This window comes from Archocentrus centrarchus, chromosome 24 (genome assembly GCF_007364275.1).
Source record: "Archocentrus centrarchus isolate MPI-CPG fArcCen1 chromosome 24, fArcCen1, whole genome shotgun sequence".
Taxonomy (NCBI): domain Eukaryota; kingdom Metazoa; phylum Chordata; class Actinopteri; order Cichliformes; family Cichlidae; genus Archocentrus; species Archocentrus centrarchus.
Genome location: NC_044369.1, coordinates 4429983 through 4502071, shown reverse-complemented (window position 1 = coordinate 4502071; position 72089 = coordinate 4429983). Strand labels below are relative to the sequence as shown.

The window sequence follows — 72089 nt, the reverse complement described above, 5'->3', positions numbered from 1 at the left end:
CAGATGTTATCTTTTTATAATACTGCCACCCAGTGGATGGAGCTGGTGTATTTGAGAAGAACAAACAGCAAAAAGTTGTTGTTACAGCATGAAGAAATGTTACCTGTAATTTTACATGATATAGCATAATCACTTCAAAGTTCTAAACGTATGGGTTTCAAAGACAGCAACATTGTAACTGCCGCTGCTTCTGTATCGCACACTTTAGTAACTGCTGCGGTGTGGTTATCTTATTTCCTTAAGTCTTTCTTGTGTCTGCAGTTCCTGTTAAGTGGTTGACACGTGGACTTCACAAACACAAGTGGTTGTGGGGGGAGGGGTGATCACTGGTCTTCAGTACAGGGACAAAGATGCCAGAGACACCAAGAGCTTCTCAAAGTTTTCCGTAAGTTAGCATCTTAAATGTTTGTTTTAGATGTTTCCTCTCAGGCCGTGAACAGTTTAATCTCTATATATTGTGGTTAAGAGATTATAAACTTCTAAGTTTGTCTTGTGGTTCCAGTAAAAGCTTGTGCAGAGCAGCTGTTATTAGCACAGATGCATGTGTACCTGCTGGCTAGATTTATTCGACTATGTTACATTCTGACTAAAGGCACCTTTCTCTGTCTTTATCCCTACTTAGATACACAAATGAAGAAAATGGTGAGAAAATAAATTTACTTTTTTACTTACTTTATCAAACACTTCACACTACTGGACAGCACCAGACTGTTAACAAGATAATTAGTTGCTGAGTGTTCAAAGGAGGAGGTTGGCAAAGAAAACGTGGGAGATGAAGGAAGCAGACAGGAATACTGGGAGGATAGGGCAAAGAAACAGGTGCCAAAGGAAAAGGCTTCCAGTAAGTTGTATGTGAGGATGGACACTAAGGAAGGAGAAATAACTTATATCGATGGACTATGCAGAGAGATTGACCTTGAAAAGCAGGTTAGTGTGATCAAGGACAGAGATGGAAATGTACCGAGGAGAAGAGAGTGTGAGGAGTTGATGAATGTAGAAAATGAGAGCGAGAGAGAAAGAAAGAGAGGAGGAAAGATGGAGGACAGTTAGTGAATCAGGAAGTGCAGATGATTAGCAGGGAGGAAGTGGGGGCAGCTATGAAGAGGACAAAGTTGATGAGCCAAACCATGAAGCTATAGGAAAGAGCTGTTGAAGGAGAGAGGTGATGATCAGTGAGCAGCAGTATGGCTTCATGCTGAGAAAGAGCACTGCAGATACAATGTTTGCTTTGAGAGCTGATGAAGTAAAGAGAAAGTCTGAAGGAGTTGCACTGTGTCTTTAGCAGATAGGATGGTGATGAAAAGGTGACAGATGAGGTCAGTCAGGAGTCTCCATGGACTTTGATCTTTGCAGATGACATTGTGAGCTGTAGTGAGAGTAGGATGCAGGTGGGAGAGAACCTGGAAAGGTGGAGGTATGGAGAGAAGAGGAATGAAAGTCAATAGAAGCAAGACAGAATACATGTGTGTGAATAAGAGGGAGACAGAGAGGTGAACATACAAGTAGTAGAAATAGTGAAGATAGATGAGTTTAAATGCCAGTGCAAAAGAGAGACGAAGAAGAGAGTGCAGGCAGGATGGAGTGGGTGGAGATGAGTGTCAGGGTGGTTTGTGACAGAAGGAGAGCAGCAAGAATGAAAGAGAAGGTTTACAAAATGCTATTGAGACCTGCTATGATGTAGCATTTGGAGACAGTAGCAGTGACAAAAAAATAAAAACAGGAGGCTGAGCTGGAGGTGGCAGAATTGAAGATGCTCAGATTTTCACTGGGAGTGAGCAGGAGGGACAAAATTAGAACAGAGAGACAACTCAGGCTGAGCATTCTGGAGAAAAAGTTAGAGAGGCGAGGCTGAAACAGTTTGGGGATGTGCAGAGGAGGGATAGTGGATATATTGGACAAAGAATGTTGGAGATGGAGCTACCAGGCAGGATGAAAAGAGGAAGACCTCAGAGGAGGTTCATGGATGTAATGAAAGAGGGAATGCAGAGGGTTGGTGAGAGAGAGGAGGATGCAGATTCTTCATGCTTACGTCTCGTTTTGGATGAACCAACATTGCTCGCAAACTTAATGCATCTTTAAATGTCTCACTGCTACCACAGATGACGAGTAGACTTTTGTTGTGAAAATATGACACAAATGAAGAGGCTAGAAATGAACATACTGCAGCACATGATGATTTCTGTGGTTTAAACAGATTCTGTGAGCAGCAGCAGGAAATAACTGATCTGATTATCTGACATTTACACTTTCATCAAAAAAAAAAAAGCTCACATGCAGAAACTTCCCCCCACTGAGGTGCCGTTTACACGAGACCGTTTTCATTTTGAAACGGTGTCGTTTTGATGCATTTCGGCCTTGCGTTTACACAACAACGGTGTCGTTTTGATGCGTTTCGCCCTTCTGTTTACACGACAACAGAGTGAAAACGATGTGTTTCAGGTGCCGTTTACACGAAGCCGTTTTCACTGGAAACGGTGTCGTTTTGATGCGTTTCAGCCTTTCGTTTACACGATGGCGTTTCAGAAACGATCCGCGTTTACACGAGGACATGTGAAACGATGAAAACGATGTAGTTCTCATGCCAGGCCACAAGTTGGCATTGGTTTTCTCTTTGCAAAGTTTGTTTATGCAAGACGCGCATGCGTGGAGTGACACAGTAGGTAGTGCGGCAAATTGTTCATTACTTACAAAACGGCCAATGTGAGAGGTTTTGTGTGGACCGATGATGAGGTTGGATCGCTGCTGCACACAACGCTGAATTACAAAACGGTCAAAACACAGGAAAAGCATAAGAAGCACTCGTGAATCCGCGAGTACTGTTTATCAGTTTGCGCGTGCGCGAAAAACTGTGGCCATCGCAACCATAGTGCGCATGTGCGAGTTGAGCGTTTTCAAATCATCCCGGTTTCAAGTGTTTACACGAAAACGCAAGCCGGTGCGTTTCTGAAACGCTCCACTCTGGACCCCGTTTCTGAAACACATCGTTTTCACTCTGTTGTCGTGTAAACAGAAGGCCGAAATGCATCAAAACGACACCGTTGTCGTGTAAACGCAAGGCCGAAACGCATCAAAACGACACCGTTTCAAAATGAAAACGGTCTCGTGTAAACGGCACCTCAGAAACGGGGTCCAGAGTGGAGCGTTTCAGAAACGCACCGGCTTGCGTTTTCGTGTAAACACTTGAAACCGGGGTGATTTGAAAACGCTCGACTCGCACATGCGCACTATGGTTGCGACGGCCAGTTTTTCGCGCACGCGCAAACTGATAAACAGTACTCGCGGATTCACGAGTGCTTCTTATGCTTTTCCTGTGTTTTTACCGTTTTGTAATTCAGCGTTGTGTGCAGCAGCGATCCAACCTCATCATTGGTCCACACAAAACCTCTCACATTGGCCGTTTTGTAAGTAATGAACAATTTGCCGCACTACCTACTGTGTCACTCCACGCATGCGCGTCTTGCGTAAACAAACTTTGCAAAGAGAAAACCAACGCCAACTTGTGGCCTGGCATGGGAACTACATCGTTTTCATCGTTTCACATGTCCTCGTGTAAACGCGGATCGTTTCTGAAACGCCATCGTGTAAACGAAAGGCTGAAACGCATCAAAACGACACCGTTTCCAGTGAAAACGGCTTCGTGTAAACGGCACCTGAGTCTGCTCAGATAGATTTTCATTAGAGCTCATCAGATCTAATTATCTGTAAGTGTGCTGAGGGTGCTTTCAGTCACTGTTTGTTTGCTGACCTGAGGTCAGTTACAGTTGTGCCAATTCAAAAACAGACTACAAAACCCCCATTTTATTCTCACATGCTTACAGTTAACTGTCTGTGTGTGTGTGTGTGTGTGTGTGTGTGTGTGTGTGTGTGTGTGTGTGTGTGTTACCTTGTATTTCATTTCTGAAAAGACATTGCAGAGCTACATGTTCATGTGTTTTTCAGATAATTTTGAAACTTTCACAGTGTCATTTTTGTCAGTGTTTCTCTGCTTCAAGCTTTGCGGCTGCACAAAATTATGAAGAATGACTGAAATTTTCTTCTTCATCCATCTTTAGCTTTGGGGAAAAAGTTCTTTGTCTTCAAGGCAGGAAACACAAGTGATGCTCATCGTTTCTTTGTTAAGAAGCTGAGCCGTGTTGGCCAAATAGAGGTGACCTCTGCAGAAGGATGCGACTACATTCTGGTTTTCTGTCCTGTTGTTTCGCGAGTTGGAACGAACATCGCAGAGGCCCTGGACAACATGCCTTGTAAGAAAAGCTATATTTAATTATTGAGCAGAGATTCAAACTCATACTGTAAATACCGTATTTTTCGGACTATACGTCGCTCCGGAGTATAGGTCGCACCAGCCAAAAAATGCATAATAAAGAAGAAAAAAACATATATAGGTCGCACTGGACTATAAGTCGCACTTTTTTTTGGGGGGGTGGGGGGGTTGATAGAATCCGAGACCCAGAGCAGAAATTCCATCTTGAACGGCAATTTAAAATAATAATGGATTAAAGAACAGGACGAACACGGTTACACCTACGTTATGCTAACGTAGCACATTCAGCTACATGACGCACAACGAACACGCGTTCGGTATGTTAACGTAACATTAAGTTATTCAGATAACCATAGCATAAAGAACATACTAACAAGTTAACCAAACCATCAATCCATTGAATTCTTCATCCTCGGTGTCACTTCTAAACAACTCCGTACACTCCGTAGACGAAGCGCCGCTTCCTCTTCTGTGTCGCGTTAGTCAGACTCGTCGTCAGCTGCAGTTCCAATTATTCCAGCCTTTCTGAATCCCAACAGGATGGTTTGGTTGTCACTGAAGCCCATGTTTTCTTGATCCATCCAATGACTTCCAGGAAAGTTGGGTGGCGCATTCTCCCAGTTGCCGTTAAGCTGTGCTCTCCATCCATCATCCACTGCGCCCACAGGTTACGCAAGACTGCCTTAAAGCTGCAGTTCACGGAGCTGTCAAGTGGCTGGAGTATTTTGGTTTATGTGTTATAAATGTCACATATACGTCGCTCCGGAGTATAGGTCGCACCCCCAGCCAAACTATGAAAAAAAGTGCGACTTATACTCCGGAAAATACGGTAATTATCGGAGGGTATGCTGAGAAAAGTACCTGTATATGACGGATATTTAAATAAATATCAACTTTTGCAATATGAAATATGAAACATAAGAAACTGGTTCCTCAGGTTCTCAGAAGGGCAAAAAATTTGATATCTTATGTGGGTTAATAAACAGTACCAGTCAAAAGTTTGGACACACACACACACACACACACACACACACCATTCATATGAATCTCTGAGTGTATACAAAAGATTTTAAACTGGGAGGTGAGCAGAAGGATCACATTTCACACAGAGCCACAAACAGCTTGAATACATCCATTTATTAGTTATGTTGTTTCAAATATTTCTAAATGACTGAAGAGAAAACGCAACTGACTTGATGGAATAAACATTTTTGCTGTCTTGTTTGTGAATCATATCATCCTGTAATCTTTGTGCTTTCAGCTGGCAAACCAGCAATTCTGGTGGTGATGCATCATACCTTCGATTGTGATCGTGTTCCAGGTGAAAGCCGCAGACAGGTGAACAATCCGAATGTTCGCCTCACTGTGGACTGTCTGTTTTATGAAGGCAAATTCCTCGATTGCAACCGCAACGATATCATGTGGCATGATGTGCAGACATTTTTGCGGGTTCCTGATAAGCAGGTAAGTTACTGATCTATTACAAAGTTTATCAATAGAGAGGAAAAGTTAAAACTTAGTGTCCTGACTGAATATCTGGGGTACCCCAAATAGCAAATTTTACCACATTTTGCTTAATTGAAGAAAAATCTGTTTCATAACTTGGTTTTTCTAAGTTCCCATGATTATTAACAATACCTTGAATATAAATGTAGTTTGATTTGGCTTGAATTCTTCTAAGGGTACCCCCAGCCCCCCCAGAATGTGCCAAAAATAGCAAATTTTCACACATTTATCTTTGCAAGATGCTACTTTTTGTTTGAGCTTCAGAGATTTTTGGCAGGTGTGGAAACAGAATAAGTAGGGTTTTGGTTCTGTGAGGGTTTGGTGGGATGTGAGGAAGGTAGAGATCAGATTATTTTTCTCTGCTCTGCTCTGTCCTCTGCAGAGCTGAAGAGTAAGCAAGCTGATGAAACAAAGTATCGGTGATTTGGAGGCTGGAATTGTGGGGATGGGGTTGGGGGTGTTGTACTGAGAAAAGGCAACAATTGTTGGAGTTCTGCAAAAACCTGGGGGTTTGCTTGCAGGATAAAGCTAAAGGGGTCTTTGTCAGTGCTAGAGTCAATATGCTCAAAGGAACGAACACTTCCAGCTCCCCTTTCTTTGGCCTCGAGAAGAGAGTAGCTGAAAAGAAGATCAGGCACTGTTTAAAGCTTCCTAGCAGGAGAATAACTGCAGGTGAAGGAGCTGCATGAAGGGGTGAGCAAAACCAGGGAGCCAAACTGTGCCCTGTTGAGGATACCTGGACGACTGGGGCTGGGAATGCTATAGGGATCCTGGACTTTGACAAATCTCAACAACAAACCGTTTCTTGATCCGGCTAAGTTCAGACTGAGGGGAGGGCTGTCCATTGGTTTATGTGAAACTCATATAGACTGAAGTGTGTTTTAGAACTTTGTGTGGTCAGATTGGGGAGGTTTGTTCCTGTTGACGCCTTTATCCTGGGACCAGTGTATGTAGCATGAAGGACGTTTTAGTTAATTTTCTTTTGGGTCAGGCTAACCAGCAGGAATGAGTTCAAGGGTGGTGTTCTAATGGATGTTATTTCCATGTTTAAATGGATGGTAACTTAGGAATAATGTGGATACCTTGTAGAATTAATGGGGCTTTGGAGGAGCTATTCAAACTATAACTGCTGATGGTCTCAAAATGTGTTTTTATTGGTTGGTTTATCTTGATGGTGTGTGTGTGTGTGTGTTTATGGGTGGGAGGGTTGGGGTAGACTAGTTGATTTGTTAATTTCTGTAATATTTGCATACTTTGTATACTTAATATTTTTCAACAAAGATGATTTCTTTCCTTCCTTCCTTCCTTCCTTCCTTCCTTCCAGATGATTTCCTTTCACACCACTTTCCGCGAAAACTTACAACACTGTAAGTACGACTATGTTTTTTCATCTAAGTCATTTAGCCAGTATTCTGCAAATCAACAGTGTTTTTGAGGGAAATCCTTCTCTGTGTGTTCCTGATATTAGAATAAAATCTGATTTTGAAGGATATTTTCTTTTCATCATCCATATAATGTAATTTTACTGGACACCGAGTGTGGTCACACTAGCCTTCTAATCGTGATTTATTAGAGGAAGATTCGTTTTTTTTTACATCTTTAAAAATTGCTCAGATTCCAGAGCCACCAAAGCATAACCATGTTAAACCAATCTGAAATATTCATGTGATGATGGCCAAAACTTTTCATGAAGGAATTTAATATTCTAATATTGGATTGGTTGTGTTGTAAATGATCCCTGATGACTCGCTGCTCTTTTATTCTTTTTCTCAGGTTTGAAGATGACGTCACTTATTTTTCTAATTTTGCTTTTGGTGGCTATAATAATTTTTTGCATAACTGCTATGTTGTGCCTTGAAGGGAAAAAATACATGTGCTTTTTCAAGAATGTGTAATTATCTGCCAAAAATGAATAATTACTATTATTATTATTATTATTATATTATACCTGTGAAGGCTGGTGTATTTGTGCGCTGCTGAAGGTTTTGATCAATGGTATCCAACCTGGGAACAATAGAGGTGAAATCATGTAAACCTAGCATAGTCATAATATGCAACCCTAAGTTAAAAAAAGATATTTCAAAGACTTTGATGACATTTTTCCTCTAATTTGATTTTGATCTAATGTAAATGTGTTAATAAGTTTTCTTTGCTTCCTCCTTTATATCTGAAACTGACGTCAGTGTAACAGATGTTTGAGTTTGTTGTCTCGGGGTTTTTTCCAAAGCTAAACATGTCAACGCTTTACAACTCTTTACAGTTTTGTGAAATGCATATGTTAAAATGTGACTTTAGATTAGCAAGTATAGCATGTATTTTAAGTTAAAAAAACAACAACAAAGGAATATTTTGTTGTGGTGTTGCTTGTAATTCATTCATGAGATTTTTGATCATCCATCCATCCATCCATCCATCCATCCATCCATCCATCCATCCATCCATCCATCCAATTTAAGAATGCAGGAGGTCTTTGATACTATTTGAAATATTGAGAATGTTTAGATATTGGCAAAAACATGAAAACATGAATATTTTTTTCCCAACAGTTTTGATCATTTTACAGACTGAATATTCCCTTTGGCCTGAATTTATGCTTTCTGCTTGCATTTAGTTACAAACTAACAAACATGTTAAATAAATGCACTTTCTTCTGCAGCTGTGTTACAGAAGTGATCATTTGGTCCAATCAGAGGTTTTCATTGCATTCACAGCCTATGACCACTTGGCTAATATTGTGTTGGTCCCCCTTTTGCTGCCAAAACAGCCCTGACCCATCGAGGGATAGACTCCACTAGACCCCTGAAAGTGTGCTGTGGTATCTGCACCAAGATGATCCTCCACAGATTGCACTTGTTTGTCCAGCACATCCCACAGATGCTTGATTGGAGGCCAAGTCAACACCTCAAACTTGCTGTTGTGGTCCTCGAACCATTCCTGAACCATTTTGCTTTGTGACAGGGTGCATTACCCCACCGTATAATGTAGCCACGAAAGGGTGTGCATGGTCTGCAACAATGCTTAGGAAGGTGATATGTATCATGGTAACATCCACATGGAAGGCAGCACTCAATGTTTCCCAGCAGAACATTGAAGCAACACACTGCCTCTGCTGGCTTGGCTTCTTCCCATAGTGTATCCTGGTGCCAGGGGTTTCCCAGGTAGGTGACACACACGCACCAGCAATCCATGTGATATAAAAGAAAACATGATTCATTAGACAAGGCCACCTTCTTCCATTGCTCCATGGTCCAATTCTGATGCTCATGTTGCCATTGTTGGTGCTTTTCATGGTGGGCAAGGGGTAGGGATGGGAATCTTGTAGAGAACTGGTTCCCAGTAATTCAGTTCCTTGGAATCGTTAGTCTGCTTGCTTAACGATTCTGTTTATCGATTCCATTGATGTGAGGATGCATTTACATGATTACATTACACAGGCACCTTATTTGCTTCGGAATATATCCAACAGCATTAAGACAGAAGCCTCAAGATTAAAAAAAAAAAGCATTACAAAATTACCTTCACAGTGTTTCAACAGCAGCAGCTGTTTTACATGCAGTCTGTGCACACGCAGCAAGTGCAAAAAGGTGGAGCCATTACTGAGACGGTGAGCTCAGATGGAGCGAAACGAAATGTTTTTCTGGCATTCAAAGCAGCAGCGCTTTTCCCTGTAACCACCGTTAAAACCTTTACTCACTAACCCAATGCAGTGGCGGCTCCAGAAATATTTTTCTGCAGGTGCTAAGGGGGGGTGGGGGTGGGGGTGGGGCTAAGCATTTTACTGAGGGTGCTATGAAGGATCATTTGTTATTTCAGTTCTCAACACACACAGACACAAGCTATTTTCTTGGGGGTGCTACGGGGGTGCTATGACTTTTACTGGGGGAGCTATAGCAGCCCCTAGCCCCCCCGGCGCCGCCACTGACCCAATGAGAATTGATAAGGAATCAAATCGATAAGTGATATCGATAATGAATAGGAGTTGCTAAATTCTTATCAATTCCCATGCCTAAGCGCAGAGGACGCAAATGGCAGGGCTAAATCAGCTCTGTCTAACCAACAGCTTTTACTATGCTTGTAAACAGTTTTTAAAAATGGCCACGTGAGCTGACAACTGTTTTTGGAAGACTGCCACCCAGTGCATGCAACTGGTGTATGCTTATTCATGCTGTTACAGCATGAATAAATGTTAACTATATATTTACACTGTATAGTGTAAATATACACTGTATAGTGTAAATATACAGTAAAACTTTAAAACATAGTGATTTTAAGACAGCAACAGTGTAACTGCTGGTGCTTTTGTATTGCACACTTCAGTGAATCATTCCCTCCCCTGCTGCTGTGTTCTTGTATGATTTCTTTTACCACAGTCATTCTCATTTCTGCAGTTCCTGTTTAGCGGCTGACTCATTGTTTGTTCAAGACAGAAGTGGAAGGACTGCACTGACAGGTTGTGGGGGAAGGGTATTTATTGGTCCTCAGTGTGGGGTGAAATATGTCAGAGACAACAAGAGCTTCTGAAAGTTTTCCGTAAGTTAGCTTCTTAAATACCTTTTAGATGATTTTTTCATTCTTTCTTCTGGCTCCGTTAAAAGCTTGTGCAGAGCAGCTGTTTGTAGTTCACATGCATGTGTACCTGCTGGCTGTGCTTATTCAGCTATTTTAAATTCTGACTAAAGGCACCTCTCTCTGTCTTTATCCCAACTTAGATACACAAATGAAGAAAATGGTGAGGAAAATAAATTTACTTTTTTACTGTTAAAAGTGGTAACGAGTTGTTAGTGAATGGATCAATTTGCAGAGTGAATATTGGACTTCCTGTATTTCACCAAGTGTCCAGAACCATAAATAAATGCTCATGTTGCTCACAACTTTTCCTAATCTTTCATGTTTTTGATTTACCAACATCAATGTCATATTTAATGCATCTTTAAATTTCTGTGACTGCCACTGCATTATAATGATAATATTTATCAACAATTTGACTTTATTGGTTGAGAAATCATCATGATTAGAAATAATGAGATATCAAAATATACTTTATAGTCATTTAACAGTCTTTGACTTTTGAAACCCTTAGTCAAAAACATGGAAGAAAGGAACACACTCACGGTCTGTTTACAACAACCTGTTTTAATAGTTTCACTTTCTGTTTTAACTGGAAATTTCATGAGCGGGCAAATGCATATGAATTTGAACTGAAGAGCTTGAAAGGAACATACTGCACTGCATTTGGTGCTTCATGATTATTTCTGTGGTTTATACAGGTTTTGTGTTGTGAGTTCATAAGCAACATTTGTGCATTCATAAAAAATGTTACATGAAAAACAAACAAACAAAAAATCCATCGATTCTGATTAGTTAGATTTTCATTGGATCTCATCAGATCTAATTAGCTCTAATTGTGCTGAGGGAATAGACAACAGGTGGAAATTATTGGCAATTAGCAAGACACACTCAATAAAGGAGTGGTTCTGCAGGTGGGGACCACATGGTGCTTTCACACTCGTGGTAGCATGAGACGGACTCTACAACCCACACAAGTGGCTCAGGTTGTGCAGCTCATCCAGGATGGCACATCAATGTGAGCTGTGGCAAGAAGGTTTGCTGTGTCTGTCAGCGTAGTGTCCAGAGGCTGGAGGCACTACCAGGAGACAGGCCAGTACACCAGGAGACGTGGAGGAGGCCGTAGGAGGGCAACAATCCAGCAGCAGGACCGCTACCTCCGCCTTTGTGCAAGGAGGAACAGGAAGAGCACTGCCAGAGCCCTGCAAAATGACCTCCAGCAGGCCACAAATGTGCATGTGTCTGCACAAACGGTTAGAAACCGACTCCATGAGGATGGTATGAGGGCCCGATGTCCACAGATGGGGGTTGTGCTCACAGCCCAACACCGTGCAGGACGCTTGGCATTTGCCAGAGAACACCAGGATTGGCAAATTCACCACTGGTGCCCTGTGCTCTTCACAGATGAAAGCAGGTTCACACTGAACACATGTGACAGGCGTGACAGAGTCTGGAGACGCCGTGGAGAGCGATCTGCTGCCTGCAACATCCTTCAGCATGACCGGTTTGGCAGTGGGTCAGTAATGTGTGGGGTGGCAATTCTTTGGAGGGCCACACAGCCCTCCTTGTGCTCGCCAGAGGTAGCATGACTGCCATTAGGTACCGAGATGAGATCCTCATACCCCTTGTGAGACCATATGCTGGTGCAGTTGGCCCTGGGTTCCTCCTAATGCAGGACAATGCTAGACCTCATGTGGCTGGAGTGTGTCAGCAGTTCCTGCAAGATGAAGACATTGAAGCTATGGACTGGCCCGCCCGTTCCCCAGACCTGAATCCGATTGAGCACATCTGGGACATCATGTCTCGCTCCATCCACAGACTGTTCAGGAGTTGTCAGATGCTTTAGTCCATGTCTGGGAGGAGATCCCTCAGGAGACCATCCGCCACCTCATCAGGAGCATGCCCAGGCATTGTAGGGAGGTCATACAGACACGTGGAGGCCACACACAAGACTGAGCCTCATTTTGACTTGTTTTAAGGACATTACATCAAAGTTGGATCAGCCTGTAGTGTGTTTTTCCACTTTAATTTTGTGTGTGACTCCAAATCCAGGCCTCCATTGGTTAATAAATTTGATTTCCATTGTTGAATTTTGTGTGAACTTTGTATTCAATGAGAATATTTCATTCATTCAGATCAAGGATGTGTTATTTGAGTGTTCCCTTTATTTTTTTGAGCAGTGTAGTTTTTTTATGGTAAGCACCGTGAGTTTACATGTAATAAAATTTGCCATATAAATAAAATTGACACTGACATTCATATATGTTGCTGACACAACACAAAATACACAAAACATTTATACATAATTGTTGTATTAATTATTATTACAAAAGTTAACATGTTTTATTAGATTATTTGAAACTTTCACAGTGTGATTTTTGTCAGTGTTTCTCTACTTCAAGCTGTGCAACTGCACAAAATTATGAACAATCACCTAAATTTTCTTCTTCATCCATCTTTAGCTTTGGGGAGAAAGTTCTTTGTCTTCAAGGCAGGAAACACAAATGAGGCTCATCATTTCTTTGTTAAGAAGCTGAGCCGTGCTGGCCAAATAGAGGTGACCTCTGCAGAAGTATGCGACTACATTCTGGTTTTCTGTCCTGTTGTTTCACGAGTTGGAACGGACATCGCAGAGGCCCTGGACAAAATGCCTTGTAAGAAAAGCTATATTAAATTATTTAGCAGTGATTCAAACTCAGAGTAAATGATTATTGGAGGGTATGCTGAGCTAAGCACCTGTATGTGATTGGTCAACAGGTATCGCCTTCTGCAAATTAACATATGAAACTGGTTCCTCAGGTTCTCAGAAGGGCAAAAACTTTGATTTATGTGGGCTAATATAGCTACACAAAACATTTAAGGGCTTGATTTCACATAGAGCCACATCTTGGTTACATAATCAGACTAGTTGTTGTTTCACAAATGCCACCCCTTTGAGGTTGACAACAAATAATTTATTCAAATGATTTCAATCAGATATTCTAATGACTAATGAAAAAATGGAACGCACCTCTATGCACTGGTTTTATATTAGGTTTTGACTTTGGTTCTATTAGCATAAGAAGTTTGTTCTGATTTGAGGACAATTATTTACAACCAAAATGTAAACAAAAATAAAATATACAGAGAACAGAAAAATATTACAGAATGAGGCATGTGAAGCTTTTATGTCTTATAGTATAAACTGCAGATGGAAGAAGCATTTTTCCTGTCTTGTTTGTGAATCACATCATCCTGTAATCTTTGTGCTTTCAGCTGGCAAACCAGCAGTTCTGGTGGTGATGCATCATACCTTCGATCATGATCATGTTCCAGGTGAAAGCCGCAGACAGGTGAACAATCCAAATGTCCGCCTCACTGTGGACTGTCTGTTTTATGAAGGCACATTCCTCGATTGCAACCGCAACGATATCATGTGGCATGATGTGCAGACATTTTTGCGGGTTCCTGAAAACAAGGTAAGTTACTGATCTATTACAAGTTTTATATAAAATAAATATAGAAATATTGTCAGTGTGGTATTTTCAGTAAAGGATTATTTGTGTGATTGATTGACTGATTGATATATTTTCTTTCAGTTATCTTCCTTTTACACAACAAAAATGCATTTACAGAGATGTAATCAAGATGCTGTAGACTGTAAGTATCTCTGAAACATTTATTCATTTTATTGATTTCACCAACCATATCCTGGAACTTAGCTGGACATTTTGAATTTGGTCACATCAGTTTCTCATTCTAATAAGTTGATATTGTTCATTTATTTGTGTTTCATTTTTATACCGATCATCAAAGCTGTATCTGGCACTGCCATATTAATCAAATTTAAAACCTAAATATGACAATAGTCAAAACTTTGAATCAAGGACTTTGGATCATTTGAGTTGTAAATGATTTCAGATCACTCATTGCTCTCTCTTTTCTTTCTAATAGGTTTGAGGAAGCCTTGGGTATTGTCTGTACTTGGTGCTGCAGTGATGGTAACAATAATAATAATAATTATAGAGACTGTGTAATTATCTGCAAAACATCCATGTCAGAAGGATGCTGTTATTATATCATACCTGATAGAGGCACAACAGTAGATCTGCATGCTCTCAAAGAGTAATAACATGCATTTTTATCCACGATAATCTCATAATAATAAACAGCTCTCTGGAGTGAATTACCTATTTTAATACAAGATCACCTATCAAGGGCTTTCAAGGGGGCGTTTTTGTTGTAGCTTTGCTTTTATGTAAGTAATTAACAAGGTCTCTGTTAATGTTTGAGATATTTTCAATGATTTGATCTTCACAAGAGACTAAAACTGGAAAAAATGTTGTAAATACATTTTCCACAACTTTTTTTCTCCCTTTTTGTTTTCAAATTTTGAAGTTCTACACACCTGTAGCACATTGAGATTTGTTCAAGTCAGTAATTTAAATATCACCGCTCTTTATCAACAAGTTTTATACAATAAGAAGAAAACATTTTGCAGACTGTGAGAATTTCTTTGGCCATTTCAGCCTCCCTGTGGTTGCAAATATTAAGAAGCTGTTCAAAGAAATGCATTTTCCTCTACAGTTGTTTTACAGAAGTGGTTATTTTGTCCAATCAGCCAAAGGTTTTTATTTTGGGGTCTCTCTGTAATTATTACCATACAATAAAAAGCATCTTGAGGCAACTGTTAGTTGTGATTTGATGATGTATAAATAAAATTGAACTGAACGGAACTGAATTGAAGCTTTTATTCACAACTTGGCAGCAAAAAAAGTTCTTTCTGAGAGCTTTGTGTACACTTACATATACATGCAACAGGAATGAAAACAGATGGGAGTTGGAATGAAATGATTCTCAGTGCATCATGGGAAATCCAGCAACAGCTTAAGCTTCAGGTCACATGATCCAGCCCTAACTGTAAGTTTTATCAAAAAGGAAATTTGAAACCTAATCTTGCAAGTAGAGAGCACGTCTGTCGCCCGAACACAAACTGGGAGCTGGTTCCACAGGAGAGGAGCCTGACAGCTGAAGGCTCTGCCTCCCATTCTACTAGAGGGAAGTGCTCTGTTGGGATAATATAGTGAGATTTTCACAATGATAGGTCTGGCCATTTGTGAATCTTAAATATAAAATTTAACATTGCTGTTGCTATATTTGGGATCTATGTGTTAACTAAAAAAAAAAATAGCACTATGAGAACAGCCAGTGGATGGCAAAACACAATGCATCATTAACTGGTGATGTGGCCATCTGCATCTTTCATATACAGTCTATGGTTCAGCCCTTTTTTCCATGTAATAGGCTATAGATATTAGAGAGTCACCAAATCCAATATTTCAGTCAGATATTGTTTATTTTTTTCAGAAATTATGTATTGTTGTCTTATCTCACTGTGTTTAACAAATAAATACTAAATAAGTATATTTAAATTCTTAGATTCATTTATTGATTTCATTTTACAAAGTAAGGAAAGCATCATTTACATTTAGTGGACTGTTACCTTATGGATGATTCCCAGTCTCTTCCTCACAGTAAAGAATGCAGCTTATTTAGTTAGCTTTGGTATTGGATCAATACTCAGCATTGGCAGATACCTGAAGCCAAGGCACTGGTACAGGATCAGAACTGCAACGATGAGAATAATTCAAAGAAATAAGATACGAACATAGTAGCAGGGGGGAATGAGTTAATAAAGAATAAAATTATGCAGTTATAATTATACAGTACAAAGCTGTTGGTATTTACTGTGTTGCTAACTTAAAACTGCTGTATAAATTTTTGTGACCATGCTATCTATTGTACAATTATTAAACATTTTTTCAAGCTGTAACAAACAGTTTTGTGCTTTGCTCCTTTCCAGAAATACAGTGTGTAATATCAATTACATCCACTGGGTGGAAATGTTGTACAAAGAAAATCTCATCTGTAACCGGAAATGAACTGGAATAACCTTTAAATAACAGATTCACGTGACCCTTAAAGTTCCTGTTGAGTGGCTGACACACTGCCTTTGCAAATCAAAAGTGAAAGCACTGTGGAGCTGAACTGTTCGTTGTTTTTCAGTGTGGTGAAGGATATGGCAGAGAGTAATTATCAAACTTTGCTGTAAGTAACTTTCTTAATTTAAAGAATGTATGTCTCAGGCTGTGAACTGCTGACTCTGCCTTGCATTGGAGTAGTACAGGTTATACACGGCTAAGGTGTTTTGACTATATTGCCAAAAGTATGTGCTCATTGACCTTCGCTCATCCACCTTCACACAACTTGAGTGATATTCTCAATCCGCAGAGTTTAATATGTCAGCCCACACTTTGCAGCTATAACAGCTTCAACTCTTCTGGGAAGGCTTTCCACAAGGTTTAGGAGTGTGTTTTGGGAATTTTTGACCATTTATCCATTTGTGTGGTCAGACACTGATGTTGGACAAGCTCACAGTCTCCGCTCTAATTAATCTCAAAGCTGTTCTATCAGGTTGAGGTTGGGACTTTGTGCAGGCCAATCAAGTTCTTTTTCCATTTTTTTTAATGGGCCTGCTTTGTGCACTGTTACGCAGTCATGTAGGAACAGGAAGGGGCCATCCCCAAACTGTACCCACAAAGTTTGGAGTGTGAAATTGTCCCAAATGTCTTAGAATGCTGAAGCATTAAGAGTTCCTTTCACTGGAACTCAGGGGCCGAGCCCAACTCCTGAAAAACACCCCCACACCATAACCCCCCCTCCACCAAACTTTACACTGTGCAGTCAGGCAAGTACTGATCCCCTGGCAACCAGCAAACCCAGACTGCCATATGGAGAAGCGTGATTGGTCACTCCAGAGAACACGTTTCCACTGCTCTGGAGTCCAGTGGTGGCGTGCTTTACACCACTTTGTCCAATGCTTTACATTGTGCTTGGTGATGTAATGCTTGGATGCAGCTGCTCAGCTGTGAAAACTCATTCCATGAAGCTCTCTCTGCACTGTTCTTGAGCTAATCTGAAGGCCACATGAAGTTTGGAGGTGTGTAGTGACTGACTCTGTAGAAAGTTGGTGACCTCTGCGCACTATGAGCCCGCTGACCCCAACCTGTTTTTTTTTTTTTTTTTTTTTTTTTTTTGGCCTTTTTGCATTTATTATAAAGTGTACAGTGAATGGGTGAGTGAACACATTTGAGTAAAGTGTATTTACCCACTGGCTTTATTTATTTGACTTTGTTAAATTATGACTGAAACCACCTTTCTCCTTCTTGATCCCTGTATAGAGACCACAATGAAGATCATGGTAAGAAAATGGCTTATTTCCTTATTTTATCATACACTACATGACACCACTATACAGCAGGCAGGCAAAATAGTAACTATGTAGTTGTTGGTAAATGGAGCAAGTTGCACCTGTAGCCTACAAGCAATTGGTGGAGACCAAAAGGGAGCTAAAAGTGAGTGAATATTGGGCTTACAAGTACATTCACCAAGTGGGCAGAAACATAGATTATACTAGTTGATTTGAATAGAATAGAATAGAACTTTATTGTCATTATGCATACAATAAACTTATCATCATACTAAATAAATAAAAATAAAAAACCTTTATTGTCATTGCAAATTGTACTTGTACATTTGCACAACGAAACTGGGTTACAGCCCCCCGGTGCAATTAAAAGAAAAGATTATGCAATTAAGTAAAGAGTATGCAAACATTAACAAATTAAAAGAGCAATAAATAATTTAAAAGGGCATAAACATATATATATAAACATAACTAAGTTATCCTGTATACAGATGTACAACTGCAGCATCAGTTATTGCACATGATTGTCAGTTATTGCACATGGTGCTTATTGCACTTGAACGGAAAAACAGATCTGCCTACAGGTGAACTGTCTTGAGTTTGTTTAACAGGAATATGGCCCTGTTATTAAAACTGTCTCTCAAACGGTTTGTTTTTGTTTTTAGTTGTCTGTAGTGTTTGCTTGACGGCAACAGTTCAAACATCCGGTGTCCTGGGTGTGTGCTGTCCTTGATGATAGTGTAGGACCTTCTGAGACAGCGGGTGCTGTAAAGGTCCTCCAGGAGGGGAGAGAGTGTCCAATGATCTTTTAGGCTGTGTTGATGACCCTCTGTATGGTCTTTTTGTGTTCTGTGGTACAGCTGGAGAACCACACAGAGATGCAGTGTGTCAGAATGCTCTCCACGGAGCAGCGGTAGAAGACGGTCAGCAGTTTCTTTTCCAGATTCAGCCTCTTAAGGATCCTCAGGAAATAGAGACGCTGCTGGGCCTTCTTCACCACCGTTGAGGTGTTGGAACCCCATTGGATACACCCCCAGGAACTTGAAGCTAGACACCCTCTCCACACACTGTCCATTGATGCAAATTGACTGCAGGTTGGACTTCCTCCTTCTGAAGTCTACAATCAATTCTCTGGTCTTGGAGGTGTTAATGACCAAGTTGTTCTCTGAGCACCACTCCACTAGCCTTTGAACCTCTTCCCTGTATGCTGTTTCATCGCCATCAGCAATCAATCCGATCAGGGTGGCGTCATCAGCAAACTTGATTGTGACGTTGTCTGAGTGGCTGCTGATGCAGTCATAGGTATACAGTGTGTAGAGGAGTGGGCTCAGCACACAGCCTTGCAGAGATCCGGTGTTAATGCTAAGAGCTGTGGAGAGATGTGAACCAACTCTAACTCTCTGTACACGGTCTGAGAGGAAGTTCCTTAGCCAACCGCAAATGGTGTATGGAAGACAATGTCCATTAGCTTCACAGTCAGTCTGTCTGGGAGTATAGAGTTGAAAGCAGAGCTAAAATCAACAAAGAGCAGCCTGGCATATTGCCCCTGCAGTTCCAGGTGGGAGACGGTGGCATGGAGCGCTGTTGCTATGGCATCTTCTGCTGATCTGTTCGCTCTGTATGCGAACTGAAATGGGTCAAGGGGAGCTGGGAGGCAGGACCTGATGTGGCGTCTCACCAGTTTCTCAAAACACTTCATAATGACTGATGTCAGGGCGACTGGTCTGAAGTCATTTAGACTGCTGATGCTGGGTTTTTTTTGGTATTGGCACAATTGTGGCTGACTTCAGACATGATGGGATGAAGGACTGGGATAGAGATGCGTTGAAGATCTTGGTGAAGACTCCAGCTGCCTGATCTGCACATTCTCTGAGGACCAATCCAGTGACTCCATCTGGTCCAGCCGCCTTCCTGGGATTCACCGCCTTCAGTGTGCTCCTCACCTCATGTTCCTCCACCGTGAAGCTGTAACTGTTGCACTTGGACGTCGAAACATGCAAAGAAGTGGTTCAGCCTCTCCACCAGGTTTGAGTCATCATCTGCCTGTGCTGTGTTGCTGGGCTTGTAGTGAGAGAGATGCTGGACCCCCTGCCACACTTGCCTTGTGTTGTTGGTGCTGAAGTGGTCTTCTATCTGTCTTTTGTATTCCAATTTGGCTTTCCTAATCCCCTTCTTCAGGTCAGCCCTGGCGACACTGTACTGCGCCTCATCCCCAGACCAGAAAGCTGTGTCGAGTTGTCCCAGAAGGACCTGTACTTCTTTATTCATCCAGGCTTTCTGGTTGGAGTACACCTGGTAACGTTTGTCCACAGTGACATTTTCTACACAGAAGTTGATGTAGGAAAGCACAGAATTGGTATACACCTCCAGGTCCTCATGCTCAAATACAGTCCAGTCTGTGCTCTCAAAACCAGCTTGTAGCTGAAGCAGTGCTCCCTGAGGCCATGTTTTAACCATCCTTGCGGATGGGGGGATTCTCCTCCTGCTGGTTGTGTATGCAGGAATCAGCAGCATGGACATGTGGTCAGAGAAGCCTATATGTGGTAAGGGATCTGTCCTATAGGCTTTCCTGATGTTGCTGTATACTTTGTCCAGAGTGTTATTTCCCCTCATTGCACACTGGATATACTGCTCAAACTTGGGGAACACTGTTTTTAAGTCCGTGTGGTTGAAGTCCCCCAGTACGATGTGCACTGCATCAGGGTAAGAGGTCTGCTTGTTACTTATGGCTTCGTGTAGCTTGCTCAGGGCTCTGTTGGCATTAGCGTCAGGAGCTATGTATACCGCCGTTACCATGACAATGTTGATTTTGCGTGGTAATTACACAGGCCTGGCTTTAACAGTCACATAGTTAGGTTAAAAAAAAAATTCATCTGTACAGTACCAGGGTCCAAAAAAAAAAAATCACCTTAAGCAAAGCATAATTGCACATTTAAAGCCAGGATAGCAATATGGTGGGGTAAGGAGGGCAGGAGGTGCAGACGGAGACGAGAGGGTCAGGGCATTGTGGAGCCAGATGCCAGCTCCTAGCCAAAAACAGTTCGCTGATAGTGATGGATGTTCGTCAGCGGCTGTGGTACACCAGATCCAGCTCACACAAATCACAGAGAGGGCTGAGGGGAAGAGCGTCCATCACACATTGTCCCGGAGAGATATGATTACCAGCCCAATGCCAGCTAGGAAGCCGAATTCCTGATAATGTAGATGTTTTGCAACAGGCTGCTTGTTTTTTTCCAACAGCCTTCAGTTTCACTGGGGAATCCATTCAGTAAAAAATCCAATAATCCAAATTCATTAGTTACCGTCGTCACCGTGCAGAAACCGAACTTTATCTCCAGATCTAACCCCTTTCGCCTGTGAGCACGTTCTCAGCTGGACTACACGTCCAGCTTGCAGCTCAGATCCAACAGGCTTTGAGTCTGAGTCTGTACGGCTCTCCACAGCACATCCATCTGGTTATGCAGCCTCAGCAACTGTTGAACTGCTGCTCAGATTTCTTTAATTTCCCAGTAAATCAGGTATCCTCCAAGCCCAAACAGAAGAGCCAGAATAGCTGAATATGTATACGTCTTCCACATCCTCAACCTCGAGAGCTGAGAGGCACACAGGTCTCCATGAGCTCCAAGAGTTGATGACGTAGCCGATGGGGTCTGTTCTACTCGGACACGCGGGCTCCCCTTTCCCCGATCTCATAGTGGAGAAAATTCGATCAATGGTGTGTAGGGCCCAGTTTGCCAGATCCATGTTGCTTCTTATTCTTATTCAGTCAGTGTGTAAGAGACGCTCTTACAGCAAACAGCAAGCAGGAGAGATGGGGCAGGGCAGGAGAGGTAGAATGCGACCATCACCGTCAGAGAGCAGGAAGAGATTTGTGTAATATTTGCATACTTTTCACATCTGAGATTTTTCAATAAAGAAGATTGAGAGTGTCTGTCAAGCACCAAAGGTTCTGATCTTGAAGTATTTGCTGTGACATCGACTCTTGTGAAGACTGACAACTTTCTTGAATGTTTTCCACTTGTGAACATTCTTTCTCACTGTACAATTATGGACTTCAAATGGTTTGGAAATGGTCTCATAACCTACTTCCAGATTCATGGGCAACAACAGTTGTTTCTCAAAGCTGATTCCTGATGTCTTTGCTCCCTGGCATTTTGTTCACACATTTAAATACTCCAGACCAGCAAACTGCTAGAACGACTGAATTTAGACTGGCAACCTGTCCAGGGTGTATTCTGCCTTTCGACCTATGGCAGTTGTGATAGGCTTCAGAATAAGAGTGTACTTAGTTTTTCACTTTCACCCAGTTCAATAATGAATTGGTGTAACATGTAGTGTTATTCATCTGAGGTTGTATGTACCCAAGTTTAAGATCTGCTAAGGACCATCGGATTCTGTTATGTCCTGTTACATAAAATCACTTTCCAAGAGGGACTGACTCCAACACTTGCCTTTATTTTGTTTAAATATATTTTCATTCATATAATTAACCTACACAACAGAAAAGTTGTTTGCATGTACACAAACAAAAATTGTTTATATATGTAATGATTTAAGGATTTATTTTTGAAAAATTACCACAATTTTTTTCTTCATCCTTAGTTTCATGGAAAACATTCTTGGTGGTGGGAGGAGCCAATGAAGCACACTATCCCATTGTTGAAAGGCTTAGAGGAATTGGCCAAACAGAGGTGACTTCACTAGAAGAATGTGACTACCTTCTGGTTTTCTGTCCTGTTGTTTCACGAGTTGGAACAGACATCTCCGAGGCCCTGGACAACGTACCTCGTAAGAAATGCTAAATCATACAAGCTGTTCTACTGCATGATGGTGGCTAAATAAATCCAGAAAGGTATTTTGAGAAGTACCACTGACTGAAGTGGAAATCTACCTGTACATACCTGGTCTTACAGAAAGGGCCATGTTCAGCAAAGAGCCACTTACAGCTTTTATAGCCTGCAGAATGAGCTGCTGATAGAGCAACTTAATTCATTAACTTTGATTCTGAACCATTTGGTCCCGTTGCCTCTGTGCTTTCAGGTGGTAAACCAATAATTCTGGTGGTGATGCATCACACCTTCAATCCTGATCATGTTGTAGCTGAAAGTCGGAGACAGGTGGAAAACGCAGACGTTTACCTGACTGTGGACTGTCTGTTTTATGACGGCAGACTGCTTGATAGCAAGTGCAATGATGCCATGTGGGATGAATTCTGGAAGTTTTTTGAAGTTACAATTACCCAGGTAAGATTTCAAATGCTGATTTATTACTGAAGTTGCACACAATAACTGAGGAGTGATGTTTTTTAATAACGTATTATTACTGTGTTCATTGATAATGACAAGTCCTTTCTTTTTTATTCTTCAGAGTATTTCGTGGAGGATAAAGAAATGTATGTATGACTGATTTTATATAATAAAATTAGTGACCATTTTCTAAATTGACAGCCTTTTAGAGCAAATATCCCTCTTTGATTGGTAGACAGGCACATTAGAATAAGATCTACAGTATGCTTTCAATGGCAATTTTCTGGTTTGGATTTCACCAGCCAATAATAATAATAATTTTGAGCTTGGCCACGTTTGTCTTTCCTTCTAAATAATAATATGTTTCTTACTGATCTGTTTGATCATAGATTGCTTTTAGTGGGTTCCAGAGTCAGCAACGTGGCATCTATCATTGTATCTGTCAGATTTTATATATAATTATATTTAGATGATGACGGTTGAATCTTTGAATCAAAGAATTTAATATTCTTAATAATGACTTTGGATTGTTTGAGTTTTGGCTGACTCATTGGTCTTTTTCCTCTTTTACCTTAGGTCTGAAGAGCCCCAGGACATGGTGTGTTATTGCGATTACTGCACTGGGAGCTACTGAAATTTACTTATTAATATCCATATGGAACAGACACAGTTGAACCATGAGGGCTGTCACTGTGGAGCAAAATCAGAAGGAACCTTTCGATTAGTTGTTGGTATTGTTACCTGAATAACAGAAGGCATAGTTATGAAGGCACAGATGGTATAGATGTTTTGGTGAAGAATTTATTGATCAGTCCTTTTTTATCTGGAGCACAAACAGAGATGTAATTTTGTAAACATGGTAGATCTGCAGATCATCTTTATTTACTGTTAGTGTGGAGGTTCATTTATTTACAGCACCAGTTTGGACATAACTTTTAATTCACTGTTTTGCCATTATTTAAAAACTGTCTGCAGTGTAGATTTATACTAAAGTAATAGCAGCTATATATAATATATATTTCCCCAGGTAATGATTAGAAAATTAGTCATCAGGACTGTGTAAAATCATTAAGTGTGGTAATGTTAATAAGGTAATGATGATACTAATCATCTTTCTTTATGATCCTTTTGTGACAATACTTCCCAAGTTTTTGTAACTTCAATAGGATCATGTTGGGCATCCAGAATTTTTCCCATGTAATGACTAAATTAATAATCTAATCTATTGTAAATAGACTGTAAATTGTCACTCTGGTATACTTCTTGTCATCGACCCAGTGTTTGTGTTTTTGGACTCTTACGTTCTGTTGATCAGTAATAATGTTCATTTTGATTCTTAGTCTGGTTACCGTCTAGTTTTTCACCCTTGTGTATTTCCTTTGTATTCATGTCCAGTTACAGGTGCTGTTTGTTTCATACTCTCAGTTTAATCTTTAGGTTTTATAGTTTTCCGCTTCCCTCGTGCTCCCTTAAACCTTATCTAACCTTCATCTCTGTGTCAGGTGTTCCCATTATTTCCTGTTTTATTTTGGTAGTCTTTTTTCCAAGTCTGCATTACTTTATTTAAATAGCAATACACCCATAAAAGTAGCGTGTATACTTCACCTGTCTACAATTGCACTGAAATCAATTAATAATTGATCCATCTTTTTTATTATTGTTGTTTTGAGGTCAAAAGCAAAACCTAATCTTGACATTAGTTGTAGCATGATTCACAGTCACAGTGGAGTTCTGACCTGAAAGTGTGGTTGCAGCTAAATGAAGAAGCCAGGCTGTTGAGAATGTATATAAATTCACTCCACATATGGAATATATGCCTGCATTTTTTTTTTTGAACAAAGAAATAAAACAATGTTGTGTATGGCTTCATTCATTAATGATGAGAAAAACTCCCTGAGCTCTATGTCTGCAATAATTACTTCATCAACACTCATATGGGCGGGACTGTGAAGAAGCAAAAGATAGTGGGAGAAAAGTGATCCAGGCAAGAGGCACTGAAAGGAGGAAGAGGAGGTTTTCAGGCAGGCAGGCAGAGAGGAAGAGACTGGAGTTAACAGGTGTGTTTACGCATGTTTGAGTGAACATTTTTATCCTTCTACAAAACCTCTGGCTCCATCTTCCATTTGATATATGATGCTTTAAATCTTTTCATGATGTTGAGTTGTAATGGTTACTTTATTTAAATGTTAATATTTTTGTATGATATGTCTAATAACTGTAGAAAGGGGAAAATAGGCTGACCATCAAATTAACCAGGGCCCAGCAAACATTTGCTTCCAAGGGTCGGTAACTTGATGATGCAGGCACGGTAGCAGAAAATAGATATTTTGGTTTCAGGTCATATTTGATGACATGGCTTAAAGGCTTTGGTTTATTTGATACTCTATAGATTTTGAATATTCTAACATATCTATGAAAGTGCGAGTCTACGTATAACACAATTCTTTCATACAGTGTAGTGAGTATTTTAGTGTTTTGTGCATTATATCATTTCTTGATAAAATAGCATGTTAGAATAACATCTATATCTTAAAAGATAATCTATTAGCCTAATTATTTTTAATGTTGACTGTCCTGATGGGTTTCTTCTAAATAACAAGGTGACTGTGATGACTGTGTCAGTTATTGAAAACTAACTTCTCTAGTCAGGAATTCACTTAAATAACTGGAATTTGGCATCTTAATCAAAAATAATGTGCTTCACTATTTCTTTGTTTTTTTGTAAAGAGTAAATTTGAAAATTCATGGATAACAACAATAATTTTATATATACATATATATATATTACTGTCTGTTCTTCCAGTATAGTACAGTCCTGCCACAGTCAATGACCACTAGTTTAAAAAAAAAACTCTTGTTACTGTGGCAATAAGTTCTGATCTGATCGCAGTCCTCTTTACTCTGGGTATTTAGCCTTCTCCAGTGATCTAAAGGTGACGTACAAAAATCAGTTACTGGTTATAATTCTCATCTACAGCAAGGAGGATAAAGAAAATTTGTAGCAGGGCAGCGTGGGGGAAAAACATCACTTAGAAATAAGTTACATAGTTATTTGTGAGTTACAGATTTTTCTTGGTGTACAGACTGATCAGCTGACCTGTGCTGCCACTCTGATATGTGGTGCATAGAAAACACGTTTAGCTACCTCCAGCTGCCTCAGGAAAATCACCAATATACATATTATTTCTGCCAGTAATTGCCTTGCTTTGCACTGTTTTATATTCTAGCAGCCAAAGCAGAATACACTCACATTGCTCTCACTGTGAAATTCTCTCACAGGATCCGGTAATCATTCATTCATTTTTAAACTTATAATTAAGTTTTTATGTGGCGATAATTTCAGTTTTGTTAAATTATATTTTTAAAGTTGTATGTTCAGAAACGTTAATCAGCAATAACTAAAGGCTGTATACGTCACTTTCTACCTGGCTCAACCTCAACAACTTCTGACTGGGGACCGCTGCTGCCGTCATCTTCCACGTCTTCTCCGGCTCTTTTCTCAGTCTTCTCATGTACCTTTTTATGATTTATGAATATGATCCCATGATAATTACAGAAGCCCTGGGCCAGTGAACAAGCAGAGCAGGGAGTAAACAAATGAGCTTCTATTAGAGCTGCTCCCCCTTGTGGAAAAATCAAGGCGTTACCACTTGTGGCTGCGCTGTCTACGTCACTGACGTGGTGTTGTGACAGTCACGGACCCGCGAGGATCGTGCGAGGGTCCAGTCACGGGAACGCTGGACATTTTGAGTACCTGTAAATAGGTAGAAAGCTGCCTGTGAGACTTCAGGTGTATAATGAACACACCTTTCAGAGGAAATAATTGCTTTCAGAGCTCTGTGTCTGTGCCACCATCACGCTGAGTAAGTGTCAGCTTTTTCTAACCTTGGTGCGCTCACTGTTTCAGATGCTGCAACGTAGGAAAAAATGTGTTTAGTCGTTTTTTGTTCAACAGTTTTTTTTTTATGGCCATCTTTGTACAGTGTTAGAGCTGCTGTCTGTAATGAACAGACATGTTAACGCTCTGTAGTTTCAGTGAAGATTAAAAAGAGTCAGAAAAAGTTTCACTTTCTGTTACAGCTGAGCAGGCTGCAAGTGAAAGCAGTGCAACGGAGTCAGTGATTCACGGTTAGTTTCACAAAACCTCTGAAGCTTCTAACAAGGAAACAGCAAACTTTGTTTCTCAGAAGCTGACAGGCTGCACTTTCATTCATTAAGAGGCTCACATGCAAAAAACCAAAAACACCGATTTACCTGCTCCAGGTAATGTTGCTCTCAGATTTTCATTCACATAATTAACACAACACAAAATAATATGGCTGAGGTGAGACAACTTAAAAACTGGAACTAACAAATCGTGACATTAGTCTCTTTATTCTAATATGAATTTTTATTTGAGTTTTAAAAGATACCAAATAATTCCCTGCTATATTTGTTTTGAGCTTTGGTTGGAACCATGGCGCAGATTGCTGTATTGATTGTTGTTCTGTCACAGTAATGTGAGCTGTGTGTCAGGGTTGAAACGTACAAAACAAATCAACAAACAAGCAGACAGAATAGAACCAAAAGCAATCACTTAACAGTACAACACTCTTTTTAACTAGACAAAATCTGTGTGCTTTATCATGCATGCAGAATCATTAACAAAGTTGTGTTGTTGTTATTGTACAGACAAATAGTTAAAAACAGGATGTGAGTGCAACTGGAGTCATGAGCATTTTACCAAAGGATCAAAGTTGGATTATAAAATGAAGGGCAACAAACACAACTTCACAAACCACTTCTCCATGAACTGATTAATAACTGACTGGAAAAATTTATAGACAAATATAAATTAATTAAATCAAAGTGCTTCACTGACAGGGAATTTGTTCCCTTTTCAGTGTTGACAGCATATACCAGACTGAGAAATTATCAGGATATTTTGTAAGTGAATTTCTCAAATTTTCTAATTATTCATGCGAGGCTGCAAACTGCTCAGTCTGTACCATGTTTTTGGAATAATACAGATCAACTCAAAGGTAGTTTTTTTAAAACTTAGACTTCAAGGCCAATCTTGGCCCAGCTGCTCATCTTGTGCTGAACAGTTGTTACTAAAAGATAATTTGTGAGGCGTATTCACCTGCTGTCTGTGTTTGTTTCAGCTAAAGGCTCCTTTCTCTTTCTTTATCCTTCCTCAGAGACATGGAGGAGAAACATGGTGAGAAAATAAGTTTGCTTTTCCCTTTTTTTAACCTTTAAAGTTATTAAATATCTAACTAGTAAGACATTAAGCTTTAGTTAATAATTACAGTTATTTAAATATGCTAACACCAGTTTGTATATTAACACTGATAGCTGTAATTATTTTTTTCCCCCCATTTTAATACTAATATGAGGCTCAGTGAACAACAGCAGGCAGTTGATTAGAGGAGGAACTTGTTGAGCTGCAGCGAAGCACAGAATTGGTAGAAACCTAAAGAAGGTTAAAGGGGACGTGACTATTGTGTAAATTCACCAAGTGGGCAGAGGTAAAAATAAATGCTAATGCTGGCGAAAAATTACCCCCAACTTTAATGTTTACATCTTCAAATTTCTGTCAGTGCTGCAACAGGTGCTAAAATACTGCTAACAGTCATGCTTCACCAACCAAACCAGAGATCATTTTGGTTGTATTATTTGATTGAAAAGGTCTCATGATTTAACAATAAATCATCTTTCACTTTTTGTGACAGGAACGACTGGAATTCAGTGTGTTGCTTGTTCAGAATTTAGAGCAGCATAGAAACTGCCTAATTTAAACAATGTTTATGTTTTATATTTCTTTCATTTTAGTCTCATGGAAAAGATTCTGTGTGTGGGAGGCAGGGAAAACAAACGGGGCTCATATTCCCGTCGTTCAAATGCTTCAAAGAACTGGACAAACAGAGGTGACCTCTCCAAAGGAATCTGACTACCTTCTGGTTTTCTGTCCCGTTGTTTCACGGGTTGGAACGGACATCAGTGAAGCCCTGGACAACATAACTCGTAAGAAATGTTAAATATCTAAAAGTTAAATATGTATTTCCACTGCTATTAAAATTATAATGAAAGGATTCCAGCTTAAAAAAATAAGGTTGGGGAGGTATGTTGAGAAATAAATCAACAAAAGAAATGCAGCGATGCATCAGGGCCTATTAACATCTCGTTAGTGGTCATGATTAACTTTAAATGTCCGCTTTGTTGTAGACGGTTTGTTTCACGAGAGCATTATTATTTTATTTAGCAGATTACTTGCTCCTCCTGTTCACTTTTGACCCACTAATTTGTGCTATTTTTAATAGATTGTGTTGTCATCACTGAAAAGAACCGGCTGGAATTATCAGCACATATTTGTAGTTATGTACTCAAGCTAATAATAATAATAATATAGAAGAAATATAAGTTTACTGCAGGCAACGTTTCTGACTCATTTGATCCTGTTGTCTCTGTGCTTCCAGCTGGTAAATCAGTAATCCTGGTGGTGATGCATCACACCTTCAATCCTGATCATGTTGTCGCTGAAAGCCGGAGACAAGTGAAAAACCCAACGGTCTGCCTCACTGTGGACTGCCTGTTTCACGAGGGCCATCTCCTCAATTGCAACCTGAATGATATCATGAGGGCTGACATCCAGAGATTTTTTGGAGGTCCCAGTTCCCAGGTAATGCCTAGATTTGGATAACGGGGAATCAATCAATCAACAATGCATTGTTACTATGGTGCATGTTGATGATTTGTTAATTTCTTTCTTTCAGACCTCCTTGTGGCAATCCTTCCCAAGTTTCTGTAAGTATGGAATAATGCTTTCATCTGTCTGATTTAGTGAGAAAAAAGTTTTTAGGAGCAAATATCCCTCTGAGATAAGCAAGGATGCTGGAACAAGCTATACATTACTGTGCAAAAGTCTTGAGCCACCACTCAATTTTGTGCTGTTTTTCTTTATTTTAGGTTTAAGCAGCTTTGTCTGGAATATATTCGGACTTTGTAAATATGACTAAGTTTTAGCTTATTTTTTAGCTCTCTGTATGTTTTTGATAAGATAGCAGAAACAAACTTACATACTCCAGCAGATTAAACCAAAAAACAAAGGAAAAAAAAAATAAAACTATGATCAAAGTCTATTTAATGTATACTACACTGATGTCATCATTATCAGTTGTGTTTAAGTAGCAAAAGATGCCAGATGATTCACTGCTTTGTCTCTTCTTATTTTTGTTTTAGGGAGCTTTGTCTGGAATATATTTGGACTTTGTAAGTTTGATTGTGTTACTTTTAGCTTTGTTAGTTGTATCCTAAAACAAAATGTGTTTATAATTTAATTATTTCTATGTTTTAGATTGCTCGGGTGTCTGGTACATACTCATGTGTAAGTTGGACCACTAATCAATTTTATTTCCTAATATGTTGTAAAGGTGCATTTCTAAGAGCAATTATTCCCCCTGCATGTTCTTGATAAGATAACATGTCAGAATAAGATCAAAGTTTTAACGCACTACTTCCTGGTTTGAATTTGACCAAAAGCAAAAGAGGAAGAAGCTGTGGATACTTTTATATCACCCTCTAAATAATAAGGGCATTTAATAATGCTTTACTGCTTATATTTATTTTGATCATGAATTGATAAAGAAAAAAAGGCATATTGTTATAATTTTTCTATCAGTTGTGTTTGAGTAGTAAAAGATACCTGATGAGTTATTGTTCCACTTTTTCTTTTAGGTTTAAGTAGCTTTGCCTGCAAAATATTCAGACCTTGTAAGTATGACTGTATTAGTTTTGTCTTATTGGATGCATCCTAAAACATGTAATTAAATAGTTTGTGACAATTATTCAACCTGTTACTCGTTCACTACGTAACCAGAATGTGGTGATGAATGACCTCAAATGCCACTCTAGTCAGAACATGACTTACAGCTTCCTTGTGTCAGTCTTCATATTATTTGCAAAAGGCTATATAAGCTCTCCCAGACTGATGGGCAGCAATAGCTTCTTCACTAAGATCACTGCTAATGACACGCCGACTGGCATTTTGCTAACACACATCTCAATCTGTGTCAGCACACACCTACTTATGACTGTGATCAATTAATGGAGAGTGCTTGATTATCAGCATCTGGCTTGTATTTACCTAATGTTGAAACCCAGTAAGGACGAGATGATTTTTTAAATTATGCTTTGAAGCTTGAAAGCTTAGACCTGAAAGAAGGTGCACTCTCTTTTTATCATGACAGCAGAGAAAAACAGAAAAGACACACCCTGTTATGACGGGAAAATCCCAGCATTAGTTTAAAAAAACATAAGTATATTTTTTTCTTCATCATTATCTTCAGTAGCTACTGTGGTTAGCCAATGCTAAAAGCAAGCCAACAGCTAGCTTGCTGTAATAATTTACAGGATTTATTTCATTCACAATATTTATGAAGATAATCTCCAAACATTTAGAGTCAGTGTAATTCTCCCACAGGCTGAAGAACTCACTCACTCACTCACTCACTCACACACACACACACTCACACACACACACACACACACACACACACACACACACACACACACACACACACAGTTGGGGTTGAAACTTCAAGTTACAGAGTTGCATGTATTTACACACGTGACAAAACTTCACTAATTACTCTTAATCATGGTGCAGTCATATTCATCGTCATAGTCTGACAGTTTAATTTCATTTGTTACATTCTTGTTATTTAGCAAACAAGCAGTGGGCTGAATAATGTCAAAAAATATTTAACTTGTCAGGGCAGTAAGAATATTTCATTATTAAACTCTCAATCTTTTGAATCACCAACCAACTCTGTATACAGTGCTGGTCAAGACTTTGAATCAAGGAGTGCTGACATTGGTCTGATTATTCCATTATGAATTTTGGACTGTTTGAGTTGTAACTTACTTTTTTTGTCTTTATTTTAGGTTGGAATCTGGTACAGACTGCTGGATTGATTGTTCTTTCTCTGATGGCAGCTGTGACGTCATTCAGTGCTAAAATGTACAAAAGAATTAAAAGGACAAAATGAAACTGCAGGACAAATCCAAATGCAATCACTGAACAATTTCATCTCAGCATGTTTTCTTGAGTGAACAAAATATATGAGCTCTATCATGCTCATGTAATCATGAAAGTGTTATTTTTGTGTTGTGGTTATGGAAGCTGATATGGATGTTTTTGGGCTCAGACTTTGGATCAGTGCTTCGTAGCATACTGGAAACATACTAAAGATGAAATGTTGATTTACACAAGTCCAACTTTCAGGTCACTCAAAACACCAAACTGCCCTGCTGAAAGGTGAGCTTTAAAAAACGCCCAAAGAACCCATTTCTTCTATTATTAACTTTTAAAGTCATGGATTTATTCAGAGGATATTTTGATTGGTGTCATTTTTTTCTGTTGATACTGGATGCAAAAAAATTCTTCCTGAAGTGAATATGTTTTAAGAAAAAGCAGACAATGCTAATCAGGTTACATCTGTACAAAGTTAAACAACTAGATACATTTCAAGCTTATAACTTTTTGTGTTTGTCAGCTTTTTTATTTATTTATTAATTTTTTTGCTGAAGCTTTTCATTATTTCTGAATTAATGTTTACACAGAATGAGAATATACAGCCAGGAAAACAAACCAGAATCTGTAATGAATGTATATCAAAAAAATCCTACCAATGGCTGGAGTCTGTGCTGAAAAACAGCACACATGCACCAATCATGGCAGCACAGGAACAAGCTCGATAGAGGCTGGGGGCTACCACACAAGGCGAGACCCCAGGTCCAGGCTGTGCAGAGATGCCCCTGAGACAATCCAGCACATAACAGCAGGGTGCAAGATGCTAGCAGGCAGGGCTGGACGTGAGAGACTGAACAGGAGTTTTAATGTTGATTTTTCTACAAAGTCCAAAACATAAAACTTTGGATCCCAAAAGGGAAACTCAAAAGGAGAACACACGCGCACAGAGCTTGCAGGAAACATAGACAACAAGGAAGACAAGGAAATGAGAGTATAAATACACACAGGGTAATCAGGGAGAGTGAGAACAGCTGAACCAAATGAGACTAAAGGCACAAGGGAAGCAAAACTGAACACAACGCACACAGGAGGTTACTGCTAAAGTAAAACAGGAAGTGATCAAACATGATACAAATGCAGACTTGACACAACACAGGGAAGCACATGCACAGGGCGATACAAGCACACAGAGACTGAGACATCTGAACAGGGAACAGAGACAGACAATAACTAAACAGGGAAGGGCAGGAAAACTGAACTCCAGAACATAAAAATCATTTCAGCTAAGGACAGCATAACAAATTCAAAATGGTCCAGACTGACAATAACTAAATAGAGGAATATAACGGTTAAGAATCTTAACACCAAAACTTGAAAGTCAAAAAACACAAAGATTACCGCGGGTGTTTCTGTAGCAGCGGTGGCCATTACGGTCATTGTGACAGCGTGGAAATGTAAACAAAAGAGAAACCCTTGGGTGTGTCATTATGTACCAGAACATTTTTTTTAAGTAGGTAAAAACAACTTTTGAAGAACAACACATGGCATAAAAAAAACTGTCACTATTTATTTGATAGAAACTAAAATGCAGAAGCAGTGTGTGAAAAACTAAGTACACCTCATGGTTCAACAGCATGCAGAACCACCTTTAGAGCAATAACTTTTAAGGAATCCTTTTATTAAATGACTTTATCACTTTCTCTCATCGTTGGATTAATTTCAGCCCTCTTTATAATGTTGCTTCAGTCAATTGAGGGTTGTAGGCATTTGTTTGAGCACAGCTCTCTTTAGGGTCCGGCCGCAGTATTTCTGTCAGGTTGAGGCATGGCTGTGGACCGTGTCACTGCAACACCTTGATTGTTTTGAAGAGTTCACGGTCCTCTCAGTGCAGGGTGCCCAGGGCCTGTGGCTGCAAAACAAGCCCCAACCATCACTCCTTCACCAGCGTGGTTGGTAGTTGGTATGAGGTGTTTGTGCTGATAGGCTGTGTTTGGTTTTTACCAAAAGTGGTGCTGTGCATTATGGTCAAACATCTCCACTCTGGTCTCATCTGTGTAAAGGACATTGTTCCAGAACTCTTATAGTTTGTTCAGATGCAAATTTACAAACCGAAGCTGTGCTGCTGTGTTCTTCATAGGGAGAAGAGACTTTCTGCTGACAACCCTTTCAAACAGGCCATACTTATTCAGTCTGTTTCAATTGTTCTTTCATGAACTTTAACGTTTATCTGCTAACTGAGGCCTGTAGAGTCTGAGATATGAGCTCTCAGGGTTTTTTTTTGCAGTTTTTCTGAGCGTTGCACGGTGTGACCTTGGGGTGAATTTGCTGGGACATCCACTCCTGGGAAGATTGGAAATTGTCTTGAATGTTTTCCATTTGTGAATAATCTTTCTCACAGTAGAATGATGGAGTGCTTGGAAATGGCCTGATAACCCTTCCCAGACTGAGGGGCAGCAATAGTTGCTTCTCTGAGATTATTCCTGATGTCCTTCCTCCTAGGCACTGTGTTAACGCACACGTGAATGCTTCAGACCAACAATACCAAAACCTTTTATAGAGGTGATCACACCTGCTGATGATCACTTAATCAAGTGCAATGCATCAAGTATTGATGTTCATCTGAGATTGAATTGACCTAATTTTAAGACCTGCTAGATGATTTTTTATTATGTCCTGATATGTAAAACCTTAAAATTGAAAGTGGGCGTACTTTCTTGTTACCATAACTGTAAGTGTCATTTTATGCAAATGTTCATATATACTACAAATTAAAACTTTAAACTTCTGCTTCTTCATATTCTTCTTCGTTTTTAAGTGTGTCCCCTTTTTAAGAAGATGCCTTTGTGGAACATACTTAAAGAAATACACGTGCTACTTTTTCAATGAAACAATTTAATCCAAAGATCACAACCAAAGGTAAGGTTATAGTAAGTTATGTATTTTATTGTGCATATTATGTGTTGGTGTAAATCAGTTTATAAGTACTAATAAACTTTCTTATCATTATTCTTAATATTATTTAATTGTAGCTTCTGAACAGCCACACAATCCAACAACTGTGACCACTGAAGCAGCGATTTGGCCCATGTGCTACAATTCATCATGGAAATGCAAGTAAAAGACACACAAATCTTGTAACTTTGTCGACCAAGTGCTACTATTAATTTATCCAGGATTCTTGATGTGGGATGTGTGTCTTTAAGCAGAGCCAGAGTCCTGTGACAACATGTAACATGTGGCGTGTTACACTGCCAGCAACTCAGCTGTTCTGATCTTTGCTTTCTTTCTCTCTGCTTCATGACAGCTCTGCACTGAGAGGGGAGGCCTGGAAGGGAGGGATTAGTTAACATGGCGGGTGGGGGGTGTTCAGGTCACGCCTCTGGCCTAAAAAGGCGAAGCAGAATACCAGTGGACGTGAGCCGCTCTAAGAATAACTCAGGCCTCAGGCTCAGAAATCAGAAACAAAGTATGAATTTAACTGTACCTAATTCGATTCACACTTTTAAAGTCTGTAACTGAACATTTTTGAAACTAGAAATAACAGATTTGAAGTTTCTGAGACAATCACATATTATTTTGACAGATGTGAAATCACTGTCCATACTGTGACCACGTGACTCCAGCAGCACCATAGGCCGGTGGGATAAAGTTACCTTGAAGCTCTCGCTCCCAATCTTTCTTCCCTCTTTCCCTTCCATCGTCCGTGAGTCCCCGTGGTCGGTCTAATTCTGTCTGAGCCAGTGGACGTGTAGGTGGGGGGGCAAGCCACTCTATCTACAATCCCAGCCCTAACCAGGCAAAGGGCAAAGACACGGACCAACTCAACTTGGTCTCTGTCTGTCTCCCCAGCCTCATCCACTGAGACAGAAGTCAGCTCTCAGGACTTTCTTCCAAATCAGGACCCATCAAAAGTTTCTGACTCTGGGAAAAAGAAAAAAAAAAAGTGCAAATTTAAGTCCTGAGAATGGACGAAGGAGTGTAGGGTTCCTGGTGGTGGCCAAAGGATTCACCTTTTTCATATATCCATATATAACCAACCGTTTGGATGACGCTACTGGTTTGGAATTAAACACTGGGATTAAATCGTGCAGAAGAACTGAGGATTTACCACAAATATTTGTTTTCATGGCAGCATAATCTGCATAAAGGATTAAGTGTTGTAACATTTATTTTGAAACCATGACTGAAGCAGCTGAAGGTAAAGTATCATTACATTTACCATGCGTATTTCATTTCAACAACTTATTACCTAAAATATGCCTCTTATAATTTATACATAAAGCTCTCCAGGGCACTGTATGGTTGTTTTGCACACAGACCTTCTGATGTTGTTCTGAGTGGTGTGTAGGAGAATTTCATGATTAGAAGTATCTAAAAATATTCTGCTATCATGTATCTGCTATTTGTAATGCAGCTTCAGACCCCTGTGACACGACCGTGCAGTATGGGCTCAGTCAGTATCAACACTGTTCCTCCTGTTGCACATCAGCTGATGTTGTGACACCGTTTTACATGTTATTAACGAGACAACAAGAGCATCACTGAACAGAGAACTGATGTTTGCATTAGTGCCCCTGCAGGTTTATTTGATGGCCACCAGTTTTTATTACTTCAGCATCATTGTTTATCACTGTAGCATGGCAGCTAGGTCAAAATGCTACAGTACCAACGAGCCTCAGGCAACACTGTGATGGAAAAGAGTCAGTCATGGGCACCAATCTAGTGCATTGTTCCAATTTTTGATGAAATGTGATGCCATACTGTAGCTGCTGAATTCAAAATTGGCACAGGATCGAAAGTGAAGAAAATAGCATCTTATTTAGCTCTTGTACACCATTAGCAGTTCAAGAACATTAAGCTTAGTTATTGGATATTTCTAGTTAATTTCTCCACTGAGGATTTTAAGTACACAAACTAAGATCTGAATATTGAACTAAATACTGAATCAGGAACTTTTTTCTGTCTGTGAAATGGCTGTTCCAAATCCAGACCTTTGAGACCTTTGACCTTTGTCTGACATTGTGACATTCTTGGAAAAAACAAAACACTGTCCCAGTGGAAACTGTGGAAACTGTAAGCTAAACAGTGGTGTGGGCATCTTTGTCGTGCTGCTTCCACGAAAATGATTCGTTTGAGAAAAAACTGAATCCTCTCCTCCACAGAAACCAGTCACAGGTGGATGTTAGCTTAATAGGATGTCATCTGTGGGTTAACATTTGGATTATTTGGATAGAAAATCTAAAAAAAAACCTGCCTTTTCTGATAAATATGCTATGTAAGCAAAGGCATTTACACACACAGCATCCAATCGTGCTGTGTTCTCGGGTCATCGTGTTGTGAAAAAGATTTAAAAGAAAGTCTAAAATTTGACAGTTTGTATGATGTGAACGCATTTTCATTTCTAGAAGGTCGGTGAAAGGCCTTTTTAAAAAGGGACATTTTAACATTGTGCAGTAGGAGAAGAATATATATTCATATATTTGCTGCCAGCCTTAAACCAGACAAGACAGCTAATGTGCTGAAAGCAGCTGTGTGGGTGTACAGACCCTTTACTTATGGTAATGAGATGATGATTATTATTGAGGAAAGATTATTTTCCTGAAATGACAACATAAAGAGCTTATTATCTCCACATTAAAAATTATGTTTGAAAAAAATAAACTATAATTTTATGGTCCACTCACACTAGCGTTTCTCAATCAGTCAGTCACATTTTATGGTCTTAATTAGTGGATGTAGATGAACGTGATGAGTACTAATGAGAGCCACTACTTGCAAAAAAAATTATGACTCCAACATTTGTGCTTTAAAATTTTATTTGTGTCGAGTCCACAGTATTTTTTTGGTCTCATTCCCAGTAACAGGAGTTTGGATGTTCTCCCTGTACCTGCAGGGTTCCCTCTGGGTACTGTACAGTCCAAAGACGTGCATATTAATTTAACTGATGATTTTAAATCAGCCTTAAATGTGAATGGTTATCTGCGTCTATGTTTTAGCCCTGCGACCTGTCCAGGGTGTAGCAGCTGGGACAGTCTCCAGCCCCCTCCATGACCCCTAAGATCAATGTTATTAGGGTGTAATTATTCCCAGTGATAACATGATTACTTCTCCTTTTCAAAAGAAGACATGGTGGTAAAAGGCTTAGTTGCATTACCCTTTTGAATCCTTTGGGATGTCTCCTCCTCACAAGATTAAGAGGAATGGCTTACCTGTGTGCCAATTATGGAGGAGCTCATCATCCTATAAAAGGAAAAATACTTTTCAATTACCGAATAGGTTTGTCAAATAAAAGAAAGATCAGAATAGTCAATCATTTAGAATGAAAATATAGTTCTCAAAATATAAGACACTCAGATGCAACAATGCTTCTTTTTTCCACTTCCTTTTAAAAGAGTATTTCCATGAAAGGCTGTTGAATACATAGTTTTGCATGCAGTTTTTGGGAATTGTTGTGTTTAAGAGTGCTCATGGGAGTTACAACAGCTCAATAAATACAACTAAAGTCAGTCAGAAGAGTTTACAAAGGTGCAAAAGCTTCATGCTGCGAGGCTGCGAGCAGAAGCACTCATTTTAAATTTCAGTAAAACTGGAAACCACCGGGTCCAAAGAATTCCAGCTGTTTAGTATATTGGCACCTGATGTTTGTACCACATACAGATTACAAATAATAGAGTCTGTAACACATGCAAATGGTCTGTGTTTCTGTTTCCTTTCTCTATTGTAGTACTGACGACATGATGCCTGTATCTTCCTGTATGCTATGTTGAATCGAGCTTCTATCCTAATTTCTGAAACTATCACGCTCAACCATCCGGATCCTAAGAGGTCTCTGCTGTGCTTAGTTCAGCTTCTGTGCACTCATTAAGGAAATGTTATGACAACACTTCCCTGTATTCTGGCTCAAAAAGCAACCACTAGCTCCTAATGACTGCTCTGAGCTCAGCTGTCATGGATACCCTGTGAGAGCAATAGCAGAAATGTCATCCACAGCATGGCGCCAGGTCACCCATAAAAGGAGGAATTGTGCATGGATGGATGGTCAAACCATTTAGAGCTGAGTTTTGAAAGAACTGGCCAAGAGAAGCATCGAGTTGAAGGGGGAAGGAAATATTCACGTGCTATTAATGTTTATATTTCCAGTAATAATTTCCAAAAATGGTCTTTATTATCTTGTGTGTGTGCCATGACATCTGCATTGAGGGTTTTACTGAAATAGGAGCTCACAGACGGGCAAAAATGAACACATGTCGGTGTTTAATACTGTGACTACATTTCATGGCTATCTGTACATTTAAATTTTATTAAATTAATGTACAGCAGATTTATTTTGCTTCACAGTGTGTCTTAGAAAGAGGCTGACCTCATGTCAACCTGCTCAACAGTTTTTAATACAGTATCTGCGACTCTGGACTGAACTGTTGAATGGAATGACAGTAGTAGTAAACACTAGTGCATGGTCAGATCTATCTATGGTCCCAGTAAGGACAAACCAGATGGGATGGCATGTTGCTGCAGAATGCTGTGGTAGCCGTACTGATTAAGTGTGCCTTGGATTTTGAATAAAACGCAAACAGTGTCACCAGCAAAGCACCCCCACACCATCACACTTCCTCCTCCATATGTCACGGTGGGAACTACACATGTAGGAACCATCCGCTCACCTTTTCTGTGTCTTACAAAGACATGGTGTTTAGAACCAAAAATCTCAGATTTGGACTCATCAGACCAAAGGACAGATTTCCACTGGTCTGATGTCCATTCCTTGTGTTTGTTGACCCAAGACATTCTCTTCCTCTTGTTGTTCTTCCTTAGAAGTGGCTTCTTTGCAGCAATTTGACCATGAAGTCCAGATTCATGCAGTCTTCTCTGAACAGCTGATGTTGAGATGTGTGTGCTACTTAGGTGGGCTCTTATCTGGGGTGCTGTTAACTTGCAGGTTCGGAGGCTGCTAACTCTGATGAACTGATCCTGTGTAACAGAGGGAACTGGCCTTCCTTTCCTGATGGTCTTGATGAGAGCCAGTTTCATCATAACGTTGGATGGTTTTTGCAACTGATACTTTCAAAGTTTGTTTAATTTTTCCGATTGACTGACCGTCATTTCTTAGAGTACTGATGGGTGGCTGTGGCTCAGGAGGTAGAGCAGGTCATCTACTAATCAGAAGGCTCGTGGTTCAATTCATGGCTGCTTGAGTTTGTCATGTCCTGGGCCGGTGGCCCAGTGTTTTATGTTTTCTTGGTATGGTTTCCGTTTTCTCAGGTTGTTTTGTTATCTGTTAGAGTTGCCCTCAGTTATTTCTAGTCCCTCGTGTCTCTCTGTATTCTGTGTCAGGTTTGCGTCTCTGTTCCCTTGTCATACTTCCTGTTTTATTTTGATATTCGTCCAGCCCCTGTCTGTTGTATTCAGTTTTGCTTCCCTCTGGTCTCGTCTTAGTTATCAGTGTCACCTGTGTTCCCACCTGTTTCCTCTTCCCTCATAAGCCCTTCTGTGTATTTAAGTCCTGCGTTTTCTATGCCTGTTGTCGTGTCGTTGATGTTTTGTGCCCGCATGTTCCAGTGTTCCTTGTGTTTTCCCTTCGTCACCCCTCCGTTGGATTTTGGTGTTCATTCTCCTCCGAGCCTTAATAAACCTCCTTTAAGTTATGTTTACCTCTGGAGTCCTTCGTTTTTGCCCTTCCTCACCCGTTTCCTCCCCGGCCATGACAGAGTTTGCATGCCAAAGTATCCTTGGGCAAGATACTCAAACCCAAGTTACTCTCTGATGCAACCATTGGAGTATGAATGTGTGTGAATGTTAGATAGTAAGCACTTAGCTGTAGAAGGAAGTATTTGTATGAATGGGTAAATGCAAATGTGTTGTATACAGCGCTTTGAGTGCTCAGCTAGAGTTGAAAAGCGCTGTATAAAAAGTTACTGTTGTTTTTCTTTACTTAGTTGAGTAGTTCTTGCCATAATATGGATTAGAACATTACTCAAATAGGGTTATTCACTGTATACCAACTCTACCTCTTCACAACACAACTGATGGTCTCAAACACATTAAGATGGACAAGAAATGAACTCTTGAGAAGACACAGCTGTTAACTGACAGCCAGTGACTGCCTCATAAAGCTGACTGAGAAAATACCAAGATGTGCAAAGCTGTTACCTAAGCAGGAGGTGTCTACTTTGAAGAATCTAAAATGTAAAATATATTCTGGTTTGTTTCACAGTTTTATGTTTACTAAATAATTCCAAGTTTGGATGACTTTAGTATTAATCTACAATGCAGACAAAAGTAATGAAAAACCACTGAATTAGAAGGTGTGTCCAGACTTTTGACTGGTACTTTATATTACCCTGTATTTTCATTATTAAGTACATCAATAGAAAGTCAAAAGCCTGCGGCAGCTACAAATACAGATTTATGGATCTGATTTACTCAAAAAATTCTAACTAATTATCACAGAACTTCAGAATATCACTACAAGACACTACATAAACCTGTAAACTAGATCATTTCTAATCAAATGTAACCAGTGCTAATAAGATAACTGTGCCATAAAAACGTTGGAAGGTTGGTTCTTGGTGACTTGTCTGAATTTGCTTGATATCACAACAGCTATGGGGCCCAGACAAAAGCAAGTATGACTTTAGTTTCATTTTTTTATATTTATACTATACACCAGTCTCACATTATTTTTTATTTGGATTTTTTTTTTTTTTTTACTAAAGTAGGCAATAAGAATTTTCATTTCAGTTCAGTTCTATTAACATTTGTGTTTACCTACTATGTCATATCAAATGACAGCTGTAAAATAGGTGTTTTGGCATTTTAGAGATCATTTAGTCACACTTTCTTACACCTATAACAACCCACCGGTGCATTACAGTCTTCTCACAATAGGCTTCACAAGCTGTCACTCATGTCTGGTCAAAAGGCCAGTAAGAATCAAACACACACACACCTCCATCTAACCTCACTGCTGTGTGTGTGTTAAGAGTGCTGCAAAGCTGTTTGAGTCAGCAGTAACAGAGTATCATACAGGAGCTGCCAACACCGAGCTGAAGAGAGTCAACAGGTGGTCTGAGCTTAACACACCCACAGAAACATTAACAGCTGCATGTCGACTGCTGATATGAGACAAAACAAACTCTTTATGCTGCACTTTTTATGAAACGGAGCCTAAACAAAACAATACAAAATAATAAAATGAAAACACACACACAAAAAAATCCAGATTAAGGAAGCTATGCTAACAACATATCTATGCATTTTCTGGGCTGTCCCAGCTGTCAGGGCGAAAGGTGGGGCAAGCAATCTGTATTTAAACATTAACACTAAGTGTGTTTGAATAATGAGAAACTAAGGCTGGTTAGTTTAATTAATATCCATCCATTCTCTTCTGCTTGTCCTGTTTGGGATGGTGTGCAGGTCACCAGCCTGTTGCAGGGGTAACACAGAGAGACAGACAACCATTCACACCTGTGGGCAATTTAGAGTGACCAATTAACCTAACCCCAGTAACTGCATGTGGTAGGAAACCAGAGTACCTGGAGAAAACCCACACAAACACAGAGAAAATATGTAAACTCCACAAAGGAAGGGCCAGGCCAAGGTGGAGTCAAACCCTGACCTTCTAGCTGTGTGGCAACCGTGTGAGGCTAACCACTATGCCACCGTGCTGCCCCGCTTAGTTAATATAGAGGACAAAATGACTCATTTATAAAAAAAAAAAGCATTAAGTTTTAGCATGTAGCGCAATACTGTAATTTATTGAAAAAAGTATCCAAATAACAATTACTTAGTTAGTTAGTTAGTTAGTTAAAAAAGAACATTAAGATAAGATAAGATAAGATAAGATAAGATAAGATAGTGTTTATTTGTCACATGCACAGTTATACACAGTACAATGCACAGTGAAATGTATTTTGTACCTGCAACCTTATATACACACACATATAAATAAGAAGAATAAAAATAAAAAAAAGTAATTCACACTATACACTATACTCTATATACTATACACTATACACACTTTTATAAATTATAATATTTACATTGTGCAATAATGGTCCAGTTAGGGCTCAGAGTTGAGCAGACGGATGGCTTGTGGGTAAAAACTCTTCTTCAACCTTTCAGTCTTAGCCCTCAGGCAGCGGTAACGCCGGCCTGATGGGAGCAGGGAGAAGAGAGAGTGTCCGGGGTGGCTGGGCTGTTTTAGGATCTTCATGGCCCTCAGCCTGCACTGCTTGGTGTAAATGTCCTGCAGGTTGGGGAGGGTGGTTCTGATGGTCCGTTCAGCTGAATGAACCACCCTTTTTAGGGCCATGAAGTCCTGCTTGGTGCAGTTTCCCATCCAGGTGGTGATGCTCCCACGCATGATGCTCTCAATGGTGCAGGTGTAAAAGTTCCTGAGCACCTTGAGTGGGAGCTTGAAGTCTCTCAGCCGCCTGAGGAGGTAGAGACGCTGTCTGGCCTTCTTCACTGTGATGTTTATGTGATGAGTCCAGGACAGGTCCTGTGAGATGGTCACTCCCAGGTATTTGAAGGTGTCCACTCTTTCCACCTCAGCACCACTGATGACAAGTGGATGGTAGTCCCTCTGCTGCTTCCTGCTGAAGTCCACGATCAGTTCCTTCGTTTTGCTGACGTTGAGCAGGAGGTGGTTCTCCTGGCACCAGTTCTCCAGGCGGGAGACCTCTCTCCTGTAGGCTGTCTCCTCATTGTGAGAGATTAGTCCCACAACAGCAGTGTCGTCAGCAAACTTGATGATGACGTTGGACTCTGACGTGGCCTCGCAGTCATGGGTGTACAGTGAGTACAGCAGAGGGCTGAGCACACAGCCTTGGGGGGATCCAGTGTTGAGGGTGAGGGAGGATGAGGTGAGGTGACCCACTCGTACCACCTGTGGTCTGCTGGTCAGGAGATCCATTTTCTTAATAGCTTTTCTAATTAACGGTTGTGGGGAACTGGAGCTAATCCCAGCCATCACAGGCCAAAGCCAGGAACAGGTCACCAATCAGTTGCAGCTTCTGCACAGACAGATAAAGATAAGATGGCCATTAAAGCTCACACTCACACCTACAGCCAATTTATAATAATCTATTACTCTAAAAGGCTCTGAATTGTGGGAGGAAGCCAGAGAGAACCTACGCAGAGGTAGAGCATGTAAACGCCTGCTAGAAATACCTCAGACTGCTAGTTCACAGATTCAAACCGAAGACCTTCTTGCTATGAAACGACAGTGTTAACCACTCAGTCACTGTGCTGCCCAACACATTGACGGAAAACTAATAAACTGGCAGCACAATGCTAGCTAGCAATTAGCTGGTCACACGACCAAAGCTGTCTTCTTGATGGTGAACAAAATGGCTAAAAATGAATAATACTGGAAAGATTAGTTAGAAGATTACTTTCCTAATTTGGTTTTTAGTGGATATTAGAGACTTTAAATGCACTTGGACATTTTTTTTTTTCTGAGCCCATCATGATAAGATCTATAGCATTTTCTCAGCTCTGCTAATAACAGTGACAGAAAAACTAAATTTTGCCATTTGGGGATTCAATTCAACTTGATGAACATTTTATGGGTTATGTTGAATTGTGCTGTTGTGCTTGATTGGAGACATGTTTCTAATATTTATTTAGTGCTGTTGTTTCCCAGTAAGTGACAAAATAGGCTGTGAGTGGATCAACAGCAGCTCCCAGTGAAAACGTTAGGAAATGTGTAGATATGCAACAGTGTGTTTTGTTTTTATAGTTTCTGAGTTTACTCATTTTCTTACAATATTAGGGATTAAAAAAATGTGCACACATTATATAGTGTCTCTGATCAAGGTTTATAATATTTTGATCCTCAGCACGAACGTCGACCACCACCACCACCATGGTCATCGACCACAAGAACGGAGACGCCGGCGCACCGCCTGTGCGGGTGTCCAAGAAAACCTTTACAGATGACCTTTACTCCACTTTCAGCTCCCCACTGGCCTGGATCTTGGTTCTGGCTCTCATCATTACCTGGTCTTGTGTTTTCGTCATAATGTTTGATCTAATGGACTACAAGACCATTTCAGGTACACTGAGAGCGGGCTTTCAGTTTCCCGTAGAGTGGAAAATTACATTTTGTGGGTTCACTTGCTAAAGCAGGAAGTAAACTGACCTACAACGCTCTAATTCACTGATGAACAACCTTCAGTGTTTATCATTTGTACAATCTTCTCTTCCTTCATACCGTTCAGTGTGGATGAGATAGTTGTTCATGTATCATCAATCATGAGCATTTTTCTTCCTTTAACTCTGATTTTATGCCTTAATGTTTTTACTTACCACACATTCTGTTAGATGCTTGCAAATATCAACTTCTGACATAAAACGTGCTCATTTTACTTCTTTATATGTTCATATGTAGCAGTAACACCACTAAATTACAAGCATTGCTTCATTTTGTCCTCATTACATTTAAAAACAATGCTTGGAAATCTATTAATTTTAGTTGTGTTCTAACCCGACCGTGTGATCCAAACAGCAATCTGGGACAGACCAGCTCCAAACCAGTTCCCCCACCTCACAGCAGTGATAATCAATTATGTTTCTTATTCCCAGTTTAACTTGAAATTGAGGGCAAGAGACAAATAAGGAAAAATAAACAAATAAATAAAACATTGTTATTGTTTCCAAGGAAAACTATAACTTCTCCTTGGTTCACAGTTCTGGACCTCTTCATATTGGTTCCAGTGACAATTTTCCACAGACAAAAGACTAAAACCTTTTTTTCATTATATTCATTTTTGCCTCGACGCTTTTATTTTAATGCCATTTTTAAGAGTTAGTTTTAGTTAACTAAAATAACCTTAGTGTCCCCACAAATTCTTCAGCTCACACCACCTTTCCTTTCACTATTGATTATCTCCACTTTCCTTTGCTTCATCACCGTACTTAAAATCTTTGCTTATTGCCACTGTGTTTCTCATCCAACCAGGTCACCCACCCAGGAGGGTTTTAAAGGATTCAGGGCGTAGAGGCAAGGCACCTCATCTGCTACTAAATCCTCAGAGTAGACGCTTCTTCTAAGGGCACTAATAAACTACTAATTCCCTAACATTGACTGCTAATATTAGCCATCAATGTTAGAAAGTCCTTCACGGCCAAGTTTGTAGAGCTGTAGAAGGATGATAAAGTAAGCTACATGCTGCTCCCTGTCCTTTACTGCCTTCATGCTTCAATCTGTCAGTTTTTGAGTTATTCAGCCAAGTTCAGAGTACTTTGCAGGGACACTGCAGGTGAAGTGGATTATTTCCTGTTGGGTTTCTTATGTTGTATTTGTTTTTTTGCCCGAAAAAAAACAAAAAAAAAACTACAGCCAATATCTCTGTCTACAGAATAAGACAAAGCTCTCTTGGAATCTCAGGATTTTAAATGGCAGCTAACATATTTCCCAGTGCATATTTTAGTTATGTTTCATATAAGTCCAGTTATATTTCAAGGTAAGCAAAACCTTCAGCCTCATGTTGGTAAATCCAAAATGAAATGTGTTTTGGTGATATTTGCGCTGGGAATGCAGATCCCCCTTTCATCAAATTGTCAGAAAAGTCAGAAAATGAGAGCCTCTTTACTGCACAACTTCTAAAACGCAAACATTTAAATATAAGCAAAAGAAAAAAAAATTAGATTTATATATTTTAGATATATGAACATCGACTTGATGAAAGAGGATCACCATGATTTTTAAATGCTTTTTGCACAGCGATACGCTCTATAGATGGCCCTTTGTGCTGGTTAAACTGGAATGTGGGTTACTCTTGTTTGTAACTGAACACTAAGCAACTCCTGAAATGCAGATTTAGAAGTTAAGCTCCTGTAGCCCCATCCCAGTTTGGACTTCATGCTTTCTGACATTTCCTCAGCCTAGAGCAATGACAGCTTTGTCTTCACTGAGGCAATGTAACAAGAAGAGTTAAAGAACTCTTACTTGGTGGGCTCAGTCAGGAATAACAACTTCAATCAAACCAAATGAGAAACTAAAGCAAACGATTTCTTTGTGTTCTTGTATTCATGTCCGTGCTCCATCAGGAGGCCTCAGCAAGATCGGCTCAGACCCCATGAAGGCGGTGAACGATGTCGTGGAGGAATCATCAAACGTAATCACGGGAATATTTAAATTTGCTGCCAGCTTAATCGCTCCAGATGAGGATGAAGGTTCAGTATTTTAACGAGCATGTTCAAATACTGTAATTGCAGCTCATCTATTCCAGTATATTCCAGTGCTCATGTCTCTCCTCTTCTGCAGGAACTCTTTATGCAGTCAGAAAAAAAGGTTTGTACGGATGCTGCTTTTGACTGCATATCCAGCTGCAGAATATGAAATGAAAAAGCCTTGTTTGCTGCTTTTTTGGACTTCTTTTACATGTGTTGTTATCTTTCAGGAAAAGTAATTTTAACTGTCATTAGGCATGAAAAATATAAATTTAGAAATGCATTTGCCACCTTTTCAGGGGGCATGCTACTGCTTTGACTAATGTGCTTCATTACAATGAACAACACATGTTTTTAATGTGTCTCTGAAGCCAAACTTTCTTTTGTTTTTCCAAAAGTTTTCATTTGTTGTGTTAATAGCAGATATAGCAGATGTCGTATTTCACAGACATAGTTTAGCGAATTCTTTAAGAAAGTGTGTGACTGGGAAAGTATTGATAGACGTCTCTGAATAAAGGTGACAGCAGAGCCAGAGTCTTGATTGTTAATGTGGCGTTAGATCCAAGCTGACTATATCTATGAACCATCTCAAAGATTCAAGTTGGTTGGATGATGAGGATGATGAAGTGGAGGTGAAAAATAAGAAAACAAAAGGTATTCAATATTACTATATTTCTGGGAATGTTCCACTGAAATAGTAAAGTTCAGTCCTCACACCCCATAATAGACTAATGGCAGCAACAATAGAAAATCATAGTACTCAACTAAAACAGGGTCTTACTTAATTTTTATCTTAATTTGTTTTTAGCTGTGCTAATACAGATAACTCTCCTTATAATCCGGCTGCTTGTTTCTAACTAACTTTCTATATTATCTGCAGCAACTAAGCTTCTTACTGTCCGCTAAACCTGCACGTCAATCAACATCTTCACTGAAGCACGCCTGAAACATTCGACTGTGGATTTTGTGTTTGTTGGTTTTGATGCTCGTATTTAATTTTGTTCTGCTTTTCTGTGCTGCAGGAGAATTTCTACCATCACGAATGAAAGGTCTGTGCCTCTTTGTTGCCAATATTCACTGCTAGATATATCATTAGGATTAATGGCTCTAAAAAAAACCCCCACATTTGCTATCACACCCATCAGTGATGTAAGGCTCTCTTTGAATCTCTGTTCCCGGGGTAATTTTAGATCTTGGCTGCACTATGGCAATAACTGTGATAAAAATGAAAAACATGCATATGAGGCTATGAACAATCTGCAGTCATGGTTACAGACTCCCTCTCCAGTTTTCTGAGCCTCTCTTCCCTTTCAGTAGCTACTGAAACCTCGGCTTTTTGAAACTCTGTCTGGCTCAGTAAGACCACTTCCTGCTGGGTATTCACTTTTCTGTGTTAAGTCTTTGCCACACCAGGTGACTCACTAACCACAACAAACCTGCTAAATTAGCTGGAGTCATGTTAAGTGAAATATTGGAGATGAGACTGCTGAGGACTTAATTACCAATTTGTTGTCTGCTTTAGTGCTGCTCCTCCAGCTTTTCTCTGCCTTGGAGCCTTTGAGCTAAGGCCATGTGGCTGCCCCCATTAAGATGCACTACTTTGCCCAGTGCCTTGACTAACAGGCGTATTTGCAGATTGTGGCCGACCTGATTGAGTTACAGTGCTAAAGTTTGATGTAGTGAAACAATACTGTAAATAAAAATATACAGAAAACTAGTAACAGGAGACTTTGGAGGAGTCCTCTACCTCCACAAAGTGTTGTAATTTCAGTTTCTCCCCATACAAAACCCCCCGTATTACACTGATGGTCAAGAATCAAAATTAAAATGAAACAAATAAAAATTCAGCAAATTCAATAAAACAGAAACAAGCAAACCAATTCTAGAAACTAACAAACTAAAATAAAAACTAATTAAAATACACAAAACTACAACACTGGCTTTATGATATTTTGTGTACATAATGAAGATCAGTGACATTTTTCATGTTTTAATCGTTTTGTTTCTGTTTTTTGTCACATGCCTTCACAAAACAACAAATAACCTTTTATTATTCATATCCAGCATTTGTCATTTATACTGTTTGTTGGTGGTATTATATCCTGCTAATGACATTTACTCTTTACCACCATTTTTTCTTTACATTTTTTGTCAGTATTGCAATATTCTAATTTTTATGAATTTTCAATAACATGTAGTGAAAATCTGAAGATGATATTTATGAGTGTGACACTCGGTGTTGATTCAGTATCTGCAGCATGTTATCATTTATTACTCTGATAATCTGAGTTACTCTTTATATTTCTCACAGTGATAGAGATGCAAGCAAAAAAGGAAAAACCAGTGGCTGAAGATGTGGAGGATGAAGAGGAGGTGGGAGAGGCAGAGGGAGAAGAAGGAGATGAAGGGGAAGCTGCTGGGGAGGAGGACGAGGAGGAGGAGTATGAGGAAGAGGAGGAGGAGTATGGAGAATATGAGGAGGAGTATGAGGAAGAGGAGTATGAGGAAGAGGAGGAGGAGTATGAGGAAGAAGGGGAGGAAGAGGAGGAGGAAGAGGAGGAGGGGGAGGAGGAAGAGGAGGAGGAGGAGGAAGAGGAGGAGCAGGAGGTGGTGGAGGAAGAGGAGGAGGAGGTGGAGGAAGAGGAGGAGGAGGTGGTAGAGGAAGAGGAGGAGGAGGTGGAGGAAGAGGAGGTGGAGGAAGAGGAGGATGAGGAAGAGGAGGAGGAGGTGGTGGAGGAAGAGGAGGTGGAGGAGCATGATGAAGTCTCTCCTGAACCCATTTCCACTTCTGAGGATGAAGAGTCGGCCGTGTCTCCTGACTCTGAGTCTGATGCACCTGTAGGGGTCACAGACAGTGATGAAGACCTAACTCTACCTGATGAAGATGATGAAAAGGATGAAGAAGAACAGGATGAAGATGAAACCAGTGACGATGAGCTTCTTTCCAGTGAGGAGGAAGAGGAGGAGGAGCAGGAAGATGATGAAGAAGATGATGAGGATGACAGATTAGCTGAGGGTGTCACTGATAGCGATGATGTCATCGCAGAAGATACTGGTGAAGACTCGGATCTCGATCTTCCTCCTATTGTAGCTGCTAGTGAGGATGAGGAAGATACTGAGCATAAACTCGCAGAAGAAGAAGATCTTTCTCCTCTTCCTGCCGAAGATGAAGACCTGGAAGAAGATATAAAAGCTGCAGAAGACACAGAGGAGGAAGAAGATGAAGAGTTGGACCAATCAGATGAAGACATCTCTGTTGCATCCTCTGAACACTTTGCAGATGACGAAGATGAGGAGGAAGACCTTAAAGATGAGGACTTTGACCTTGACAAAGAGATCCTTGCTGACCTTAAAAGCGAAGATGTTCATGACAAACCTGAAGTCACTGAAGAGAGCATCCATGATGATGATAAAGAGGAGGAGGAGGAGGAGGAGGAGGAGGAGGAAGCTGGCATTCCTCCCTTTGCGAGCACAGACAGTGGAGTCTTAGCTGATGAAGATGATGATGACACTTCTCTCAAAACAGATGAGGAATCCACTGGAGAGACAGTCCTGAGTGACTCTTATGACACAACTGATGACAAAGATGTTGATACAAGCTCCTTTAGTGAGGATGAAGAAGATGAAGAAGATGATGGTGTTGATGAAACCTTGATAGCAGGTACTGCAGAGCATTATTTAAACAAGAAAAAAAACATTAAACCAGAAGCAACATCAGAAATGCTCTTTTCTCTTTCTGCACCTGCACTTGTAGCTGCTGCTGCAGGAGCATTCACTGTCCAGGAGGAGGCAGCAAAGACTGATGAAGACGACGAGGAAGGGGACGAGCTCAAAGAGGCTGACGATGAAGACAAGACCGAGGACGCCGAAACAAAAGAAACTGGTTTGTGGCAAACAGTCATTGTGGCTGCTGTGATTTATGTACCGTTGAAGGGATTATTAAATATAAATCTGTCCATGTGAATGAGGTTCAGGAAAGACAACTTCCTACTGTAAGAGAGGCAAATACGTCTTTCCAATGCAAAAACATCATATTTAATACAGAGTTGGTAGAATGTGATCATGAAATCTGAGACTTCAGGCTGCCATCGACAGGTCAGTCAAACTTAAAGGGAACCAATCAAAAGAATCGATTCAAACCAGCGCAGCCAAAAGGGCGACCTGCACCACATTGAGTTTATATGGCCAGTAATTTTTTTCAGACATCATTGCAGTTACTTATCCAAATATCTTAACTTTTCTTTGCAATTAAAAAAAACATACATTTTATTTAAGTATTTTATTGCTGCTGTACAATTATTTCTGCACTAAGCAGGTAACACAGTCTATTCCCTGCTAAATGCTTCCAAATTACAGCTCATCAAAATGCTGAGATATGATTGAAATCTCTGTAAATGTAAGTGGATCGCTGAATACAGTTTAGTTTGTTTTTACGCATGTTGTACTGGAAGGTCAGGAATGAGATGTTCTGCTTAAATTTGTTGACCTTAGCAAAGTAGAAAACCTCAAACCCTCTGAGTTCATTTGTTCATAATTCTGAGTCAGAGCCACTTTCTGCGTTTCCATTCAGGCACCAGCTGGCCCGCTGCTCCTGAGGAGGAGGAGGACGAGCGCAAAGATGAAGAGCCGATTTCCAAACCCCAGAAATCTGTGGATGAACAGGAAGATAAGAAGGAGGAGTATGACGAAGACGAGGACGATGATGAGAAAGCGACTGTGGATGTGATCAAACCTGTTCCTGAACCAGAGGAGGCAGCGGCAAAGACTGAACCCACAGGTCAGAACTCGAGGATAACGACGGCTGCTCTGTCGCGTCTGTTTAAAGGATCACCTGAACTTTATGCTTTATGATTTCAGTGTGTCCCTGTATGCACTCTGCAAAAGCCAAAGAGGCTCCAACCAAGGCTGCAAAGGCAAAAGGTCAGAGAAGAGTCGGTGAAGGAATTTGTCTATTGTTTGGTCTTGTTCTTTTAAACACAGCTGAGGCCTTTAATTGAAACATGACAAAGTAAATTTTTCAGAAAAAAAGAGAGATTTTAATAAAGTATAAATTGGATTTTATAATAATTGAAGGAGGCAATGGATTTTTGAATTTAAACATTTAAAAAAATAATGCATCATATTGTGTCATATCATATCCCATTGAATTGCATCATGTATACACTGCTCTCCCCCAAAGCAATTGGATAGGTTTTTATAGTTTAAAGTAACAGAAAATGTACCCTTTTAACTGTATGAACAAGTATTTTAACCTAAACACTGATCTTTATCTACGCCTAACTGAGTCGTCTGTGTGTGGTAACAAGTAGATTGTGTTTCTAATGCAAAGAAAAATCAAAGCTTTGAGTAAAAAATATAATAAAAGCATATGAGTTGACAGTCCAGTGTGTTACCCTCTGTGTCTACTACAAGCTTTTTTGTATGTGCTATTGATCATATTCTATTCGTGCATGCTATAGTTCAGTTGTAGTGTAAGGATGGTGCATTGGAGTGAATGCAGAATGTGTGCTGGTGCCAATATTAGATGTAACTTGGAATCCAACATGTTTAACGTGTATTTCAACCAAACAATGATTTTTTTTTTCTGATCCTGTTTTTAAAGCAACAAAAACAAAACCTCGTGTGAAAGAGAAAATATAAAAAATATAAATGCACGTGAAAGTTAAACCTAAAAGTGGTCCCACATGAGACTCATTTTGCCGTCTCTTGGTTTTTCTTCCCTTCGCTCCTCTGAATGCAAACGTTTTTCAGTTTCTAAGAGCAGAAAGAATCCTGCAGCAGATTTAATTACAGGAATGCTTGCATGAGCCGTATCAGACAGTAGAAAGAGCTGACTTGTTATTCAGATGGAGAACTTATTGATCGCATCGTGTGGCACCGTGCCGGATAACCAACACAAAAAGAGTATTTTAGGGGATTTATAGGGTCGACATTATGCTCATTTTTGTTAAATCTAAATGAGTAGTTGTAGTTTGGTTATATACTGTAAACTTGGTGTAACAGATGTGCTGATATAGATCCTGTTGTGTGTTGTATGCAGTGTCATAAGAACATCACTGTTTCCTTCTCCGGTTTGTCGCCTCAGCTTTGTTTTTATTTTCAGATGCTCCCAGGAGGGTCTCTGCTGTGAGAAGGAGAAAAGGTAAAAGTTCCTATTTAAGACGTTCTCACTGAAGTTACTCGCAGCACTGCTAAAAGATAAAGTTTTAGATAAAGTTGTAATTATGTTCTACAGTAACCCCCCCATAGGTGTAGAACACGGGGACAAAAGGGAAGGAAACGTATCTAACCTGCTCTAATGGGAATCTATTTGCATGATTAGGATACAAAGTGGAAGCTTTAATTAAGCCTCATGATTCAGAGATAATTTGTCAGGTAACCCCTGTTCTTTATCTTTTATGCTCATTTTAAGATCGGGAGATTGTGAGGACTGTGAAGGCTGTAAAGACAGATGAAAAGCCCAAAAAGACAGGTGAGCTTGATCATTAAAACTATGTGTTTATTAGGCTTTGTTTTTGTTGTTATGTAATAAACACAATCATGTTGTATTCAGCTCTTCCCAGAATGGGCGGTTTGGTTCCGAAAATGGCAAGGATCAGAAGATTTCCTTCTATTCTGAGAGGTACTACGATTTATTCCATGCATAAACTGAACTGGTCTCACTGTGACTCAGGAGAGTAGGACTTTTCCATATATGTGTTATGAATTTAGATAACTGCATGTTTTTTAATTCCTAAAAGCCAAGAAAGAGGAAAAGCCCAAAGTTTCCAAAACAAGTAAGCAATTAATTCTGCCAGAAATATTTTGCCTTCATAAAAGTCATTATATTACTTTACTTATAAACTACTTTATTCTTTTCTCACAGAGACCAAAAAGCAAGAACAGGTCACAGACTCTGGACAGGAAGGTATAAAAGTTAATATTTTCCTCCTGATTTTAGAGAACTGAAATAAGCACAAACTTCTGTTTGCGTTGTCATTATTAGAGGAAATTATTGCTTTGGATAACATAAATAAACTCTTATTAAATGTGCACTGATTTTGTTGTAGTTGGGCCTTGCAGACCTGCACCAGTCTACTGCCCATCCCCACCTGGATGGTACGGTAAGTAACAAAGATCTCCACAATGCACTGAAATATTGTCAAGTTTTTGTGTGCTTGTTTAAGCTGCTCTTTACCACACACCAGGTTAAAGTTGACTTTTTTATCTTCCAGTTCATCACATAGTCACAGACAACCCTTACCCTCCTCCTACCATGTCAGGTATTTACTTCACAGTCATATTTGCGGTCACTGTTAAGTCACTCAGATGTTTTAGCCAGTGTGTCTTCTGCTGCAAGATAATGTATCATGTTCTTGCTTTCAGCTCCGTCTGCTCCCGTACTGACCGCCCATCCTGTCCATCCCGGAGCTCCACAGACACAGGCCGTTTATCAACAGCAGCCTCCGCCGCCACCAATGCAGCCGCTGTACGCACATTATCAGCCATATCCGCCACCACTCCAGCCTATGATGCCACCTCCACCAGATCCAGTTCAGCCACTCCAGCCTGCACAGCCAGAAGCTCCAGAAGAAAAAGAAGAAGCAGCACCTGTCAAACCTGAGGTCCCGGCTCCAGCTGCTGAAGCTCCGCCTGCTGCAGCTCCAGTTCAGGGTGAGGAAGGAAGTCCACACTGACCACAAGAGCTGGAGGAAGGTGGAAATAAACATGATGCAAAAAAGAGCCCAGATTAAACTTTAGTAATCTACAACTTATATTCTTTTTGCATGTCTTCATATTCAAAATATTTGAATAAGGTGTGATTCAATTTCACTTGAACATAAAACACCATTCTGAAAATGCTACCAATTTTTCTGGTAAACTAATGAATATGGAAGACATGAAAGTTAGATATATATTAAAAATTATACTACAAAGTAAACCAGACTGAAAGTGTTTCTTCTTTAAGAACCAGAGGCTGCTACGGAGGACGTGACAGCTGCCTCCACAAAGCAAGGTACAAAGTAACGAGTTAGACTCTTGTGCATAGTTATTTTTCTCATAATTACATCTGTGAACAATAATTAATGTCTTCTCATTTTCAGAAAAAAAGAAAACAAAAGCTGCTGATTCAGACAAAGGTACTGTAGCCCCCTCCGCACACACTAAACGCTTAATTTACCAGCTAACTAGAATATTCCCTGTAACACACGACAGCTGCAGCACATAACGATGATGTGCAATGACACCGTGTGCTATATGAATGCATTAATTAAAGAAAATTAACTCGGCATGGCCATTTCACTGCAATTATCCCCTCAGAGCCAGGAACGGCCAAAGGGAAAACAAAGAAAGGTAATTTATTTGTTCAGCTGCATAATTCAGTGTTTCCACCGGCACACACTTGAGCATTATTGAAGTGATATGGACCATGATTTTAGCTGTGCTTTCTTGAAAATATGCATATAAATTTACACCTTTTCCCCAAGATATGAATACCATAAGTGATTGCATTTTTTTTTCAATACTAGATGCTGCTGTTTTGAAAGAGAAAATCAAAGCAGACACTGCCAAAAAAGGTGACCTGTTATCTATGGATCTATATTTTCAGACGCATGAAAATCACCTTTAAAGTTATAATGTTCTTATTATGCAATTGTTGCTACAGTGGCAGCTGCTAAAAAAGAGAAACCCAAGATTCATGCAGTGGCTAAGAAAGGTAAAGTGTCCTTTATAGTCTTTTTTGAGATATACAAGGAAAAATAAACAATTATATATTTAAATTCTTTCTGATTGTTTTGTGCAGATCCACCCGCAAAGCAGAAAACTAAAAGTGCTGCAGCTCCTAAGAAAGGTGAAACGTGATTAGGCACGAGGACCTCATTGAATTTGTAACAGTTACAAAAATCTGATGCAGTCTAACACATTTCTCGTTCCTGTGAAGTAGAAGTTAATATTTGACTGAGAAAACAAATTATTCAGGCTGCTGATCATGAGTCTCTCCTCATTACGTTAGAGCCTGCAGCTGAACGACAGAAGCGGAAACCAGCCTCTGAAAAGATAGGTAACGGCACTCACTGACATTCATTAATCTGCACGAAGCCAATCATAATTCATGTCACCAACATGAAAGATGACTGGAAACTAATTGTTTCTGCTCCCCTCAAAAGCAGCACCTGTCAAGAGCAAAGTGAAGGCATCTACGACTAAGACAGGTGAAACTCAGACCACGCACGAGCTCCCTGAAACTAGATTTTCTTCTCGGATGAAGATCTGTTTTTACTCAGCAAGATGAGCTCAGTTTCACTCTTGCAGTGTATTTTCTGTTTATTAAGATTTTTTTAGTTCAGTTTAATTTTATATTGAACAGATCCAGAACCACGTCCACGTCCACGTCCACAGCCACTGAGAATGAGACTGGACGCTGGCAGGAGGGCAAATGTGACCTCTCAGGCCAAAGAGGAGAAACCTGCCAGATCTTCATCTGAACCAGGTCAGCGTTTCTTTCATGAGGGAAACCAAAATGTCTACCTTAGTAGATTTATTTAGGATTTCCTAAACCAGAAGTTCTTAACATTCTTTTTATTTCTAGCCAAGAAAAGAACACAATTATTGGCTGAGAAGAAAAGTAAGTTTACGGTGTAATGTGGTAATAATTCTCCCAGAAACTTCAAAATGTTTTTATTGTAGCCAAAGTTTACAGCATGCTAGCAGCAATGAGACCCTGCAATAGTGCTTTTAACCCATTTAACCCATTAGCATGCCAACATGCCAGTAGTGAGCAGGGGCTCCACCTGCAGGCCTGCACAGCATTTCTATCCTTTGTCCCTTTCTCTCACATTTTGAATTAGTTTTCAATAGTTGGCACTGCAGGACAGTCATGTTGTGAAGTCTCACTTTAGAAGAAGTGAAAGGCGCAGGTTACCATGTCACCATCTGTGCTGCATATGCCATGATCAACAGGGAAAACTGAATGACCACAAAGTTACAAGCTATGCAGATTTCTGCAGACTGTAATGCAAACGTCCACAAAGAAAAGGACATGCAACAATTAAAAAATAAACTGCTAGTTATCTGAGGTTTTTTTCCCCCCTGATGTATTCTTGCTTTTAGATATTATTCATCTATTTTCGACTTTATCATTGTTTTTCAGTTGAGCACAGAAAAGAGTAATATCAAAAAGTGATGTTTCAAACAGATTTTTATTGGAATGAATGTTAGAAAAATCTGGTCCCATTGTAATACATTTCCATTTAAATGTGATCGCATAAGTTGGATGAGTTTAGTGCTAAAGCCTTCCTGAGCTGCCGTCATGCCCAATTCCAATCTAAGATCTACGCATGCGTGGAGATCGCTTGAGTCTCTATACAGTCACATGATTTCTGGATTGGCTGCACTGGGAAATCAGCTCATTCACCAGAGACAATTATGGCAAGCACAGGAGTCAAGCGTAACCTACAAACTCACACTTGGGATCAAAAATATGAGATTATAAAATTTGCAGAAGCAAACCCAGAAAGTCATTGCTGCAAAATTCAATATTACCACACCACTTTATTTATAAAGTGCTTTTAAAAACAACAGGGCTGCCCAAAGTGCTGTACAAGAACATCGAACATAAAAGACAAACACAGGCCAGCAGGCAAAGAGATACAGAAACACAACATAGATGTAACAACTTAAATAAATTAAGAACTACAAAAGTATCTCGAAAACTCAGTCAAAGTCTCACACTGGGTCGAAGGCCAGGGAGTAAAAATGTGTTTTTAAACGAGATTTAAAAAGGCCAGTGAAGGAGCCTGCCTGACATACAGCTGCAAATCATTCCATAACGCAAAAACTTGATCACCTCTGAGTTTGCGTTGCATCTCTGGAACGAGTAAAAGCATCTGATCTGTTGACCTAAACCCCAAACTCTGTCTGATATTTTGAAGAATCAGATTTTATCTGACTTACACATAAGACAGATTTTTTATTCCAAGGGCCGTTCCACAAGGTGTACTTTGGTTGCCTCACTCCAGCCTCACTCTCTGTCCCCTGACTTTTAACTTTACCTTTAAATTTAGCAAGTAGACAAGCTACCTGCTCATCTGGATTTCCAAAATTAGTAGGAAAAATACAAACACAATTCAGTGCAAGCCCAACCAAGATGAGAGTTTTCCCAGGACAGGCAAGAGCTTTGACCTGCTGGCTGCACAAGATTAAAAACAGGGGATTTGCAAAGACAGTAGGATTAATCTGTTAAGATTATGCAGGAAAATCTAAGAAGATGGCTTTCTTGCCTTTACAGCCAGCTCTGTTACAGTTGTGTTCTTAAAATTTAAACCAAAAAGTCTTATAGCCAACCTGAGTGTATATCCTCATCATAAACTGGAAGGCAAATTAACTTTTGTGGAACTCATGCTGAGAGAAAAATATCTCTGCAACACTGAAATTTCTTTTAATTAGAGGATGGAAATGAAAAACATCTAAATTGCACTGATGTCCCCTCCTGAAAGAGTCTAATGCCCAAATTCACTGTTAGTTTCCACGTGAATGTTACATAAACAAAAGTCAAACACAGGAAGAGAAGGCACGAGGGTACAGTAGATGTTTCTGCTCTTGTAGGAACGTTTACAGCAAATTAGACGTGTTTGAAACATATTCATGTTCTTCACTGGCATTTTTCAGGGAAAATCACCCCTTTTAGAGATGCAGATTATGTGAATAAAATGGGCTGTTTAATGCATGATAAAGTTCTAATTAGAGACATGTCGAGCTCTATTACACCGAGAAGGGAATAATATTGCAAGAATATTGAATTTACACCACAATTACAGAGAGTTATTTGGCAGGCTGTAATAGGGCTGTCTCTTCTCTCACAGGCCGAGTAGAAAAGGCTGAAAAGAAATCTGTCAAAGAGTCTCAAGGTATGGATTCAGAGCAGAATTAGAAGTGAATTTAATGAGTGCTGTGTATGTTTCACAAGGCTCAGCTGCTCTTTTCTCCCCTCTCAAATTTTAGATAAAGAGAAACAACTACCACAGACTGGTAAGTATTCAAGCATGAAAGTTATTTATATGCAGAGCAAATAATATCCAGTCACCACAGAGACTATTGACACGTACTGCATTTGAATTCTGTTATGGATGGTTTCCAAAGAATTATTTCACTAAAGAGGCTTTATCAGTGCTGCTGATTAGAGACCTTCAAACTTGTGACCTGTGAGGTAGCATTATCTGACATCAGTCAGACTGCCTGGTACTCAGTGTTGGGCTACTATTAAGATTAGATTTTTACATTCCAATATTATTTCAATAAAAAGTAATACATTATGTTACTTTTGAGTACTTTAGAATTGCCTTTGCTTTTAGCTTATTGGGGGGGGTTGTCAAGTCTTCATATGGAGTTGATATTGATAGCATTTTGGCCACCACATATTCAACAAGCAACATGCTTGCTGATTTCCCTCAGAGTGACAGCTTTAGCTAAAATCTAGTCACTGTGGTTTCTGAGCTGTAGCATCAACATCGTATGTAACATGTATATATATATATATATATATATATATATATATATAATATATATATATATATATATATATATATGTGTATATATATATATATATATGTATATATATATATATGTATATATATATATATATATATGTATATATGTATATATATATATATATGTATATATATATATATATATATATAAATATATATATATATATATATATATATATATATATATATATATATATATATATATATATATATATATATATATAAACTTAAAGTTTCGACTCAGCACTGCCAATCACCAGTTGCTTCTTAACCGGAAGCAGGAAGCTGAAGGTATCAGCTGTCCAACAGAGCAACATGAAAACATTGATTCCTTACCTTTTATGCAGCTGTTTTTTTTTTTTTTTGCTAGAAGGCATTTTAACTGTTGAAGTTCAAAAAGATGACAGCAATTTGTTCACGTTTGCTAGACACTGCTAGCTCACTGATACTGTTGATACCCCAGTTTGAGTGCGCATGTGTTGGCGTCATCTGCTTCCGGGTAACAAGGAAATGACCTCTTCCTCGGAGCGTCCTGATTGGCAGCACTAAGTTGAAATTTCGAGCTATCAGTGCGAAAATTTGAGATAGGCAAATCGAAATTTTGAGAAAACAACCCAAAATGTTGCGTTACGGACACAAGTGTTGTGGAGTTGTGTTACCTTCCCTGTGCTCCTTCAAAATGTGAAACAGCCTCCTGAGCAGCTGGCAAAAAGTTATCATATAGGCACAAAATAATATGAATATTTCAGCAATGCCCCCCTTTCTGTCATCTTGCTGCTGACTTGACTGAATGCATCAGGGATTTTTTTTCCTTTTCTTACAAGAAATAGGTAAATATGGTAACAATTAACAGTTATGGATCACTTAAAAAAGTAACTAAATAACTGATTACTTGGATTCCAAAATGAATGTGTTACATTACTCATTACAGGTAAAAATGGTAAACGGACTAGCTCTTATATAGTGCTTTTCTACTCAGTATGAGCACTCAAAGTGCTATTACAACATGTTTACATTCACCCATGCACTCCCATTCATACAAGCACTTCCATGTTTGCTAAGCTAAGTGCTTTTTAATTAACTATCATTCACACACATTCATACTCCGACGGGACGGTCGGAGAGCAACTTGGGGTTAAGTATCTTGCCCAAGGATACATTGGCATGTAGCCTGGAGTAGCCAGGAATCGAACCGCTGACCTTCTGATCAGTAGGTGACCTGCTCTACCTACTGAGCTACAGCCACCCCAAAAAAGTAATCAGAGTACTTTGACCTGCTGCCTTGTAAGGCCGAGCACATCGAGTTCTAAATGCTGAGTAAAGGTGCGACAGTGTTTCTGTCCTCACCACCTTTAATATAGCATAAAATGCCCCATTTATAATAAAAACAAAGATGACAATGCTGTGCCACAATTCCTTGCAGGAGCAACTTTCAAAGACACACTATACCATGGCATATAACGCAATTTATGCACAACCTGATTATTTTTGCTCTGCATGAAGTCTGTTTTATTTGTAATTTCAGAGTCTATTGGTTCCCAAATTAGGTGTATTCCTGCCCAAAGGATGTTTTTCTAAATCTCAGGGGTTGGGAGATAATGAGGTAATGTAGCAGAACAAGAAAAGACTGAAAAAGTGCTTTTTACTGTACAAATATTTTTTTCTTTAATATAGTATTAAAATTTTGGATAGTTACAGTAAAAAGTCCAGAATAGGGGCAGGAGTGTGTTTCTTGTGAAACTAGAGGAAGTTGTTCTTTGATCTGAATGTCCAATAAAAACCAAAGAGAGTCTGTATATGCACACAGAGTCCTGATTGGTAGCCTAAATAGACAAATGTATAAGTTAGCTGTCAGTATTTATGATTTTCCACATAATGCCTTTAAATTTATGTTCCCACCATTAATATAACCAAAATGCAGTCGGCCGAACTGATAAAGCTTCTTGAATTACTGGATAAACATTTTGAAGTATTACAAAGACACACTGTGGTGTTATGAATTGTTTCATTTTTTGACATTAATATTGTATATATGCTTGTTGTCAATAGAAAGTGAGAAAACAGCTCGCTGTAAGGCCTGAGGTATTCAGTACGTTTTCACCATCTTTCCATTGGATAACTCAATATGAAGAGACGATGGCTTTAATGATATTAGCATCACAAGTGATTAGAATTTAATGAGATGAGCTGATTGGGACAAGATTACGAGCCTTTTGAGCCGTCTTAAATTCTTGAAAGAGATTATGGCCTTTGATGAATGTGGTAACAATTTTATACTTAGCCGGATTGATTAAATCCATGAACCAAAACCCCCTCAAACTGGGTTATTACTGTTCGGTTCCTATTGAATCATCCAGTGGATTACAAACACCCCCCCACTGCTCCGTTTAACTTTCCTGCTATCTGACACAGCAGTGCCTGTTTCTGGTTTCTTTGGCCCAAACCAAAGTTTAAAGGTTTACTTTGATTTTGGTTTCTTTAGTTCACTTAAAACAAGCAAACCAGAATCTCATCTCACAGACACTACCAGCCAGTATTTGTATCGTATGGTTTGTTTAATGCATGATTAAATTCCAAAAGAAGCCAGTCTCTCTTTTGGAGGATTTAATTTAATTTAAATACATTTTTTTTTAACTTTATTTACCAGGAAAATGCATGTAAACATTGTTAGATTTAAGTAAAAATACACCAGCTAACTTAATCTATGACACACTAATGCAAACACAAACTAATGCTAAAACAAAAAGAAAAACAATCATCATAAATGGTAATGCAACAACATGAGTAAAGCTGGACAAATGAAAAAAATTAAAAAATGTATGATTTAAATGTCCTCAATGTTTACATTAAGGTCATATTTGTGCCTTAATACTGTTATATTAGGCTATTAATGGGAAGGCATTGGCTGTGTATAATCTGAAAAAGAAGCAGTCATATTTACAGATTTTAAATAGCAATATTAGCAATATTCCCTTTATGAATCAGAAATGAAAAGATGAATTCTTCTCACATTCTTGTGAGTAAATAAAATATGATTGACACAGTTATTTAGTTTATTTATTTATAACATCTTCAAAATGATAAAACATATTTCAGCATTGTGAATTCTGTCTCTGCGTGATGACTTTCACTTCACATTTCACCAACAAGGTTTTCTTAGACACTCACTTCAGCTTGTAGGCTCTGTGGTTCTCTGTGAACTGGATACAATGTTGATGAATGTTTTTACTGGGGAGCTCCCAGGTTGTTGCAGTGCATTCTCATTCCACGGTGTCAAATGCTGGCATTATTTCAGATGCTGCTGGCATCTCCAAGTTATGCACAAGGACAATATTGGTGCGCAGATGAGTTAAAGATCCCCTTTTAAAGAGCTGCAAGTCAGAAGATTGTCAGCCAATAAGCCACGGTTTGCATCGCGCTTGGGAGCGTTGTGTTTTGAACTTTATTTTGCTTGGCTTCAGTCACTAGCCCCTTTTTGGTTACATCACAAAATTAAACCTGCACATCAAAAAATGTTGCATACCCATTTACATGTGTCACCAATGGGGTCCTTTACAATTGCCCGTCTGTGGTCATTTGTGGTTTAAACTTGCCGAATAAGCCACAGATACAAAAGGGACACCCTGTGCAAAATATGGAGAGACCAGTGGTTCTGAAAATCCAGCAGTGTTTGAGATCTTGGGGATGAGAAGAGGCGGTCCTTTTACAACACTCAGCAGCAACAAGGTTCCTCTTTGTTGATCACCACTCTTCAGGTATGTTATCTCGACACCTGCTGAGTGGCTTCTAGTAGGTTTAAACAATTATGCAGGTTGAAAAAAAAAATGCATTTAAATGTGTTTTGATTTGTTAATGATGAGTGGAGCTCAATTTTCTCTATCAAAACTGAATTTTAATTTTGGAGAATGAAACAAGACAAACAACCCAAAGAACATCATCACTGTGTTTAGTGAGTGACACCCTGTCCTTTCTCTCCTTTAGTGCATGTAGATGCTCATCCTGTGTTCTTTCTCTTTCACACAGAAGCACAATCTCACATTCTTATTAAGCTTTATTTTTATTTCACGCAGAAGAGCCCAAGAAAGAAGAAAATATTACAGAAAAGAAGAAACCTGGTAAGACTTGGTGAAATGTAATCTGGTTCTTGCTTTATTGACAGTGGCAGGTATTAACCCTGAAACAGTAACGTGAGTTTTCTAACACTCGCACTTTCACGTGGTTGAAAATCACCCGACGCTGGTGTTCTAGGGTTAATATTTGCATGTGGAGAGCATATAGCTGAGTGTGGGTGTTTGTTATTAATGCTGTGACCAGACCAAATATGAAGGGAAGTTTCAACTCCTGCAAATAAAGACACCGGAGGGCTTTTAGACCATTTTGCATCCCACACATGGGAGAACATCCTTCCAAAAACCATATTTTTAGAGTTTATCAGTCCAATAGCTTTACTTATTTTTCTCCAAGCAGTCTTTTGAAAATTTGTTTTGGGTTCTGTCCTTGTATAAAAGTGAAGTTCAATCCCACAGCAGTCACAAACGGTAATGAAAGCTTGGCGTCTATTTCTGGTGTGACATGTAGCTGTCTCAGCACAGTTAAAGTAGATTTTACTAACTCTTGCAGATGCACCTGTCCTTCCAAAGTGCCTTGATTTGGTGCTATATAAATAAAATGTAATTGAAATTACCAAGTGAATTTGCTTCATTTTGGATCTTTTCTTAGACTTTATATGTATTCATACCCATGAAAAAAATTCCATATTAGCACTTGGTTTGGGCTGGATTCCTTCCTTTAGCATCAGAGCAGCTGAATCTCACTGCATGCTTGCATTTATTTACAGATCTTACTGTAAGCCATATCTTTCCATCTCATCTCGCTGTCTTCACAGGACAGAGATACTTCCAGTGCATTTATGTCCCGGGCAAAAATATACACTACCCTTTACGACCTTTTACTCCAGCCATGGCCCCCACCATGATGTCCCCTGCGCTCAGAGCGATGCTGGAGCAGCAGAGAGCAGCCAGGGCGTCTGGGCAGTAGGACCACCTGACCCCTCTCTTCAGTTCTGATAGCACTGCATCTTCCAGGCCAGCAGGGGGAGGTGTTTGAATCTGTGGCATCTTTACCTTCAGAGGATGACCACAGAGAGAGAGAAAAAATGTACAGAATTACTTTGTCTTTAATTTATTGATATATTTATTTAGTGGTTGAGCTCCTGGGGTTACTGTTCATATTGCCCGTTTTACCCTCTGCTTATACTTCCATATATTTTGCCTCCTGTGTTTAGCACTACTATGCCTATCTTGGATAAAAAAAAAAAAATGCTATCGCCATTTTGTGAATATTCTTTTAAATATAAATAGTATTTATAATGTACATAATGCACATGTTTGTAATTTAGGATGGGATAAAAGGGTTACAATGTAGCAAATATTATAAAATGTTTATTTTTGTTTTGCTCCCATCATGATACCCATTTTCAAATTAAAATAAATTTAATTCAGTTGTGTTTGTATACGAGCACACTTATGCTCTATAAAGGCAAACTTTTATTGTCTTAAAAGGTTTTGAATAGGTTATTTTGAATGTTCAGGATTATTTTGGAAAAGGAAAAATACACACGCACACGCACACACACAGTTTCCCATTTAAAATAATTTAAGCAAACAGGTTCCTGTATCCATGAATTTTCTAGCCCCTGTTTGTTTCTGCTGCTTTGCTGCATCTGCAATAGAACAGCGTGCAAATGTCGGAGGGTCAAATCCCAGGAGCTCCCACACTGATCCGAGCAGCATCCCTGCCACTGAACATCCATCAGCCTCATCAATCGCAGGCGCAGGCTGTGATTGATGAGACACACTTATTGACATATTAGTAACACATCTGGCATGAAAATGTACATTTCAGTATTTTACATGCTACATTTCACCATTGAACTCCAGTTAAAATGGTGCACTGGAGGTACTGAGTAACCAGAAATGACAGTTGATGAATAAAATATGGAAGAAAATTTAAAAAAAACAATAGAAGTTTACTAACATTCAAGAGGCACTGTAGATTCATAAATCTGATTCATAAATTACACGTGCTGGATCTGCAAAATTAATTAAACACATTTAAATGAAACACTTAACCAAGTAAAACAAAGGACATATAATTTAAAAAATAAATTTTTATGTGTATGTATGATAATTATTTAATAGTCTAGGTTCTGTGTATAACTTGAAGCAGCTTCCCAGTGGTAGTTTATTGGCCACAAAGGAAATGAGTATGCAGCAATATCAGCAGTGTTTTTATGGTGCCTCATTAGATGTAATAACTTCACAAAACTGGTTTTATTTTTTTCCTTTAAAGCCAAAGATTGCAATGATGTGCTTTTATCTTAAAAATGAGGTGCAATTCATGGATAATAGATGTGATGTGATTGTGTATTTGATCACAGATGACCCTATTTTAACTCTTCATGTTCAGAGGCAAGGACAGCTGTGATGTGACCAACTCATGAGACGCTGTGATGTCTGCTACAGTGAATGAATGTCATTTGTGTTAATCATCAGCTTATTTATTAAGTCTGATATCGTGTCATATTTACCTCAGTTATTCATAGCTCTGGTTTTATACCTTATAGCAACATGGCTGCCTTGCTGATGCTGCCACTGTTGCTGAGCGTCACCAGCAATTGCTATTGTCGTCTTACTGAATGAAAACTTGACGTTCAAAGAACCAAAAGGTGATTTTACACTGGGCTAAGTCCTGGGATATGACCCACACTGGTCCAGGGTGTGCTGTCATGTTCACCTTTTAAAACAGGAAGTTCCTAAAGATGCTCTCATCCACTGGTTTATAATATTGAATCCATGTTTTAAAAGCAACCTCTGACCATCAGGGTCAGAGTAAGTCCAGTGCAAGGCACTCATATTGTTGCATTTTAACCATATTATGACCATTTGGATGGTTTTACATCAGTTGATTATCGAACTGATTATTTTAAATGTGATTTTTGATGTACCGCAGTAAAGTGTGGCTAAACCACAGGTTCTTGAACTTTTTAGGGCCAGGGACCTGTTAGAGGGGACAAAATGTTCCAAGGATCCCCTCATAATCCATAATCAAAGCAGTTCAGATGCTTTGAGCTTAGTGTTCCTTGGTCTTGTGTGCTGACTCAGATATTTCTCCATGCTCTCTGCAGCTAATCATCTGGTTAATAAGCCAAACTATGCAGCCGAATATTTTTCTGTCTCCAGATGTAGTTACTGGTAGGATCCCCCCACACCCACAGGGTGTGAATCATGGGGCGAAATGACCATTAGCCCTGTACTTACTCCTGAAAGTTGAGTTGAGACAGAAGGTGAAGTAAATTTTAGAAGTGATGAAAAACTGCAGAAAGTTAATAGAAAACTTCTATTTATTTATTGCAAACTAAAATTACTCACCCTTCAGCTATAAAACAGAATTAGATTTATTTTTTTTGGTTAAGGGAGAGTTGCTTTGAGTTCTAAATAAAGTAATGTTTACTGAGCTCCCTTATGTTGATATTGCTACAAGTTTAATATAGCAGTTAATACATGCAGAGTTTGTCGTTGCCCGTTTGTGGCCAGTAATTGCACAGCGGCCATTTTGATTAGAACTAGTAGGCAAACTCGGGTGTTGCAATATTAAGGAGGGGCCTGTCCCATTTAAGTGCACCAATTATGATAAGTAACAGTTATGGTTCCCTTAGAGTGTATCTAAGATATGGACATAGCCATTATGGCGTCACTCACTTGTTTCTGGATTCTGACATACTGTTTTTGTTGTTGTTTGTTTTTGTGGGCCTGGACTGACCACTGGGATAAGAGGGTGGAATGCTGAGTAATCAGCTATTGCTAGAAAGCTTGGTTAGCAAGCAGCATCCATAAAGTGTAGGGGTGAAATGCACTGACACGCATTCAATGTGAGGCTTTTCATAAACTCTGGGTTTGTCTGAAATGAGGTATGGCCCCGGGGGGGTTTGGTCTCGCCCTCCAGGGTTTAGGTCAGCAGGCCTGAAGTGTGAATAGTCCTCATGTTTGATATTCATTTACAGCTGCAGCTGACTGTAAGTTCAGTATGTGTTTGCTGGACTAAGTTATCACCTGAAAATGTGGTGTTTACTGGTGTTTTGATTAATCATATTCCAGCAGGGTGTTTCAGCAGTAGTCTGGTTGTGCCTCAGTGTTCTGCAGGCCCAGGCAAAATATATGAAATAAACAGTAATTACAGCATAAAACTGCAGCTATGTGCTGGAATTATGTTTTTAAGTACTATTAACTGTAATTTAATGTGAGTTAAATTGTGATCTCACACAAGAAAACAAACCAGAAGGAACACAAAACAATCAGAGATCCATCTAATCTAACTCCACTTTCTTCATATATATTCATGTGAGCCTAAAGGTGTAAGACTGAGTTCAGCTCGACTACTCTACATCCCTGATCGTGCTTTAAATAACTGTGTTTGGACGATGCTGTTAAGAGAAAGTAATGTGCTTTTTCTTATGCATGATTTTTTTTTTTGGAAAAGCTGTGTAACATTTTTGCCTCACTATATGTCAATATTGCTGTCATACTTGTCTTTCATTCTCTTATTCAGTGGTTGGTAGGTATCTGAAACCACAGTTGCACAGAGACCATCTAATAATTATTGATCTGCATTCTCCAAGCAGAAAAAAAAAAGCATTAACTGGGTTTCTTGTAGATCTTTATCTGAGGTTGAAGTGCAGTTTAACTTTCTAAAAAAGTCAAATCTAATTCCACAAAATTCAGTTTGAGAGTGTTTGCTTCTTTTGGAAGGATTAATTTTGTTAGCAAATTGTAATATTTTATGCATGATAATGTAATTTATTTTCATTTAAGACTGCAACGTGATTTATTTTAGTTGTAACACACAAGCAACACTCTGCAGTGTTACTGCAAATACGCAACCAAAAAGCAGTCACTCTGGTGCTGTACAAATACTGTAGATCATAGTTTGTTTTACTCTCAAGACATATCACTCCATTAGGTCTGAAAGACAATAATAATAAATTCATTAACTCTTTTGCTCAGAAAATTGTTTTCATTTCAGTTAGGGATGGTTTACTCACTCAGTCACTTCAGTGTCTCACCTGATGTTTCAGGCTATAGTGTCACTGGAGGGACAATCCCAAGTCTGCTGTGCGATATGTAGGAAACATTCACCGCTATACAGTTTTTGTGTCAAAATCTGAATAAATTCTTGAAGACATCTATGAGAGGGCATTCTGCGTCTCTGTTTATGTGGAATAATTCATATTGAAAGAAACATTGTTATATGTATGCAGATTGACGTATGTAATCTGTGATGTACTTACAACTTGTTCAGGGTGAACCCCACATCACCTGATAGTCTCCATCCCATCAATAAGTAAATAACATGCACTAATGCAAAATTTTAACCTTTTACTCTGGTCTTAAAGCCAAATGCTTTAACTGTCACTTAACCATCTGTCAACCACATCTTACTGATTCATTGCTACAGTGTTGCAGATGAAGGTGTTATGTTCAGTGAGTTCTGAGTACCATCATGAGTCTTTCTGAGCTGATAAAGCTAATAAAGTGTGGGAAAAGAAACAAAAAGTGAAAAATCCTAAACTAAGTGGCACAACAGAAAATCAAATAGGAAGACAGGGCTATTTATACACATTGACTATGAATGAGAAGCAAAAGGAGAATGAGACACAGTGGAAAACAATCTGGACAATTAATGGACAGGAAAATCAGAAAACTCTAACAAGGTAAAGGAAACAAGTACACATCACTGAACGCCAAGACAAGAAGACTCACACTAAACATGAGTGGATAAACACAGAAAAACGAGACTGAGAAAGAATCAGACTGGGAAGCACGAAATGAACTGGCAATAGAAACTGAGGCTAAACAAAGAATTCAAACCCAGGACTAGACGAATAAATCATCTAAACGGGCATCAAAAACTCCACAAATCCACATCAACAACAGAGAGAGCGAGAAGGAAAATCAATATCAACATTTACATGCACTACCTGCCTGAACACTGTTGCAGACACTTCACACAGACCCCAGTGTAACAGCACTCCATGATGGCAGCAGCGGACCCCAGCAGGACAACATGCCCCACCATTATCACCTTCATCCTTTAAATAAGCATAACTGAGTTTGTGGCTGGTGTATACACTCCATAGTTATAATAATATTTTTGTAATATTTTTATTTTCATTTAGAGAGTTTGATTTTCTGTTACATGGCACTGAACAGGAGTGGCCCTCCAATCTCATTGTACATCCTGTATAATGACAATAAAGGCATTCTATTCTATTCTATTCTATTCTATTCTATTCTATTCTATTCTATTCTATTCTATTCTATTCTATTCTATTCTAATAAACAGGTTTTATGCAGAAAAATAGTAATCAGCAGTTATTGTATAGGCATCTCTTTCGGCCTTTTAGCTAACTCGGTCAATCTCAACAGCCTGTGGAGATTCTCAGTCATTCAGGTCATGTAACGTGTTTGAGTTGAAGGCAGCTGGATTCTTCTGAGCTTCAGGAATGAAGAACTCTTTCGGATGAGAGGTGAAATATCAAGAACCCTAAAAAGAAGTCCAGCTGCTTTAGACTCAAGTACTTTAGACTGAACAGCCTCCAGTTTATATTTGCTACAAACAACCATCTGTAGCAATGTTTTGGAAAAAATATTCAGCACAACATTTTCACGGGCAAACTGAAATGGACAGATGTAGCATGCTGATGGCAGCAAATACACAACCTTTCACTATCACTGCTTCTCTAGATGTGGATAAACGGAGCATTGCGGCTGGTTTTCACACATGCTGCTCAGGGCTGTTGTGGCATTAAACAGGGAGAACCAAAGAGCATGTGGGGATCCAGTACAAATCTGCCATAGACATGTCTGAGGCTGGTCACAGATCAGCTGGCAGTACATGGTGCTAGAGCAGAAGCATGGGTGAGCTGTACTGTGCTCACACATCTTCTGAAGTGCTGTCTTCCTTTAGTGAGGACACTTCTTTGGGGAAACGTGCCTTCTTTATGTTTCCTTTGTCCTCAGACTCACTTAAAGAAAATTGATCACGATTATTGATTTTCTGCAGCTTCAACAAGGACCGAGATATCCGCTCTTTTTAAAGGACAGACTTAAAACCACAGAAAAAAACAGAAAAGTAACCAGTGAGCAAATCTGCGTGTGTCCATGTTTATTTTTGATCATTTTACATTTCAGCAAATTGTCTTTGAGGACATTGATACATTTAACACCTGCTAACTGAACAGCTTTTTGCTCCTATAATATACTGGCTTTCATAATAACTTCACAATTCATTTGTAGTTTGGTCTCCCTAAAGCTCCTACTGTAACTATACAATCAAAGAACAGTGATAGGAAAATCAAACCAACTGAAAGTTATGCATTCGCTTTCAGATAATTATCAATCATTTAAAAAAATATCATTCAATTCTTCAAAGCACAAATACTTAATGATAAGAAACAATACATTGGATTTCTAATGGAAGAAGTGGCTTTGGCTGAGAGAACTCAGACATTAGTCAAAGTCAGTGGGGAATAAACATTGCTGGTCCATAAATCATTACAAAGTCCACAGCACACTGACAACGTTTGTGATGCAGAGTTTCGTTCCAAAATGAGGAATTATCAGCTTGAAACCTGATTAATAAATCTGCTAAAGATGACTGATTTGTTTAACTTTTTCCAAGCCAGATATTATGACACTATATGCAGAAATAATGTGATTTTTATCTCCTCACTTTGGAACAAAACTCTTCATGTGAATATTTAATTAAACCAATCTATACAGTGCATGTGCTATGATTTCTGCCAGTTTTACATATCTGTCATCTTGGAAAACAAAGTTATGCTAATCAGTGTGGTTTACAGAGAGGCACACAAAGCAGAGGACATTTAATGTACATCACTGAAACGAGACACATTTTTCTGCTCATCGAGACTCGAATGTTTGAACCAAATGGAGGCAAACAGCACACAAACAGCACCCATTTCTATGAGTGATGACAATGTCCCCTCTATTACAATCTGCCAAACAGGCATGATTTGCATTTTCATTGTTTTTAATACTTTGTCCTAAATCCTCTCTAAGCATGGAAGCTTTGTATTTTCATTGTCAAATATGCTGCTAATCACCCTGGGAACCATCATGGAAGTCCACATAATTAATAACTGCTGTATTCATAGGAAAGCAATATTCAAATGCACCAAAGTAAGGTCAAAATAAAAAAGTGTGATCACACTTTGAAAAGGAGCGTTTTCACATCTGTATTTTAACCTGATAAAGAGCGTGCATGTCTAAAAGCAAATCTGCAATTCTTGGGTGAAATGTAGAATTTTCATACCGTTTTTCTCCGATGCAAATGTGATTTTTAGTTGAGGAAGATTAAGTGTAAACAGTCAACAGGGTTAATGCATTTCTAAAGACTGGAAAAGCTGGAGAAAATAAGAGAAAGTAATGCAAACAAATGTGTTAAATGAAAAAAAATACATGAA

The 72089-nt window shown here is 39.3% G+C and overlaps 3 protein-coding genes across 6 annotated transcripts; all 3 read left to right on the top strand.

Moving 5' to 3' along the window:
• The first annotated feature begins 309 nt into the window (after positions 1-309).
• Positions 310-8351, top strand: LOC115774815 (uncharacterized). The gene is made up of 6 exons (XM_030722233.1): positions 310-385; positions 623-642; positions 4053-4244; positions 5526-5728; positions 7095-7137; positions 7544-8351. The coding sequence occupies exons 1-6, from the start codon at positions 351-353 to the stop codon at positions 7663-7665; spliced, it is 615 nt and encodes a 204-aa protein (XP_030578093.1). The 5' UTR covers positions 310-350; the 3' UTR covers positions 7666-8351.
• An 18194-nt stretch (positions 8352-26545) lies between these two features.
• On the top strand, positions 26546-31891 carry LOC115774934 (uncharacterized). Of its 4 annotated transcripts, XM_030722412.1 has the most exons (11): positions 26546-26691; positions 26909-26956; positions 27712-27754; positions 27973-28028; positions 28643-28834; positions 29287-29489; positions 29584-29614; positions 30050-30079; positions 30165-30194; positions 30545-30580; positions 31754-31891. In XM_030722412.1, the coding sequence occupies exons 4-11, from the start codon at positions 28013-28015 to the stop codon at positions 31855-31857; spliced, it is 642 nt and encodes a 213-aa protein (XP_030578272.1). In that variant the 5' UTR covers positions 26546-26691; positions 26909-26956; positions 27712-27754; positions 27973-28012; the 3' UTR covers positions 31858-31891. The 4 variants fall into 4 exon arrangements, with proteins under 4 accessions (XP_030578272.1, XP_030578271.1, XP_030578273.1 ...); XM_030722411.1 differs by lacking the exon at positions 27712-27754; XM_030722413.1 differs by lacking the exons at positions 26909-26956; positions 27712-27754 and having other exon boundaries at positions 28009-28028.
• Positions 31892-36020: 4129 nt separating this feature from the next.
• Positions 36021-64838, top strand: LOC115774597 (triadin-like). The gene is made up of 32 exons (XM_030721952.1): positions 36021-36039; positions 44684-44899; positions 46896-47021; positions 47113-47139; positions 48041-48067; positions 49330-49433; positions 49755-50679; positions 50773-50901; positions 51589-51795; positions 51876-51938; positions 53122-53160; positions 53431-53490; positions 53572-53640; positions 53759-53794; positions 53884-53925; positions 54068-54121; positions 54233-54280; positions 54384-54671; positions 54973-55014; positions 55103-55138; positions 55320-55352; positions 55529-55576; positions 55666-55716; positions 55804-55851; positions 56014-56061; positions 56168-56212; positions 56368-56490; positions 56590-56625; positions 58862-58906; positions 59001-59027; positions 63616-63660; positions 64431-64838. Exons 1-32 carry the CDS (start codon positions 36021-36023, stop codon positions 64580-64582), a joined length of 3258 nt encoding a protein of 1085 aa, XP_030577812.1. The 3' UTR covers positions 64583-64838.
• The last annotated feature ends 7251 nt before the right edge of the window (positions 64839-72089 follow it).

Excerpts from the sequence above, each read along its gene's own strand:
- LOC115774815 (XM_030722233.1), top strand. The coding sequence starts at position 351 with ATGCCAGAGACACCAAGAGCTTCTCAAAGTTTTCC. Across the intron at positions 386-622 it reads AGAGCTTCTCAAAGTTTTCC|ATACACAAATGAAGAAAATG; the intron begins GTAAGTTAGCAT and ends ATCCCTACTTAG. Across the intron at positions 643-4,052 it reads ATACACAAATGAAGAAAATG|CTTTGGGGAAAAAGTTCTTT; the intron begins GTGAGAAAATAA and ends ATCCATCTTTAG.
- LOC115774934 (XM_030722413.1), top strand. Across the intron at positions 28,835-29,286 it reads AGCCCTGGACAACATAACTC|CTGGTAAATCAGTAATCCTG; the intron begins GTAAGAAATGTT and ends CTGTGCTTCCAG. Across the intron at positions 30,581-31,753 it reads CTGCAAAATATTCAGACCTT|GTTGGAATCTGGTACAGACT; the intron begins GTAAGTATGACT and ends TCTTTATTTTAG.
- LOC115774597 (XM_030721952.1), top strand. Across the intron at positions 51,796-51,875 it reads GGCAAAGACTGAACCCACAG|TGTGTCCCTGTATGCACTCT; the intron begins GTCAGAACTCGA and ends TTATGATTTCAG. Across the intron at positions 55,015-55,102 it reads AGCTGCCTCCACAAAGCAAG|AAAAAAAGAAAACAAAAGCT; the intron begins GTACAAAGTAAC and ends TCTCATTTTCAG.